At 42.2% G+C, this 72,089-nt stretch overlaps 1 protein-coding gene across 1 annotated transcript; it reads right to left on the minus strand.

The window, feature by feature from the left end:
* Window positions 1-3,081: 3,081 nt before the first annotated feature.
* Window positions 3,082-42,551, minus strand: NDRG1 (N-myc downstream regulated 1). The gene is made up of 16 exons (XM_014882129.2): window positions 42,443-42,551; window positions 28,988-29,066; window positions 26,334-26,369; window positions 18,962-19,067; window positions 17,421-17,541; window positions 15,138-15,200; window positions 13,485-13,545; window positions 12,942-13,028; window positions 11,703-11,759; window positions 10,654-10,757; window positions 10,226-10,282; window positions 9,381-9,432; window positions 8,566-8,613; window positions 6,995-7,030; window positions 5,630-5,681; window positions 3,082-4,921 (listed from the first exon to the last, which is right to left on the minus strand). Exons 1-16 carry the CDS (start codon window positions 42,514-42,516, stop codon window positions 4,656-4,658), a joined length of 1,299 nt encoding a protein of 432 aa, XP_014737615.2. The 5' UTR covers window positions 42,517-42,551; the 3' UTR covers window positions 3,082-4,655.
* Window positions 42,552-72,089: the final 29,538 nt, after the last annotated feature.

Consider the following 72,089-nt stretch of genomic DNA (forward strand, 5'->3'; position numbering starts at 1 on the left):
GCGGCTGGTCGGACAGTGTGCATCTCACCACCGTGTGCAGGGCTGGGTGCCACCTCTGGTGAGGCAGGTTTGCCAAACCTACAAGCAGCTTGGCCGTTCCCCGTGCCAATGCCAGCTCCAAGGGGTGGTGCAGACCCTCAGCTCAGCAGCCCCACCTTCCCTGCACATCGTGTGGGGTGCTGAGCCTCGTGGGGACTTGTGCACACACACAGGTACATACACACACAGAGCCGGGTGTGAAAAGCCCAGGCTGGTGGCACATCCTGCTCTTTTCCCAGTGCCCTGGCTCGTGTAGGCTTTGCCTGCAGCTGCCTCAGCCCATGTCCAGTACTGCTGCCCAGCAAACAGCCCTGCCCTCCCCCAACCCCCTCCACACACTGACCTTGACCTGAATACCATAATCCACTCCAGCCAAAAGCAATTGCAGAGAGTGGCAGGTCACCCAAGGATACTTTTTGCAGCTCTACTGCAGCTCACAGCTCACTATGCTGCAGCTGCTTGTGAAGAAAAAGTGCCTGCTCTCCCCTTTCCCAACGCTTGGGCTCTTCTGGACATGCCCAATGATGTCTGCATCCAGTGTTTGATGCACATCCCACCTGTGCCAAAATATGTAAGGGTGTATGGGATGTGGGGCTGCCTCTTTAATGACATCAAAATAATAACCCTCCTCAGCCTGTAGGAGTGCTGGGTAAGCGAATGATCCCCACGCTGAGTTGCAGAGAACAGACATTGAACTGTCTGGCAGTTGCAATCAGAAGCCTTTTTTTTCCTTTTTCTTCCCCTCTAACACTGGTCAGCAGCTGTGTTGTTTGTAAAATGAATGGAACCCTTAATGAAGCAACAGATAGAAACAGTGAGAGGCTGTGTCTGTCTGTTACAAAAGGCTGAGGGGGAAGGGTTGAGCTCTTAAAATACCCTGACATCCTTTCTGTCAGTTATTTAAACATTAGGCATGGCAGTGATCAGCTACCAACATAAAGTCTATATTTGGCTCAGTGGAAACGCTAAATCCACACACATCCAAACAGCTGTTCATAGAGACAGACAGGGAGAGGCTTTCGGTGCCTGTGAATGTGAAATAGGGTGAAATAGTGCAAAATAATGCAAAGAAAGAAAACAAGCAGACAACATGTGGGAAGGGGGAGGGCCAAGCTGCAAGCAACACTGCTCACTGTGTTGTATTGGTGGATGCAACAGACTCCATTACAGGCACGGTGAAGATTGCAGCAGATACTCTGCCCAAGATGCAAAAGCAGGAGAGGATTCCAGCACTGGAGAGAACAAATAAGCAGCTTTACTATAAACAGTTTTCACTCCAGCTCAGTCCATCACTCACAACACATGACATTAATCATAAACCTCGAAAACACATCTAGGTTAAAGTTTCCAGCTGTTCAGTCAATAGAGACTTTTAAAGAGGAAGGCAGCAGCATCCTTCAGCACAAAAGTCCTGCTGCCACGACATGGTATTGGCACATCCTCTCCCACTCCCCCTCTGCAAGGACAGGGAGGGGGGGAAGATAACATGAAGTTTAGCCAGATTTTTATACAGTAGATGTCGAGGCCCAGGCAGAGGTGGAAATAACCTGGATTTCAGCAATGATATCCTTTCTATTAGTGGTTTTGAAGAGTACCACTGCAACAAAGATTTGGCATTGAGATACACTAATGCAACCAGGAAGCCTCATGGTCCCTGGGAGCCCATCCTATTTTCTTTCTTTATAGCCCCAAAAGCACTGTGAGGGGTAAACTGGTTATTTTCTGGAAACCTCCTGTTACCCAATCAGAATTTCTTCTATGCTACAGCAGCTCCTTGCTCCCTCGTGGCAATTCTCACTTGGAAAAAAGTGAAACCCCAGCTCCTGTTTTCCAGGTTAATTACTCTACAATATTCAGGCTAGTTTTGTCTCCAACAATAATGCAGAAGTCAGTTTTTTCAGGTCTGGGAAGAGTTTTTATAAAAACTTCTAATAAATGTGCAAGCCACTTGCATCTCTTCAGTTACAACACAAGCTAAAGATGTCAGGAGACCAGTACTGCAGGGAAAGAGGAGTCATAACTCCTTGTAAAAGGTAAGACACCACTCCTCTGTGCTGCCCTCCAGCTTCTATGCACAGAACACAGCGTTCTTTGCCAAATGAACGCTTTTGGTTGCAAAGCTGACATTTATAGTGATCCTAGCAACTCCTTGCAGCTCAGAAGTGCTCGCAGATCCCTTTGTACTGCAAGAAGGCTTGGATGCATTCCTCCCCATTAAACCAAAACAAACTGCCTAGGCTTGACAGGCACACCATGGTGCCCTTGTGGAAGGAATGATTAGCCATTCCCAGAAAAGCTCAGCAAAGAACTTAACTTTGCCCTTCTTTTGTAAGATGAGCTGGCACAGGTTGCTCCTGTTTTCACTGGCCCTGGCTGTCAAGCCCTTTGCTGAATCATCACATCTAGTAGAGCCTTGCCTCAGACATGACAAATATTTGCTTTTGCATCTTCCTATCACAGGAGTTTTTGAGACAGAGGAGGAAGGAGCAGCCCAAAATAGTCCCAGCAAAGTCATCAAAGCACCTGCCCCTGAAAACTCCAGTACATCACTAGGTTAATCTTTACTTCCCTGAAGTTACATTTTTGTAGGAGACTCAAAAAGAGTGGCATCTGCAATTTCAGTCAGGAGGCCTGAATAACACCAGAGATTCATGGGGAACTCATCACATCAATGGATTTAAAGAGCAAAGAGGATGCAATGAGTGTGGCACCAACTCCAGTGAGGAAGTCAGACCCCAGATCTGTGCACTACACAGTATTTTATCCAGGGAGACAAAGTTCAAACAGCAAATAGCACTCTGTACCACGGCTCAATATTTTCCTATATTTCCATATACTTTAGTAGTAAAATAGTCAATTATGCTGAAGCATGTGGTGTTTTCTTAGAATAGTAGGCTAGAGCAGGGAAAGGTCTGAGCACAAAAGAGAGGGATGACAGATCTGAGCAAAATCAAAAGGACTTCATTGATATAAAGGGATGACAAGAATATATTTTGACTGAAAAAGTATTTTACTCCTGGTAAAATATGAAGACACCAGACATTGCAAAGTTACAAATTTATTTGTTTTGAAATAAATACAAATACTTCATTAAGAAACTTTTCTTGATAGACTTTACACAATAGCTTTATTCTTTCTGAAAATTGTCTTTTCTTCCCACAAAATGTTATGGATATTCTACACAAGAGCTGAAGTTAGTCAATATAAAGTAACCTAGATGGTGTTCTTCTGAACAAGCAATCCCAAAGTATTAACGTTTGCTATTTAACCACTCTGCATTTGAGCTTTTTGTTTGTGTGAGGACTGCAATTCAGCAGGTATGCACTGGAGCTCTGGAAATCCTGTCCCACTAGCTGTGGAAGGACAAACTTAAAGACACCCAACTGTGACATTCTGAGTGGCAGAAAGGTATCAAGCCACTAGGTTCAAAGAAAGCAACCCAAGGCCATGTAAATGATGCAGAACCAGCAGATCATGACATTTACAAAGTCATTAGACACTGTATTCCAGAGATAGAATGTTGCTGCTCCACCACTTCGTGGAATACACTTTTCAGCACCAGTGAGGTCTCATCAGTTTCAGATCTAGTAATTAGTGGCAGTTGAATGTACAGTATCTAATTACATGCCCATCCCACAGTTATTCATCTCTCCTGACAAAGAACAGCTGGATCTGTCTTTGCTTACAGAATTCCAAATTTATCACAATTGTGCTGGACAAAAAACTTGAGCTGCAAAGATAAGAAGCTTTCTGAAGGAAATATCAAGCTGTCTCTGCTTAGCTGGCATGTACAGCTATCCTACTTGTTACAACTACACCAACTTCTGCAGTTTGGTAAACCCTTTGGCCCAAGTTCCCAAACAGGAAATTCTACTTTGCTTACCAAATTTAAATCCTGTCCTCATTTGGCTAAGCAGGTTTTAGGGTCTAGGAGGGGGGAAGGAAAGGAAGACTGGAACTAAATCTCAAAAAAGTGAAATGAAAACCTTAAAGATTTAGTTCATCTCAAAGTCACATTAAAATTGCCTATTTTAGTAGTATATTATTGTACATAGGAAAACAGGCTTGCATACTAATGAATTAGAAGGCCTATAAATGCACGATACGTTAACTCTTCTATCATTTGAAGTCAAGCTATATACAATGAATTCAACTCCAGCTTCAACATGAGGCCATAGCACATTTGTTTCATTTCCTTTTCTTAGTCATCCTTAAAAGTTATTTTTCTCCCCCACTTTGAAACTCATCTCAAACTGTGCCAGTTTACTTCAAGAGAATAAGAGATAAAGGGGCCTGTAACAGCTTTGATTTTAAAGGAGGGTATTGAGCAATTCTGGTTTGACTCTGAAGTGTTTACAACCACATCAGCTTTTGGCAAGTATCCTTTAGAATTTGGCATCCACTGAAGGAGGTCACAATAGCAGCAGCTGTCTGAGATACAAGAATAATGATAGAGCAAATGAGATGCTTCTTTTCTTTGGTCCCTCTCAGACCCTGGTGAACAGAGTTCATCCTACAGAATAGCTAGAGATTAATACCAGTTATGGTTTTGTGAAACACAGGGGGCATCCATTACTTTTTCACACTGTGACCAGTTTAAAACCTCCCACAGCCATCTAACAGGACACTTCCATGGATTTGGGGCTTGATTGTTCAGCGTTGCTGGCCGAGTTCGGCGTCAGCTCGATCCGTGTGTCTGTGTGGGAGCGGTTCCTGGAGCCATCCCCGGTGTGGGATCTGCTCCTCGTGCCTTCCCCGGTGTGGGATCTGCTCCTCGTGCCCTCCCCGGTGTGGGAACGGCTCCTCTGTCCTTCCAAGGAGGTGACACTGGAGCCAGAAGCCGTGCGGGACCTCATCAGCCTGGTCATGCTGGCAGAGGGCACTGGAAGAAGAGTCTTTCATTAATACCTCACTGCATGGACTTGGAAGGAAGCCCTTGCCTTCCTCTCAGCTTAACCACACCAGGAGGAGTTTTCATGGTTGAACAGATACTTCTCAGGCTACCTTCACATGCAGAAGTACATCCCCTGCTCCAGGCATGTAATTAAGAACAAATTACTATAGTGCAATTAGCGGCCAGGGCTGAGGGATTCAAGAAACTTTAGGGCACACTGCTGTGGCTGCAAGAATCCAGAGGGAAACTGAAAAGACTCATCAGCCCTCCCATTACTTTACAATATTCAACCTTTGCTGGCAGCCCAGGCTCATAGTGCATCCTCACAGCAGCTGTCAGGAGCAAATATGTGAAAAACAAACAGCTACAACTCAAAGAAGCCTCTGAGCCAAAGAGGTTTTAAATATTGTGTGCAGTAGATGACCCATGTCCTTTGATGCTAAGAGGGGACACTTACAAATAGTCACCTTAAAAACATTGAGATAAAGTAAAAGAGCTATTCACAAAGCTCTCTACTATTTAATAACATCACTTGGTTTGAAAACCCTTTGCCCAGATAAAGCATGTGATTTTTCCCCCCTTGCAAATGCATATCCAAAAGGGAAAAGGTGACACATCTGGGATGGGAGTCTGGGTGCTTAGATGCCCAATTAACTTCAGTAGCAAGATCAGGCATTCAATAAAACAAATACTTACTGTATCCCATTCCCTGAACAAAGTATTTGAAAGCTTCAGCCAGCTTGGCAGGCTGCAAAGGAGAGACAGAGTTATTGTAGGAAGTGCTCAGTAGGTTGTAATGTTACAGATTTCATAGATGGTCTATCTTAACAGGGACACATTAAATATTCTCTGCGTTCTACTGACTGTATGAAAGCTTCATTTATAAGAAAATTCCACTATTCCCCTTCGTTGTCATCTCCCCATTATTTTACAAAATGGATACATGCATTTGCGATCCAGGGAACACAAGTGGTCTGAATCTGGCTCAAAACTTGACTTGTGCAGTTACTGAGGCAGGTGAACCAAACTAAAACAACTGGCCTAACAAAATGTACAAGGCAGTTCATACAAGACCAGTAATTGAATAATTCCTGATCAGTTGAGAACAGATTCAGCTATTCAGAGCTGATAGTTATGTTTATAGGGCAAAAAAAACTCACCAGGAATACACAAGCACAACTGCCTACAACCAACATCCTTGCAATGAAGCACCTCATTTTTTTCTTCTGCTAACAGTGGCCACATAAGCTTCAGTGTCTCAATTATTTCACATGAAAATATTCTTTTCATAATTCTCTGAACCACTGCAAAGAACAGACTCTCTATAACAGAAGCAATATACATTCTACTGTGAGGCTTTAAAGCCTTTTCCCAGTTTACACTGTTGGAGCATACACTGCCTGCACAGGGACTTCTGCTGCAGGCAATTACAAATTCAGCTTTCCCTGAAGCTCACAAACACTACTTTATACTGCTTAGAAATCTGTTTAAGTGTTAGATCACATTCCAAAGCTGATTTTACAAATCAGCTCTTTTAGTGAAGCAACACAAGGGTATAGGTAAATTTTATCTTTGCCAGCCTGGCTTTATTAGCAGCTTGGAACTTATGCTGAAATGTGTTTTAAAGTCCAGTTCATCCACAGTCAAGCTGAGCCAGTGTATGCAATAACCCAGCATTGTTATTTCCTGTCTCCCACTTTCCTGATGTACACTATAAATAGTCCAAGCAAGAATGTTTTTAAAATGTCAGTGGCTCAAGCCCTAATCCACATTATCTTAGTAAATAGGCATAAACTAATACCTCTGCATTCCCACCTCAGTTCTTCACGAGGTTTAGACTTTATTAGTGAAAATATCCCCTCCCAATCTTAATTTTGCATTTCATTGCTCTTTAAAGTAAAAAAGAAAGCTCATATGACTGACATCATTATTCATGAAATCATAACCATCCTTTTGGCTGACATTTGGGAACAGCCAGTACCCTACAGGAAAACACCCATTTGCTGCAGTCTGACACGCTGCAGAACATGATTAGTAGGATTTCCTCCAGCCAAATCCTACCTGGGAAACTTGGGGGAGCCCACCGCAGTCAGCCATCTGAAACAGGATGAGAACAGCCAGTTAGCATAATGCCAGAGGAGCTCACTTATGCTCAGGATATATTGAAATGACCTTTTTAGCTATCTGGCAGAGAAACCACTTCCTTTTGTAGTGTGAGTAACATACACACGGGTAAACTATCAAAGCAAGCTGTTAAATGTTTATGAAAGCTACAATTGCACCCCAGAAAACCACAAAGTGTCTGGATACTCAGGGAAAGCATCAGCTGGAGCTACAAATGCTTTTTGCTGGGCAGTGATTATCAGTTTCTTAGAAACCAGCCTATTAGTCCTGGTTGCAAATTCAGCTCTGAATTACAATAATATGACTCTATATTGACATGGATGACAAACAGGGTAGAGAAAACAATCACCTAAAAGCTCAGAGGTGAGAGGGAAAAACGATTTGCTTAGATTGCTAATGGCAAGCATCAGGCTGACTTGCCAAGGGAAGCAGGGAAAGCCAAATGAATAATAAAATAAAAAAAAAAAAAGCTATCTCAAGTGCATGAAATATTTTTGGAGCATTTCATTTTTCCTGCCACTCCACCCCTCAAAGTCAACCCAACAAAAACAGTCCTGTTCCAAGGAACACTACAAGCTGAAAACAGTAGAGTTGTAAATGACAGGAAACCCCAAATCCTATCTAGGATTAGTTAGCAGCAAAACAGACCTGCAGCAGGATTTGGTATCAGCCATATCCCTGGACTGAGCAAAGTCTGGCCACTGATACAAGGTCTGAGTGTCAGAAACTTTTTTAGGGTGTCTGCCACCCACATTATAGGGCAGCAGTGTAGCTCTTCAATGTTAGGAGGAAAAAAATTAAACATCTTTCTTTACTATAATTTTCACTGACTAGTTCACTAAAGAGATGCAGTAGAAACTTTCAAAGTGTGACCAGATTTGTTTCACTGTTTGCATGCTATTACTTCATCAGTAACAAGCTAAAGATTGCAGTCATACTCTGAATACCAAATATCAGCCAAGGCCTTTGCATGATGTTCTGCTGCTTGTAAGTGCATTTTACAATTTTTTTTTCTGGAAAAGAGCAGTAAAATATCCTGGACTGTAGCCTCATAAAAGGCAGGTTGACCAAACTGTGGCTGATAGATTAGCTGTTGATTCACCTGACACTGCTGCTGAAAGGCAAGCACAGGAACAGAATGAACTGGTTTACACTCCTACTTTGCTCACAGCTTTTCAAAACCTTTCGAAATATCTTAAGATCAGCTTTGCCAGCTCTAGTCAAATTCATTATGGGTATGTGAAATACTGAACATTTCAACTTTCATCCCTACTAGTCTAAAATGGAGGAGCTGAGAAATTCCATGCTGTTAATTCTGACAAGAAGCCCCTAGTCTTGTTTATCCCACTAAAATACTCTCACCCTGAAGGAACTGTCTTTTTAAATCAACTCGATTCTCACTGTATTATCAGTATTGCAACACATCACTCTAGTTCTGCTTTTTTAGCTAATCCAACTGGTCTTATGTGAGAGGAATGTTTATTTTAAAAAGCACAATTTGTTATTACCTTCAGAAGTGTGGTCCTTGTTGGGTCCAGCTTTGAGTTGCATTCAACCTATAGAAAAGAATAGCAGCATAAGGCATTGCACACAAGATTTGAAGTATGAACTCTTGTACAAAAAGAGATTCAACACCTTGACTTCTGACTTAATACAGACTAAACTGAGTGTCTTATGATTCTGTATGAAGACTGTGTATACATATACACATCTTTAAACCCAAGTAAGTCAGCTCACATTTTTAACTGCATTTTTTCCATGTACAAACCCATAGTTGGGAACTGGAGACTTTTTTTTTCATCTGTTTCTGGGACTTCAGTGGCAACAAGTATTGTTTATCTTGTGATTTGGGTCCATCTGGTAGCATCCCAAGTGGTGAGCAGCCATGTGGCCATGGGCCAGCAGGCTGGGCATGCCCATTAAGGCACAACATTTGAAGTCATCCAGTCATCTGGGGAGAGTTATAATGGTCAGAAAGAAGCTGTTCACTTCCAGAGTGACCCAGGGCACAGCTCCAGCACCACACAGCAAGTTAAAATACCAGCAGCAGATTCCTCTCTAAAGGAAAATATTTGCGGTTCACTGGAACTGCTGTGGTGATTGTTCCTAACGTGGTAGCTATTAAATAATAGTGCACAGGCAGAGGGGACAAACAGCATGGAATTAATGGCAGCTCTCCTGCAGTCTGGAAGAGCAGAGCCACTGGGCTGGATTGCAAGCCAGCAGGGCTGCTGTGTGGCAGGGGCTCTGCCGGCCTCTTGCAGCTCCCTTGGCTCACCCACCCATCCTCAGCAGGGTGGCAAAGATGGCTTGAGGTACCCACCACAGCATCCACTGCTGGGGAGCTGTCACCGACCACCAGGAGGACAGGACACCTGCAAAGAAGCACACACAAGTGGTTTTATCTCTGCCACCCAGCCCAGAACTGCATTTTGTGTCTCTTCAAGGGTGAAACAGTTAAGTGTGTGAAAATGATTTGGTTTGCATTCCAGACACCTTAAAGATGTATTAAATCCTGCATTAGCTGGAGGCCTACTGACCTGATCTGATTTCTTGCCTGAAAACCTGTTCTTTTCCCCAGCTGGCAGCAAATCAGCCCTTGCCAGGGCTCTTATTCCTTCCTTGCTTTATAAGAAATTGAATGTAGGCATCAGCATCAAAGTCTCACACCTACCACCCCCTAGGCCCCTGAGTTCCAACTTTTGGATCTGTCCACCCAATTCCAAACAGATTGTCAGATGAACAGAGTCTCCTGTGTATAACCACCAGCAGCTGAGCTAGGAAGGGCTTGACAACTTATGTTGCACAAGTTGCAGCATAAGCAAAAGGCAGATGATCTGACAGTCATTCTCATAATCTGCTCTATCTTCCTGAAAGTTTTTATCGTTTGGTTGGTTTTCTAAACAGTTTTAGGCTGGGGTTTTTAGGTTGTATAAGCACAGCTCAAGTGCCTTCAGAGCTATAGTTTCCATTAACTAGAACATATTTCACATTTCATATATAGCATGAATACACTAACTTTTCAAGTACTTTAAGCCCAAATTTTCAGATGCACACTGACAGGAAGTACTTAACTTTAAATTTCAGTATGTTTGCCAGGTCTGAAGAGAGGAGTTCTTCCTAATGGCAGTCCCTGACTTGCAGTAAGCTCTCAAATAAAATACTTACTGAAGGGTGACAACATTCACTCCAGGAACAGGGCGCTCAATCTCTAGGTCTCGCCGACTAAAAGAAAATAGAGATGACAAAGGCTTTTGATACACTAGAATTTTATAGATACTTTTATATTCTTCTAGTTTAGAGAAGGCACAGACACATGTTAATTTAATCTGACGTATGTTGTGGTCTCCATAACTGATGTAGAACCACACTTGGACTGAAGGATCCATGTTCAGTCCCAGTGTACAACCTTTCACCCCACAAGTGCATAAGGTCCTTCTCCAGTAAGCAAACCACCTGAGATCCCTAAAGGCACTATTAAGCAGAACTTTATACTGGGGGAGCACATTTAATCCCACCACACAAGAAATACTGTCTCTAAAGAGCTGGACAGCCTTTTAAAAGTTTCCAGTTAGAAATCAGGTAAATGTATTTACCTGTTGTAAGAGTTGACAAAGAGATGAAGGTTGGTTTGATTCATATCATTAATGATATGCTGACGGTAAGTATGGATCAGGTCATGGTTGCTGTGAATCTCCTCCTAAAGTGGAGACAGAATTGTTCAGAACAGGGGCTATTTTCTGAAAGGATCTGAAGACATGGCACAGTAGTTGTGTATCAGACTCCTATCTGCACAACAGGAGTGCACCTTGAGGGAAGGGACAGCTTTCAGCACCCAGGAAAGTCACCCACAATTAATATTAGCTTCTGATCACAGTACCACAATTTTCAATTTAAAACTGAAGTATGTTATAATGTTAAAATTTCACAATTGCAAAACATGTTGTAGTGCAGATGGTTACAGTCAGACAAGTGAGAAGTTTTAAAACAAAAAAGGAAGATCCAAGCTAAGAAGCCTAATAAATGTTTCCAGAGAAAAGCAGATGTTGAAAGCTAACAAACCATAATGTGGAACTCAGTTTCACAATAGTAAATAACTAAGCTTCCAGGACTTCAATCAGTAACATTTTCAAACAGTTGGGTTCTAAAGTCTAATTATCTAAATCTAATATAGATTAGTTCCTTGTTCTGCTGGAATAGGGTTTTCCATTGCATTTACTAACAATTTCAAGCACAGCAAAGTAGCCTCAGAAAACATTCTAGCACTTTGCATTAGGCTTGCACTGAAGAGCACCATTAATACTAATGACCAGCTGTCACAGAGTTACAAGTATATTATATAAAAAAAAATCTGTGAGGTTTTTCAGCTCAGAACATGACCATATACAACTCTTATACTCATGCTTAAGTGTTGGCTGCCTAGACAGGGAGCTGCCCCTATTAGAGTTTTCACAGCTGAGTTGCACTTGAGTACTCAATACACAGAAAACCCCATGGCAGAATACTGCCCAAAATGCTAGGGACACGAATATGAATCCTATGTCAGTTTAACTTCATCTTTTGTTGTTTAACTGAAAGCTTCCACACCTCTCACAGCCCCAGGAGGTAAATACTGAATATATCAGAGGAATCTTTTGAACATTACCTTTCCAAATAGATGTGAAATGACCATGTCTGGCAAAGCATTTGTCCAACCTGAAATCTAAACAAAGATTACCTAAGTATCTGCTATTAACACAGCCCCTGAACAAATGACACCTTCCAATTACCCATAAATAGACCAGTGGGTGTTTCTGTGCCCTCTAAATGTACAATATCCTAAACTGATATTTCCCCATCTCAATCCAACTAGAACACCATTAGGGGTTAATGTTTGAGTCATCCTCATCAGATATCTTCTCTAACGAAGTCATACAGACAATACACTGCTAGGGGCATAGGTGTATAGGGAATCATTCCCTGCAGGAATTTCCCAAGCAAACCAGCCCAGTGGGTGTCATTTAACCTCACTGCCCACTCCCCTCCCTAACAACCCACCCTGACAATGCAATGGAACTGGTACCAGAAGCTCACAACCCACAGTAAATGCTTCTGTTTTGGAAGGACACAAGAAGTTAAGGCACCTGCTGTGCTCTTGAGGTGAGCAATACTCACCTTGAGACATGGAAGGCAGAGGCACAGATATGAAAGAATTTAATGCACTGCAGCATTGGGTGAGAATTGAAATGGATCAGGAGGTTCACTTCAGCATAGAAAAGTTACTACAGTTCATTTAAATAAGTTTGTCTGTCAGTTTATTCTGATAAATTTGATATAGGAATATATTTAGTAACTAAGCCTTGAAAGAATGTTACATCCTGGCTCTCCAAGTTTCTCCTAGGAGTTTCTTTTATATCAACATTTGCTGGTTGTGTGAACAATCTGTAGCCAATGCTCTTTTCTGAGTCCTTTTGGCATCTAAGACAGATAATTGAAACATAGAGGATGCTGTTCTGGACATTTTTCTGTGCTCTGCTTCATATTTTGGACCATGTTGGTAAATAAAGCCATGGAAAAGAAAGCACTGAATGCTGCACTGCACTTGAAGTTTTCTTGAAAGATATTGCCAAAGCTACCATGTCCAGGTAAACTGCTCTCCCTAGCAGTTATGAGCTCTTAAGAATTGTCCCAGTAGCTCCATTGTGCCCCATGTATCTATTTTCTCAAAATACTTATTTTTATCACTAGCCCTGTATGAAGTTTTTTTGCAAATGGAAGAATAAACCCCAAACGAATTAGCCCAGGATGTTTTGTATCTACAGCCATGCCTTGACATACAAGGCTGCCAAGCTCCTCATGTCCCACAGTGCAGTAAGATTTATTTTTCTAACTTAAAGTTGTTTACCTTAGTTGCTGCCCAGTCCATCCAACCTTCAGCACAAGGGTTTACATTAATGAGAACTAATCCCTCTACCATGTCCGCATGGTTTAACTGCAAAAGAGAAGATCTAAAATTCATCAGATATCCTTTGCTGCTCAACAGTCAGCAAAAAAATTAAATTAACAAATTATGTCATAGGGAAGAAAGTGGTAGGTCTAGTTTTATCTTGCAAAAAAGAAGCATATGTATGGAAAAAAAATCATTAGAGTAATTCAACTGAGCAGCTGGAGAACATTAGGATTTAACTTTTTCTCCACCCTCAGTTTAAATAGAGAACTCCCATTATAAAAACCTTCTGCAAATTAACTGGGTAGAGCCCAGGCCTTAAAATGGAAAATCTGGGTCTTCTGGATTAGCTATCCTGCAGATTGTGGTATTTCACTTAAAAGCCTGGCTTGCATACTTAACTGGGCACAGCAGAACAGGAATTCTCCATGCACTCTACGAGGACAAAAACATGTAAGGGAAATCAGGTTTGAGGCTTTAAGGAAGCTCCACAAAACTTACAGCAAATCTGGTTAAAATGTAAGCACCAGCTCCAGTTCCCATTCCTATGATGGTCTTCAGCCTGCACAGCAATAAAACAGAACAGACAAATGAGGAAGGGTGCTGAAAATAAATTACACCAGTGGCCTTCCTCTTTCACATGCCAACGTGTATCTACAGAAGGGTGGGCTCAGCTTGGGCAAGCTGTGGACCCTCAGCAATGTCAGTGGCCCCAGCAATATTTGCAGGACCCTGCTCCTCATGCACTGCAGGGCAGCAGCAATCCTCACTTATCTTTAAGTAAATATACTGAGCAACCACAGCATTGTTCTATCCTGGGAGGAAATGATTCATCTCTGCCAGAAAAATTCACAAGATACAGACCTGAAATCTGCAGCCTAAATACAAAGTTACCCCTTCCCCAGGCTCCCCCTGCCCTCCCCATCAGTGCTATCCAACTGGGGCACTGGTTCCTCTCTGACAGGAGGCTGGCAGGGAAACATCTCCTGCTATCCATTCACTGGGGTGATGAAGTTTAAACTTCATAACCAAACAGGGCAGAGACAAACCAAATATTTGCATTAACTGAAATGAGTTTTAAAGCATCACCTTCAAGTTTGTAGAAAATACATGGACGGGAAGGCTAGACAAAACCACTGAGAAAAACAGAATATTCAATGCTTTTAGGATAATACCCGAGGATAGTTTTGATTCTCATTAGCAATATTAAATGAAGATTTTGCAAATACACTCTAGTTTAATTGATTTTCAAGGTAGTGATGTTATTGATCACATCTTTTTGCATAGTGCAACAGAACTGATGACCCTGTGCCTGACATTAGGCAGTTCAAAAAGTACACATTACCTCACTACCCCCTTAGGGAAACTAGTCCACAATACTGTAAGAGCTGGTTATAACTGTGCAATGTCTAAACTAGGGAGATGGTCCAGCCTGAGCTTTCCAAAGCTGTCTAGCTCTGAATGCCAAGTTTTCTCTACTTGTTCTAAAAACCCCTTGGACGTGTCTACCTGCCCTCTCCCCACTGTGTACCAGGAACATGAGCTCCACAGAAAAGGAACCTTTCCTTAGCTACAGCTCCTGCTAAATCTGAGCTTTAAGGCAGAACAAATCCCCAAACATGGTGGGTAGACAACCCAAGAACACTGCCACTAGGTCTTACAACACTGGTAACCTGGCATCTGTACTTGGTAGTAGAAGAGGCTCAGGGAGGTCAGACTGACCCCCCCTAAAACACTCAAGCCACAGAAGCAAAACAGTAAAATGTCTTCAGATGGGACTGTGCTTTTTTTGTCCCCCTGCTTAACCACACAGGAAAACGTGGGTTGTTACAGTGGGAAGAACAGATTGTCTGTGCCCTGCCCCTGTGAGGGCGATGCACAGAATACTGGAGGAAGCCCCTAAATTAAGCACATGGGATTTCTCCTAAGTTGCTTCCTGTTTAAAAATAAACAGACATTTCAAAAAGGGCCAAAAAATAAGCTCTTTCAGAAACCAAGGCAAAAGCAATCCATCTACAACAGAGGAATCCAAAACAACCACAAGTGTAGTTCTAGCAAACAAAATGCCAGACAGCCAAGCCAAAGCAAATGTCTTCTCTTTCAGTGGGTCACATAGAGAGAATGAGAAAGATAAGCAAACAATTCTTCACTCACCCAAACTGTTTCAGGATTCCAGGAATCATTTCTGCCAGCTGATCCATGGAGGGATACACATACCTAAAACAAGCATGTTTTTCAGGAGTTACTACACCACATCCACCAGTATACACTATTTAGAGAGACAGATCACTGTCTACCAAATGTGGTCATCATGAAATCATTGAGTGCTTGAGCTGAATTTAAATCAGGAGCAAGCACAAGTAATCTTGCAGAAATATGAGCATAATATATATATTTATGTTACAGAACAATAGACATCTAAGAACAAAACAGACCACAATAAATCTTTCCCAAGGAAAGTTAGCATTCAGAAGTTATAAAAAAGTTTGAACAAGAGAGATGAGTTTCCAGTCACATTCACTATGTTTGCATTTCTAATCCACCACAAAAAAGTTTCCAAGTATTGCATAATCAGAGACTACAGAAATGAGTTCTAGATATTTGCAAAAAACTTAAACACATATTTTTAGGGACACGAACATTTACTGTAGAATAAATGAGAACAGCTTTCCATTAAAATTGATGGAGAAAATGAAGGCATAAGAAAGGCTATGAAGCTGATGAAGAAGGCTCTATAAAAACAGCTGTTTTTAATGCTCCCGGTCTTCTTAAAAGCAGAATTAAAACTGAGAGAAGAAGATTCTGAGCAAAATCTCTACTGAGTAGAATGTGGAAAAAAAAAAAAAATCTATGCACAGTAGTGCTGGAAGACATCTGTCCAGGATGTATTTAAACCTGTTTCCCATCAGAATTACACCTGATTATTCTCTAGTTTAGCCTCCAAAATATAACCAAACAAAAAACACTAAGGACTGTGAAACATTTTATTTTCTTAGTTTTTCTTGTTGGGAAATTAAACCTTAACATGACAAAAGCTGGTATCATTGCAACAGCTTTGGTCTGGGAGACTTTATTGCAGCCTTTCGGTACTCAAAGGAGACCTATAAGAAAGATGAGGATAAACTTTTCAGCGGGGCCAGTTCTGATAAGGGGTAATGATTTTAAATTAAAAGAGGGTAGATTTAAATTAGATCTAAGGAAAGTCTTTTTCCAATGAAGGTGGTAAACCCTGAAACAGGGTTGCCCATAGAGGTGGTGGATGCAAACATTCAAGATCAGGCTGGGCAGGGCTCTGAGCAGTCTGATCAAGTTGTCCCTGCTCACTGCAGAGGGTGACTGGACTAGGCAACCTTCAAGTTTCCCTTCCAAACCAAACCATGATCCTATGACTTAATTTGGGCATGCTGGTCTAGTTGAAGGGCAGGTAGAGATAACACATCTTACAAGGCCATCACGATTTTATCAAGTCTTTGCTAGCCACAGATCATGATAGTTGCCCTCTGCAGCTGACAAGTCAAGCATTAACACTTGTTCAGGACATGAGGGCTAAGGCACTTAAAAGCTCATGATTTAAACAAATGCAAAGACAGGGGGACTGAAATAGCTTTGTAGGCTGCTCTGATAGACAACTGGGCCATTGCAGCTCACAACAGCATCAGACCAGCTTAAAAATTAAGCAGGGAAACAGACTGGCTCATGCAGTAAGGGTACTTATAAGCTCCTTAATAGGTAGTTCTTACAGAACAACTGGTCCTTGCCTTGTATCCTCCCCTTGGCATGTTGGCTGTCCCCTTCCTCAGCCAAGCTGATTCTTGTCCAAGGGGCCTCTCAAGATAAACCTGTCTCACTTGACCTAAACAGGTAAAGCATTTTGGCAATGACAGTACTCATGGCACACAGTTTCCAAGAGCTACAGCATGGTACATGGCACAGTCAGGAGTACACAGCTACCTACAACCTTCTGTGAGGGTTTATCCCCTTGTTACTGCCCAAAAACCTGGATTTGCCAGGTAGGTTATCAACTTAACATCTACCATGCTGCCATTTCATAAAGACCACAGATTTACAAGAGATGCTAGAGGTTAATGCCTGTCTTGTTTATAATAATTTAGTTTTCATTTAGTAATTATATTCAGGATGTCATTACAAAACAAGCTAACTCAATATTTAAATTTACAAGAGGTCAAGGAACTGCTTTACAAGCAGTCTAACTATCAGAGCTAAAACACAAAATTGCAGCCCCAAAATCTACTGTGAACTGGCACAACAAAACAGAGCTCCCAGAACTCCAGTACTTTAGAAACAGTGTCAGGATTTAAGTTCAAAAGCCAACTACTGTGCTTGGTGCAAGTACTTTTCAATGAAATTGCAGATCAAGACTTTTTCCAAAGAAAGGCTAACGAGGATAGCATGGGGGCTGTTTCCTTGGCTACTCACCCAGTCTGGAAAGATGGTGCTCCATCCTGCTGACCAGGGGCATCCACATGGCAGACTGCAAAGTGCTGGGTGATCTCCTGCATATCCTCAAAGTTGAAGAGAGGATTGAAGCAAGTTTTATCTTGAGAAGGAAAAGAAAATATGAAATAATTAGGCTGAAGGAAATGCTAAGTTTGCAGCTACAAAAATAATTTATTAATCTATCCTGTAGGTTAAAGCAAGGTTGAATAAATCAGGTCATCTAAGGTTTTCCATCTTATTTTTGTATCTACTAGAAGTATTTGCTTGGTATACCTCATTCCTCAAAAATTATTCTTTATGCAAAGTTAAAATACTAACAAAATTTAGCCAGGAGTATTCATCCCAGTTTTTGTCTCAGATTAAATTATCCATTCCCTTGTCTGTTATCTTTTTTCCTTTAATTCTGTCAAGACAAACGGAGGAAAAAAAATATTCAAGGCTAAGATTGTGACTTGTGCTTTTGCCCAAATATTACAAGTTAAACATGTGACCCACTGCTGCAGATGGCTCAAGACAAAGGCATCTTTTTGGGACACTCAGTGCTGTAGGCTCCAAGGCTTGAGGTGAGCTAATTTCTGATTTTTAAGCAATATTAATACAGGGAAAAGATTAGCATCTTTTTCTTCTGGCATGAAAAGCACCATCTTTGAGATGCCTAGAAAATGGTCCAATACTCTGTGTGCTTCTGAATGTCCTCACACATCACACATGCAAAATCTTGGCAGAATATAAAATACTGCTAGCTCAAATCAACTTTAAAAGATGCAAGTCCAGAACAACTTTGTAACTATGGAAAAGGGTTTAATTTAAAAATTAAGTTCCAGATTTTCTGTCCTGATTCACTGAAAATCAAAATTAAAGACACTTCCATGAAACACAGGTAAGAAATATTCTTTTCTTAATAGTAATATTCACCCCCTTGCAATAGCCAGCCTGTAGATCAGCAGATGTTTTTAAATATTGATAAGTGATTAAGAAACCATGAACAAATAGGACTGAAAAAAGAACAAACTAGAGCAGGTCTGGATATTAACTCATTATATGACAGATAAGATAAAAGATAAGATTTAAAGTATTTTTTCCTAATGCTGGCTAAGGTCACACAACCAGCACTCATTCATACTGACTTGACACATAATTCATAGAGACCCCAGCAGCACAAGGCTGCTTATCAGACAGGACCCCAAGCCCCAGCAGAGCTCTCTTTTCAGTCCTGTTGGCAATACACCATCAGCCTCCCCTTGAGATATTTTACAGCATTCATGCACAGTCACTGTGAACTAACAGATCTTTTGCCCCTTTAATTGAAGTATTCAAAATATTTACTGAGCAAGGATAAAAAAAAAAAAAAAAATCTGAGAATTACACTTGCACAGAGAAGAATTAGGTGCCACCTAACAGCTTCCAACACACACAAACAAGCAAGGACCAGGGAAGGGTTTCCTGAGCACTGCTGCTTCCACAGCTCTGGGTGTGGCAGTGCTGTCCCAGGAGCTGAGCTGTGAGTGGGGTGTACTCACGGTTCAGCCCAATGTCGTGGTAGGTGAGGATGGCCGGACGGTTCCCCCTGGGAGTGCCACACATGGTGACACGCACTGAGCCGTGCACGGTCTCCACATCTTGCTCCTGGGAGAGAGAAGAACAATCTGTCAGGATTGTCCAAGTGCTCCACAGCTGCTGCAGCAGACCCTGGATGGACCACGGGCACAGGTCCTGCCCCACCCCAGGGTCTGCTCTGCAATTCCATCCTGACACCCCCTGTCCTCGCCCAAGGAGGGGGCTCTGTGCTGATGTTTTACATCTGGCTGTCACCTCCTCCAGTCCACAGACAATTATAGAAGCACTCAAGATACTAGCTCTAACCAGATACTGAGGAAATAGTTAAACAGTTTTTAACCACATTAAAAGGCAGGATAACAAAACAAAGAAAACAGTTTTGTTGTAATGACACCTGGAATAACAGGAGTTTACAATTATGCTTCTCAATACTTGGAAAAGTACAAGTCACCATGATAAAATATTTCTAATTTCCAGGAAAAGAACTCTAGCTGAGAAAATAACCACTATTCCCCAAGGAAGGCAGCATTAAGTAGCTTGTATATGCTTATTTGCCATAAGGATTTATTACACTGTGAAGCCTTGTGATTGCAGTAGTCTCCTCCAATAAAATCAGCAGCCACATGTGTTTGTTTTATGGCTTGTGATGTACAGACTTGAACAGAAACCCAACTGCCTGAAGTTTGCTAATAGAACAAAATAACCACATCATTATTCTGGTGGTTATCAGAAATACAACATTAAGAAGTAATCTGCTATAACTTGGCATAACAGGAGTTTATACTGCTCACTGATCTTAAAGCCAAGGTCACCATTAACAAACCAAAGTCCCCCTGAGCAGCAACTTTTGAATCTCTAAGTTAGATGTTACCTACACAAAGGATGGAACAGTTTTTTGTTTCTTTTCCACTTGAACTTTAGATGGGTATAACAATTTGGTATTTTGCCAACACATATAAAGGCAATCACACCAACAGTTATTCCTGACACTTGTTTACAGTATGGTTACACTCACATAACAATCAAAGAATTCTATAGGCAGTAGCCAGTCCTTGCATCTCACCAGAATCCTTTATTTACTGCACAGGACACAGATATGATCCATGTCATTCAGTGCAGTGCACTGCCTGCTGCTGCAGGGCTTGCTTGACTTGTTCCATGCAGTAACACACAAAGTCCAAGTTAAATTCGAATCTATCAAAAATTATTCTGTAGAACTCAGGTGTACAGCCTCTGCAAAAATCTTTTTAAAAGGTTTGATTTCCTTTCACTATCTGAGGTAATAATTCAATCTAAATCTCAGCTCCATAATTTGATATAAGGAATGCACTGTACATTTTGTACACACTGCACAAATAAGGATTCTAGGCAACATCATTCTACATTTCATCTCTTTTCTTTTTAACTAGACAATGATATCAGTTTTAAGTTACATCTGAGGCAGTGAATTAAGCTCTAGCCCCCTTGTACATAGAACAAGTTAAGCTCTCTGAACTATATTCCATCAAAACTCTAATTTTCAGCTTCTATATCTCCTTATAGCCTCATTCTTCTGCATACTCACTGCATTACTTATCAGGTAAGCTGTATCTTCCACATCTAGGACCATCCTTAGGCAAAACAGGGTGACAAATCCAGCGAGTCAAACAGAGGACGGGTGGCAGGTTTTTACTTTGCCCCAGCAGGAACTGGGTTATATAGACAAGCTGCTCTCCTACATAGGCTTATGACTCCCATAATGCCCAGCTGGGGAAACCAAAACAGACTAATTCACGAGTATGTCACTCTTAAATAGGATTTGAGCCAGGTTTGACCAGGGGAAGAATGTGCTCAACAGAGGTCAGACATCAAAGATGAACTAAGTCCTTGCCACACAATGTGCAAAGTGCCAAATTTCAAACCTGGGATTTAGCACAGTCTTTCATGCTGCTGTTTCCATCAGATTTTGATAATTTCAGATTCATTTCACATTTTGTTATCTGAAGTGCTGAAACACCTCACACTTATGCTAAATTAAATCAAAATTGAGATCTTTCTTAAAAGTTGGGATTAAAGTTTGCAGTAAATGCAAAAGACTGAAAAATTAGTGTTAAATCACAATGATTCTGAAAAAAAACCCAAGGTCTTTTAAATATTTGATATCCTGTATTTCCATAGTAGATAGGCAACATTTAGTTTAAATGATTCCTACATCACCAGTCTAATGTCACTAAGTTCAGCATTTGGCAGAAGATATGGTATTTTACATTATACATTGGGTACATCAATAGCATACTATTAAAACATAATTATAGAAAGGCTTAGGTTGGAGGGAATATTAAAGGTCATATAATTTCAACTCCCTGCTGTAGATAGGGGTGCCACCCACTAAATCAGATTGCTCAAGGCCCCAGTAACATTCTATATTATTAATATATATTTGGGTACTGTCATTATACAATACTCCTGAAGAGATTTGCAGTGCCAGTAAATAGCAATTATTAATAGCTGAAATTAATGATGGTAATTAATATTTTCCACATTTTATTCTCTTATGCTTAGCTAATTAAAAAAATAATAGTTTGGCAACCTTAGCACTGTAATGAGAATAAGCATTATTGTGTAACACATCTCCTGCTGAGTGTGGAATATTGAAATTTTCTCCTCAGTTAGAGACTATTAGGCATTTCATACAATCAAATTTCTATTTCAAGAGCTTTCCAGTAACAACAGTGAAAATCCAGAACCTGTTTTCTTTGTAGGATTGTTCTCCATGCATGAAAGAAAAAGTCTGTTCATGGTAGATAGAACCAAACCCTTGAACCTGCACATCCCACTAACAGCCACAGATAACTCTTCCTGAACTGGAAACCTGAGTCTAGTTCAAATTCAGTGTCAACTAAAAATACTTCAGAGACAACAGGTGACCATGCTCCCAGTAACTGGCAAAGCACAGTTTAACAATTGGCTCAATTCCTCATTATTGCCACAGTGAGACTCTCTAATTCAATAGGGTTGTGCTATTTTCCTGTAGCACAAATTCTTAATGGGAAATGCACACAAGGTTCTAAAAAACAATCAATTCAAACTAGTTTGTTTGGTGACATCAACTACTTCACATCCCTATTGATCCTATTAAAGATCAAGAGATTTGTCTACGTGATGTAGGGATGGATGTTTTCAAAATGCAGAGCACTGAAAACAGATGGCAGCACATCCCAATCAACATCAACATTATAGTAAGAAGCTCTTCACCAACTGATTTGTATTAAAACACTATCTTGGAAAAAAATCCAAGGTACACTAATCCGATAGAAGGATAAAGACAAACACACCATCTGTTCACATCTCTTACTTTAACAGAGGTGCATTCTTATCTCAGTGCACTAAACACACACAAAAATACTTCCAATACATGCAATTTAAGGGAGGCTGTCTGAGTTTGGAGGAGCTGGTAGACTCTAAAATAGATTTTATTTTTGCTTCAAGTGACCTTTCAATTTTTTCATGAGGTTAGAAGGGTAAGACAATTTGTTATCACACGGGAGGGCTCATTTATTCCTTCCCCTCTCTACCCTGCGCAAGTGAGACATGGATTGACAAGCATGTTTATGAACAAGTTGTTTTCTGAAGTACAGAATATGCACCCAAAATATCTCAGATATCTAAAAAGGAAAACTACACACACACTGCACGTTGTGCTAAATACGTCATGTTTTATATTGTAACTAAAATACTGCATTCCATCAAGATTATTTTAAAGCTTTCAAATGTACTTAATCCTCAATTACAATCTCATGCTTTTATTTTAATTCATATTATGACTGTTAAATACACCTCCCTTCTCTTTCCTTAGAACTGTGGGAAAAGCTTCAGAGCTCTTAAAGAAGATTTAAATAGCTTTTAAATTGCTAGGAGATAGTATATTTTAAATTCGTATTACTTAAGAACTTTATTATAGTAATATCTGCATAAACTATTTTTTTCACTTTTCTTTTTCAGTTTCTTTGAGATCAAAAATATCTAAGCTTCTAATGTGCTATTTCAAAATTGAGTTTCAAACCCCCTTTGCCCTGAAGTTCTTTAGCATTTTCTCCCTAGCTGTTTTTACTCTAAAACAGAATTTCAATTTATCTTATGCTTGCTTTTTCCTAAAACCCCAATGCCCACACGCCCACTTTTTTTTTTTTTTGTTAACATTTCTATTCTAAATTAGCAATATTAAGAAAAAGGTTCCCCAAATCAAGTTGGGAGTCAGTTACATTAATAAGGGTGACGACTTCAGATGTAAATGTAAGTGACCCTGCTAAGGTGGAAGCCAAGAACAAAAACTTTGCTGCAGGAACTGACGCAGGTTATTGCGACAGCTCTGCCCAGGGATTCTTCCTAGTCCGATTAGCACTGGGTCACCCTGCTCTGCTGAGTACAAAACCACAGCCACCCCCAGCCCTTTCCTTCAGCGTCCCAAAGGATGAGGAAATCCTCACAGCAACGCCCCAAACTGTGTCCACCCTGCCAGGGAGCATCCCAGCCCTCCTGCCACGTGCAGCAGGGATTCGTCTCCCCTCCTCATCTCAGCTCTTCCCTTCTCCCCGAGCAGGAGCGGGAAGCAAAGCAGAAGAGGATTTTTCGTGCCTATGGATACAGACAGCCAGAGCCATGAACTGCAAGGGACAACCTCATCTCTGCCCCCTACAGCTGCCACTCGGCTCCAAGTTGTGCTGAGTTCCTGAGAAAGCAGAGTTCTGATGGACTGAAACAGAGCTGGGAGGATGAATGTGCACAGTGATCAGTTCCCTTGGCTCCAAAGCTACTGAGCTAGAGAATACACATACATAAAACTGGAAATGCAATTAAAATGTGCTTGGCATGAAGACAGCAAAGCCATCCAGGGCACAGTGCCCTGCACTGGTTTATCATCAATTATCCTAAAACAGGTTTGGCCAGGAACACTCCCGTTCTTGAGACACAGGAGACCTTTACTTCAATTTTCAGGTGGGTGCCACAGACAGACATAGTAACAGACAAATTGCTGACTAGAGGCAGCTCAGAGCTGTCAGTTCTTTCATCTCTTGTCTTGGCCATCCCCTGGTAACTTCACAAAGATTTTCCTCCAGAGAATAAGCATGCACATGTCTTGCAACATGTGCTTTCATAAGGGCAATATACTCTATGCAGTGGCTTACTTTAAAAATGGAAAGCTATGTTTAACTCCAGTCTGTCTAGAACTGCATGTGAAGTAAGAATCTATTTTTTTCCAAATCTGAGTAACTAGGTAAAATTTACTCTTAGAAGGAAAACGCCTCACAGACAGTTCTTTTCACTACTGGCAGAAACAAAGTCATTAACTGAACAGTGCTTAACTTGTTCCCAGCAGGATGGAGGAGCTTGCAGTGGATATGGTGGACACTCACATCCATACACAGGCATTAAATAAGAAGCTCCATCCTGCCAAACACCAATAATTTCCTTCCCTGGCCAGGTCCATCCTCTTCCCGAGTAGTTCATGAGAGAGATTGCTCACTAAGAGCACACTTCAGCTTTAGACTCAGTCCTGAGTGACCTGGGTCCTCTATGGACACACATGAGCTTCTCTAGTGAAGTAAGCAATCAAATACCTCACACCAGTTCCAAAGCACTTTTTCCACAAATCAACCACAAAAGGACTTAAAGAAACAGGGAGGGTAGTTGTGGTTTTAAGGACCAAAGCTAAGTCTCCTTTGCAGTCACAATTCTTAAAATGCTCTTCCACATTTTTCCTGAACTGGAACAACTAAAGATTAAACTCTTAACAAAGATAGATCATTAAAAAAAAAGTAAGAGCTGGCAGAACAGGGCTAAATGACAAGAACCACTGTTCTGGATTAGTGACAGTTAATCCAAAACATGGAGAGTAAAAAAAGCAAAAAGGCTTAGAGAATTTGATCTTGCAAGTTAAAAAAAAAAAATCTATATATACACATGGTTTACAAACCAAGCAATTTATTCCAATAATAGAAATGAAATATGGGTCACTTCTGCATTCTTAATCAAAATACTGTAGTATTCTTGTTAGCAGACTTAATCTGGGATTCAATTTATTTAGACCAAGTGATCAATCTGGAGCCAAACAGAAAGCTTCTCCCATGCTGTGCACAGTCCTGCAAGAAGCTGTATGGTGACATTCTTAACTTACATTTATCAAGACTTCAGGCAGATTTCATTAGAAAAAAAGCTGGGGGAAGATGCAGGATTAGTGTAAACTACAGATTTGCTATAAAGAATCATTGAAAGATGAGAAAAAGACATCTAAGACAGCTGTCTCACTTGGTTTCCAAGGAAAGGACTTAATTTGTGCTCAATTTTTTAAGCAATTGGCACATGATTGAATAAAAATATACACAGATGGGTGCTAGTAAAGTGCAACATGCAATAAAGTAGAGAAGGGTTTTATTTCCTTCAAGGACCTGAACAGACATCAGAACAATTTAATTGCTTTTCCTAGTTCTGCAGTCTGCTTCCATTTCTACACACCTCGATAAAAATGACACACCCAGTGAGCCTCTTTTCCCAGTACATAATCCTTGTCCTCAGCAGTGGGAAAACACCTCTCACACAGCTCATCAAGGCAGGTACACCCTCGCTGATCTCCATCCCAGCTCAATCCACCCTGGCTCCTGCAGCTTTGCAATTCCTTAGTCTCAGCTAAGAACCAGCAAGGACAAACTTGTCAGTCAAGAGCCCAAATAGCAATAAAACAAGGAGAGTGACCAAGTTATCTCTCAAAAGCATGACACTCAGGGAAACCGAAGGACCACCATGTGACCTACTGATGTGCTATCAACTTGTGTGCTCCGTCTCTAAATAAAAAAATAGAAATACCATCACTCCTATTACTGACAATACTGATTCCCTAGCACCTTCCACCACCCCACAGGCTACAGGAATATTTTGGAAAATTTCAACAGCATAATGGGATGCATCTAGAGGAATGTTTCCTCTGAGGAAGTGCATGCACACTGCTAATGAAAGCAAATTAACTGGGAAAAGTGTGTGTCCATGTGGGAGGGGAATATATTGTTTTCACTACCACTGCTGAAGATTCTCATTCTCTTAGCAAGAATAGAACTGCTTGCAAACCAGCCACCCCCTTTGACTGAAACTTTCTCAGCTCCAGTGTGAAAAGGCCCCCTGTGGTCCCCTTCACATGGCTACAGCACAGCCCCATTCAGACCCCTCTCCCACAGTAACAGCATTCCTGGCAAGCAGGCAGTCCTTGCTGGTCATATCTTGCTGTTTTCTCAAATGTCAATTCAATCTCCCCTCGTGCAAAAAGAAAAAAAAAAGGAAAAAAGAAAGAATAATAGCTTTACTTGCCTGAACATCGAAATCTGGAAGGAGGCGAGTGATAGCCTGTGAAGAGATTTGAAAGCATTAATGGAAGTAACTTGCAGCTATGGAAATCTAGGCTTGAATATGTGTTCTAGCCCCCAAGTTGTGCAGCTGGGAGCTCTCTCTCTGCATTCAATGAAAGCTCTTCTGATGAGCATCAAAATTCACCCAAGAGCTTATAAACCCACTAATCTTCATGGAGAAATGAAAGCAGTAAAATATTAGATTACAGACCAGCAAAATGAAGGACAAAAGCTGGTGCATCCTCATTTATTGTTAAATCTCTGAGCAATACACTCAAGGAGCAGTAAAACTGAATTCTTTTGCATTACTTATTGTCACCTTGAGACAGCCTCAGTCCTGCCTAGGATGGGAAGTCTCTGCTCAAGAATGCTCTGAACACTTGCAACTCAGTTAAGCAGTCACGACTGGGACTTGGTTACATGATATGGAAGGTGGGAAGGGTCTTATTCTGGCAAAATTAGTCTTTGCAGTGTTTGGGAGGCTGGCTGGACACAGAGAAGTCCATTCCAACCTGTCACCTGCCATGGCTGCTGCTGACAATCTCCTGCACCTGCCGAGGGTCTCCATCAGGAAAGGAGTTAGGTGACGACCTCTCCACCTCCAAAAGCCTACAAGGCTTATAGCTTCAAAGGGGAAAAGGTCTCATAGTTACCTCCTTTTTTTTTAAGGGAGAAGAAAGAAGTCAAACTCTTATTTCCACTGCAGGGCTGAAAACAGAGGGGAGAGCAGCCAAGAACACACTTTATGAGGCAAAGTGCAAAAGAGGCCAAAGCTTGAAAAATAATATTGAGATAAAAAGGGAAGCTTAGAATCCTGGCAAGGAAGTATCTCAGGCTCAGAAGCCCAGATAAATTAAGGACAGATGTCAGAAGCACCATAGCTGCTTTCTTAGGGACCCTCAAAGCACTGCAGTACAACCTGTAATTCTCACAGCTGTGACTTTTAGGCAATTAGGCACAGTCCTGGACATGCAAGCAACTACCTAAGATCTAACTGAGCAGAAATAATTTTGCACAGCCTGTGCTTTAGACAATAGGCTGTGCAATTGTGCAATTACTCTTACTGTATTGCTGGTCTCACGACCTTTTAAACAGCATTTCAGCCACTGCTTTTCCAGTGGGACCCAGAGCTGAAAGGAATAAGTATATTTGGCATCTGAACCAACAGCATATGAAATAAGGGTGATCTCTGCTCAGGAACAAAGACTTGGCTGTATCAGAATCCCAAGCACAACAAACCAGAACAACTCCAGAGGGCCTCACCCAATAACCCACTCAAAACCAGCTCCACTGTTCATCTCAATATATGCTGAGCATCCTTCAGGGCAACATTTTCCTCTTTCTAAAAATACATTAAGATCTTTCATCTATGTTAAAATGGCCACAGAGGAAAATCAAACTGTACCCTAGTTTCCCCCATACATATAAAATTTAAGGTAACATCATGAACAAAAGCATATAGGGCTCACTGTCAAGATTCCAACTTTTGACCTATGTGCTACCAAAATCCAGGAAGTTAATCAGTATTTTAAGCTATTTCTGAACTTTGAAATAAAGACATTTCAGTACCAACAGGACTTCTGCCTAAAATCTCCTTTGCTTTGGTAGTTCTGAACAATATGGGCATTAAAAAGGGGCTTAGTTTCTGAAAAGTTTGAGTGCTGCATTCAGTGGTATCCAAACAAGCTCTGCTTTCATGCAATGTCCTTGGCAAAGGAGCTGTGTTTGAAGTTTCTCTAGCCATTTCACTGCAGTCACAAGTGGAAATTATTTTCTGAAGTGTTTACATAAAAGAGGGAGGGAATAAAAAAGAAAATAGTAGATAGAGCAATGAATCCTAGTGTATAATACCAGAAAAAACCCAACAGTTATGTATATAATTGTCAAGAAAAAATGTCATTAGGAACAAGAGAAAAATTGTAGTTTTGTTTCAAGAAAATGTTGAGGTGTTTCTTCACATATTAACAGTGGGTTTTTTTTTTTGCCATGAACATACCAAAGCACAGAGTATGGCTACCACTGAAGAATCAGTCACTGAATCCAGATGCTGTTGGTAGATTTTGGTTTTTTTTAACAAAGTCCAATAAAGAGTGAAAAGTATAACAAAGTTTTTTTTAAAAAAAAAGCTAGGATGTTTCTGTGCTGCAGTTCCAGTGACTGCAACAGGCTGTGGGCTGCACACACCCAGCTCATGGCTCAGTGCACTCAGAGAGGACAAGAGAGAGCTCAGCCGTGCCCAAAGGAAATGTAAAAACTCTCTGTGAGAGGCACCTGACAGAGCAAACTCTGTGTTTGCATTGAGGAGTGTGTAGCTATAAATGTACATGAGATTGCCCAACTGGCATCATTTGATGCAGCTAAAGACACCCAGAGCTGTCATTATTCAAAGAATAAAGTGTCACCATCATATTAAAAGAACAAAATCAAACAACAAATAATTAGGGTCAGTTTTGCATTATTAAAAAACCCAAATGAACTATTCTTATTCTATCTCCAATTTTTCTTTTCTTCCATAAAATATGTTCAAATAATGTTCAATAATCCAAAAACATGTGCAGTTCCAAAAGCAGTCCTGACAGAAAACATGTAAGTTCTAAAAAGCTTTAAAATAATTACCTCCTCCTTCTCCACCAGAGGTTTCACCTCTGCAAGGTAAGCATCCTGGAACTCTGTTGACATGGTCAGTAGCTGATATCTGCAAAGAAGAAAAGAGATTTGTTCTCAGCTTGCATCAAAGATTAAATACAGGAACAAGTAAAGATCCTGCTCCACCCAGCCCCCACAATGACCCACTCTTTCAGGTTATAGTTTATAACCTTCTTGCAGAAGTCTTTTAAATCTCTTGTAAAATGCCTCTCTGGTTTATTTATACACACACTCCTGCACAATATGAGATTAAAGAAATATTAAGGCTGCAAGATCAAACAGAAGTTTGGCAGCTTCAAAGCAGGGAATGCTGAAGGAAACAGGGCAGGGACAACAGAGAGAACCATGGAAACTGTCATCCCACGGGTGAAAGAGAGCATAGCCAAACCTACATGACTACCTACTGAAATTTGCTTGAACCATTGTTTCTGAAAACTTTCAGTGTACACAAGGCTCCCTCACTATTCCCCAGATTTTTACAGTGAGAAAAATCAAACTGGACACACATTAGCATCACTTTATCATCAGATAGATGTGCTCCATTGTTCAGGACAGGTGAAAATCAGATACTCCTTTAAGTGGACACCAACAAGGTTCATGCAATAATGCTATTTTCAAAACTGCCAAAGGAAGGAACAAGGCTGCTGTATCCTGCTCTTGGACAGGACTGGCATTGTGATGTCCAACACTCAGCTGCAGGAAGCTTAACTGGGAACAGACACAGCAAACCCTAGGAGAGGTTTGCCAAGGCAAACAGTCACAGGTCATAGCTCAGCACCTTCTGCATTGGTCCACAGTGGGAGCCAAGAGCAGCATCTTCTCATTGTCCTGACAAAGATAAGGTACCAGAGTCAGAGGGCTGTTCCTGAAGCTCTAATGAATGACTAGAAACAGCTCTCAAAAGAGATCCTATAACAGCTGCAGCAGTAAATACACAACTCAAAGTCTTTTCATTACATATCCTTTAGCCTGCTGGAGAAATGCATATCATGTGGGGTTTGGGCATCTTTAATAAATCCCCAATTTTGTCTATCTACACAATTATAAAACAAATGAAATATTTACTTTTCAAGAAAACTTTAGAACAGTCTCAAGTAAAGCATATGAGTAAGTGTACTCAAAGCAAGCCAAAAGCCTGAAACATATTTAGGAATTATTGATTAAGTGTAACTGAACACATTTTAATTATTTTCTGAAGATAAGCAATAGAACTACAGAACACAATAAACATTGATTCTTTAAAGCATGATTCCTCATCTCCCGACTTAAATCTGATTTAAGCCCATCATGCTGTTTACATAGAAGACCTGATGGCTCAAGAAGGGCTGTGAAGCCCCAGGAGCATCCAGACAGTGGCAGCAGCATTATTTTTTACTCTGCCCCATTGGGTTAACTTGATGCACTTGTCCCTGGGCAAAGATGCTCTGATGACAGTTTGCAGGACAGCTGGATGCTGCAGAAAGCTACAGAGGGGCACAATCAGACTAAAAGAGCTAATGCTGGAAAACCATGGGTGTCCATTCACATTCAAATAGCTTTGGATTTTAGGAATTCTTATTGCTAGCTATGCAACTGGGGAGATTTTTGGTAAATATTAGACTGGATTTTAAGTTTAGAGAAATTTTTCATTAATATTTCACACCACCAGTTGAGGCATGAAGAGAGAACCAAAACTAATCCCACTTCCAGTGCTTTGTACTTCAAATTTACAAGATGACATCAGACGTACTTAATCAGGAGACTCAAGTGACTCTGATTCAGTTTTTTCTCCAGGTTTTCCACTGTGCTTTGCCCATTACAAATTTTAATAAAAAAGAATAAACAGAAAAAAAATTTGCAAAATTTTGGGAAACTGCAAGTGACATTTTAGCAAACATTACATGTTTTTGTGATTACAGCCATCTATGCAGTCTGCCATTCTACACAGTGAGCCATTGGGCATGGCAGAGAGGAAAATAAATGCTGTTGCAATATTTGCAGAACAAAATATTAATATGCAATTGCACCTACACATTTTTTTTTAATTCAGCAAGTTCTATTAAGACATGTACCTTAATATTACACCTAATTCTGCAATGGGATTAGAAGTGCAAGAGATCTTCCTATGGTTTGCCCATAGGTGAGGAGAGTAAGAAGCCAGGTCCCCTTGCAGTGCTCCAGTAAGAAGTGACTCAGGGAACAAAGCCACAGTCACTGTTTGTGGAATAGAGATGTTTACATGGGGTACTTTCAGATTTTCAGGGACTCAGAGCATTGACTACAGATGAGTGAAAAAACTGTGCCAAAAAAGAACAAGATGGATGCTTTTTATAGCCTTAAAAACAATCCTGTTTTCATAATAGTTCAAAGTTGTTGCTCTATGGTTCCGAAAGAGCCGGCATTAGGAAGTGCTGACCAGCAGATTGCACGACTGACACCAAGTTTGCTGAACAAAAGCTCTATCGTCACCAAGTTCTCACTTTTGGAAAGATATCACATCTTGGAGCCACAATGTTTTTAGATCAGACATTGCCAAGGTCTGGGTTTTCCTTCTGTGCATCAGGAATACCTGAAACGTTCCTACCAAGCAGCAACCTTGCGTTAAGGCAGAATAACAACACGGTGTTTGTTCAGAAGAGCTGGCAAACAAAGCCCTGCTATCTGACAGCACCGTCAAAAACATCTTATTTTTTCCAAGGAGAAAGATGGGGAAGTGGTTTCGTACCACTCTTGTTCAGCACAAATTTTATACTTTCTAAATAGGTGCTTTGTGCTGCCCTCTGTGATGTGACAGGGCAGCTCAAAGCTAATGTATCTGCAGAACTCTCCTGAATAGATAACCATACAAGCATCCCTTTATACACATTTCAAAGCACTTGCCTCACAGATGCCTTACAAAGACAAAGTTCATTTATATCTGCAAGCAGTAGTGTAAAGTTGCCAACTTGGAAAAAAACAACTTTTTTTCATTCTGCTTGGCCAACTCAGCCTACTGAGAGGTCCCAAGCTCTCCTCTCCAGGACAAGCCACTTCCACCCAGTGGCCACCCACCACTCTGCACCTAGACACCTGTTTCAACTGCTGCTTAGTGGTTTAAGTTATAAAATAATTATACTTCTAAGAGAAAACGAAATGTTTAAGGCACTTCTGAGGTGACAAAATGCTTTAAAACTGATCTACCTTTGCCAAGTAGTAGGAAAGGCATCAGACTCTAGGAAGCAAGGGAGGTGTGGGGAAGGGTGAAGTCATCTGTACAATGCTGTGCTGACTAATTTAATTCAGAGGCTTTTCTATACCCCTTCCAGCCCAATCCTACTGCTCCAAAACCACTGCAGCACCTGTCATAACCAAGGCTAGTAGCACAGGAATCTCTATCAGAAGCCTGATTATTTTGATATTAAAAATTCAGAATAAATCCCCTCTCCCTCTGTATCATTGCTGGAGGGACAATCATTGCTGCAGCCTTGTTTTGGTAGCAGAAGGTGCAGAATAAATGTGCAGCCTGGCTTTGCATAAGAGATCCCAGCAAAGAGGCTAAGATTGACCCATCAGGCCATCCTCAGACCCCAGCAATGCTGCAATCATAAATACCAAACATTAGGTAATATGAACATGTGTGACCGAATTCCTTTCCAGCACAGAAGGAAAACAAGTTCCAAGATCTCCCCTTTCAAACTTCCTGTTTCTGAAGGCACATGCAGGGCTGTCCAAGCTTGTGCCATGAGGTGCATAATCAAACAATGGCCTCACACCCACAAAGGGCTTGGGGCACTGCTACCAGCTCTACAGAATTTCTCTGCCCTCACACCCAATTGTTTTTTATTTATGTGCTATCATAGAAAACAAAGAGCAACAAAAGGCTCCTGCTTGAACATTTCATAAAGAAGGCAATTTCCTCAAAATTGCTTGTTTAAACACGGCAGCAGATTCTTTTGAATACTGATGTGTAGAAGGGTAACCAGAGCACCTTGATGGCATTTTCATCTCTGCAGGCTGAGCAAGCAGGAGGGACAGCAATCACTTCGCATGTGGGATTAAATACTCATGACATCTAATGGTAAAGATGGAAATAATGGTGGGCACTAAGGGCCTCAGCTCCCAAGAAGTGGTGGTGTTCTCTTTGGAGAGAGAGGGACCATGTGAAACTTGTACTCCAGGACCACAGATGAAAGGTGTTTCCAAGGCAGTCACATCATCCCTTAAAAGCTGCAGGTGTCTTCAGCACTGTTACCAAAGAAGGTAGGATGGACAGGGGTGGCAGAGGTTTTGTCCACCTGTAGCAGCTCCCAGAACAATTATGCAAGGATGAGATGAGGATATAGTTAAAAATGTCTCAAAAGCTCTGAAAAAGTTGATTGGCAAATAACCACATCAAAAAAAAAAAACAAAAAAAAAAACCAAAGAACAAGCATCTCAGGCCTCTGACAATGAAGGAAAGTTGCTGTGATGCTCAAACAACCTCTGAGCCTTCCACAGTCAATTAGACCTCTTCCAGTCATTAACAGTAAATGCTGTAAACTTGTCTGACTGGCCTAACATAAACATGATTACTGCAAACTGGAGGGAAGCTTAAAAAAAACCCCTTGTCTCCACTAAGAGACTAAACAGAGATAAGCGGACATCAAGACAAGACAGTTCACAGCACCCATGTGAGGTTATGGGCCATAATGCATCTTTAAGTGCAGTTTACATCTCAGGTATTTTATAACAAAGTTGACAAATTTAATCTTCCTGTTTGTGAATCAAATGATTCATTTGCAAGCATCCAAACAGTTCAAGCATAAGCGTCTGCCCCCACTCTGCCCTGTTTAAACTACTCTTTGTTACAGGCATTGGTATCACGAGGTCCTTTGTGTACAGTTACTGCTTTTCTCTGACATCGTTCCACACAAATTATGAAAGAGGTTTTACAGCAACTCCTCCCCTTTTAAAAAAGGCAAATGACTTTTGACAGTTAAGTAGGATCTGAATAAACAGTTTGAGCAGGAAGTGTCAAAAGCTGAAGACACTCAACTACCTGGGCTCTCCAGGCTTCCTTAGCCTCTGGTTACACATTATCTCAATTTGCAACTATTAGTTAATAACCTGAGACAAAGGAAGTTTTCTTAAATAGCCTGAAGTTTCAAATGAGAAAAGTTCAGGAATCAAAGCATTAAATCCAATTATCAGGGAACTGAAACAGTTATGCTGCCTGGTGGTCTCCAGTTCATAGATGTCCTGGGAGCTGCTATCACCCAGCTCTCTTCAAGCACAGTAGTACACTGCTGGTACTCAAGTTCATTACTTTTTTTCCCCTAATCATTTTACTTTTATTTTCTTTCAACCCTCTTTGTGAGTTACTCCACCAGCATGTTTTCATGAAGGCTTTAGTTGAAAATGAGAGCTGGCATCCAAGAAAAGAAAACCAAATGTGGGTTGTTAGGAGGATAATGTAGCATAACAGTGATTTTATTTCAAGCCAAAAAACCAAGACGAGCCTTAAGTTTTAACCATTTTTAAGTTTACGCTTATGCTATGTGCTAATCAATCTGATTAGGAAATAAAAACCTTTCAGCCAAGAACTCGAGCCCTGTACCAAGTAACAGCTGGGTGAAGCCACAGGGAGACAGCTGCAGGGACAGAGCCAGCAGCTGACCCAGCACAAAGGCACAGCTGGGGGGCCACAGCATCTCCCCAGCCCCACTGGCCAGCAGCTGGGACACTCCTGCAGTGAGGGAGGAGATGTCCAGGCTCAGCTCCAGCCCACCTCCCCTGGCTTATTTTCACTCCTGCCACTGGCCCCAGTGCCCGCTGGACACAGCTCAGCTGTGGTCGCTCTGGGATCAGACCCAGCCTTGAAACTGGCAGCTCCTCAGACCAGGGCTGGTCACTGTCCACACGCAGGAACCACCCTGGCAGCTGCACAGGGATAGGAGCACCAAAACACAGGGAGCTGCAAGCAGCACTTCTGTCTACCCCACACATGTTGGGCAAGGAACTGTTGCAATCCAGCTTGCACAACTCTCTCTCTGTGGGATGAAGAATGTTCCTTAGAAAGCCTGAGGTCCTCCCATGTTTCAGGAACAGAAGCTGGCTGTGGGAAGGGTTGGTGAGTTGGCCAAAGGACATGTCTGCTGTCCCCATTGCTGCTTTGCTGGGCACCCCTGCTGTGTACCCCCTCCCAATAAAATGAGCAGCTATCTCTTCCTAGCTGGCAGAGAAATTGAAATATTTCAATGCCTTAGGGCTTTTTCCTATGGTAGCAATCCCTGATACTACCTACACTGTAACATCACAGCTCTGTGAGGGACAGATTACAAACCCTAACGCAGTTGTCAAAAGCTCATGGTTCTTTAGCATCTGACACCTGAAACTGCCCCAGGTCATACCTCTGTGACAAATGGTTCTGTCTGATAGTGCAGAGTAAGTGTTCAAGAACAGGCTGGATGGGGCTTTGAGCAGCCTGGCTTAGTGGAAGAAAGGTTAGAACTAGATCTTTAAAAAGACAGACTTGCCCATTCACATCGGTGCCAGTGTTGTGCTTTAGCTGTAACGGGCTCCAGCCATGGGTGGCAGCACTGGAGGGTGGAAAGGATGAACAGCCATCAGCTGCTTTCCCAGGCCTTGTTTCCTTACGCCCACTCCCCCAGCCAACCTGTCTCCTTCCACTGTCCCAGCACCCTCCTCTGCATCCATCCCACTGCTCCTTCCACTGAGCACCCACAAAGCTCTGAAACAAAGATTAAAGGTGATGCACTGACACAGGACCTGACACCTGCTCTGCACTAGGGTTTTGGGCTGGGCTTTGGGGGGCAGAGGAAATAACAGATCTTAATCCATCTCTGCTCCCTCATAAGTATTTCATAACATGGAAGAGACTGCTTCTGCCACAAAGATTACAGTCTAAACAGACAAGAAAAAAGCTATTGTTCTTGCAGCTCACCAGTGTCAGGACATGCTCCCTGCCCCCTCCTATTCTCATTCTGCCATGCTTTAATAGCTCAGAGCTGCTGCCCAGCTGCAGCCACTTCAACAAGTGGGTGGTTCTGTCAAAGTTAGAGACAAAAACACACTGAGATTATTCCAGAAGGGAGAGGCTCACAGTGTACTCAGATGAGGAATGTTGCCCAGCTCTTTAGGCTGCATCCTCACAAGAATATAGTGGATTCTTTGCATTTTCACATTGATGCTGCAATGATGAGGACTTAAGTTACAGAGCACCACAGCTAAGGTTGATGACATTTCTTAATTTGCATTTATTCATGAGGTTGCACTATACAGGTTGCAGCTTCTGAGTACACAAACAACTTGTTCTACCACCTATTAAAATTGCTTGGTCATTGGTATTACAAGTTCTCTTTCTAACCCCTGCCAAAATATCTGGGCTGAAGTTTTCCATGATGAGTGCATGAGAATTTCTGCTTGTTTGCTGAGGAGAAGAGTATAATTTATGGATATTATTCTGTTCCCATGCAAGGCCAGTTCCCTTTTCTAGGATGAACTTTAGCCTTCTAGAGCTTAAGCTGAACTCAAACTCTGCACAAATGGCCATTGTGTTAAGACACATCTTTCATTCTTCCCAAACAAGTCCCTTTATAAAATTACCCAAATTTAAGCATTTTCACATGCTGAATTACTTGGGACTACATCTGGGCAAAAATCTTCCACTGCCTGCGAGCATCAGCACCCAAATATACAATGTGATCTTCCCAAGAGCTGAACACACAGCCTGTATCACAACAGGTGGCACTGGTGAAGGAGTTTCTAAATCAGCACCATCCAGTACCAGAAGACTCCTTACTTCTCAAAACAAGCCCTTTCAAAATCCTTCAAAGTGGGCAACAGGCAATTCACCATCCTCAGCTGACTTATTTCAAAGCCTTACCCATCTACACTCCAGGTTAGCACCTATCACAGGCAAAGATCTTTGTTATCACTTTCCAGGCTGTGTTTACAAGAAGGGTTGGAGTTATACATGTCCAAGCTTCTATAGAGCATTGGGATTTTATGTAAAACTTCATAAAATTCGTAGTGTTGAACATAGGAAAAAATGCAATGCTCTTAAAACTGAATCATCTAGGAAAGGAAATGTAAAAGGTCATCATAAAATTCTGTAGTGCTACTACTGCATAATTAATCCCATAGCCCAAAATACCACAGTTTGTCCTAGGATAAAAATACATCTTTAATTTCGCAGGGATATGTTACAGTACATGCAAAGAATGTTTGGAGCACTCCAGAACTAGAGCAGCAGGAAAATGACATCATTAGTTTGACAAGGTGCACACAAGCTTCCTGAAGGAAGCAACCCAAAAACCCACAGCAAGAGCAATCTCTCCTTCCTTTAACAGTGCATTTCCCATCTGGATGTCTGTTTACTGTGTTCACAAATAAAAGTTCCTTTGAAAGTTGTATCCTACTTTTCTGATTGCTTTTCCATTACAGCTTATGCCTACCAGGAAACATTACCAGATATGACCACTTTTTTGTTTTGAATACCATTGCCTCCACCTACAGAGTCATCCTCATGTCATTAGAGTTTAAGAGCCTTATTAGTTTGTGCTTCCTAAAACTCAGAATTTCCTAAAGTCAGGTTGTAAGAGTGGTGAAATGGCAAGGACAGAAAAACCACACACACAAAAAATAAATGCAAGGAATGATTAAAGGAAATGGGAATATTTGTTTTGCAGTGAGCTGGGTTTTCATGCTGCAATAAGTCCTAAAGTTTGGTGTTTCCACTAATTTCTGCATCATCTCTACAGGTCTAACAGACTGGCCCTGCACATCCATGGTAGAAAATAAGCTGAAAAAGCTATACTTTTGAAGCTATACTTAGGTCAGGCAGGAAGCAGCCAGTTGATGGCTTGGAAAAGTAGTGAATACTCAGTTGTTTTAAAACAAGTCATGAAAAGGAAGAGTTATATTGACTAACTTCCAGCTTCCAAGAGAGAAAACTTGACAGATGAAAAAGATATATTAAAATTTTGACAGCTAACTGAAAGGAAGTAGCCCCAAACCCAAAAGAAACATAGGAAATGTGATCAGCCACACAAAATAAGAGCAGCAAAACTGACACACATCCTGCTTAGTACAAAGAGATACAGCTGTAGAAAATCTCTTCAGCATAGGCAGTCCAGCTGTGCATCAGCAAGCACAACCCAGAGCACCTCTTCAAGGAGAACACCCCCTCTGACAGCAAACTTCTGGGCATTATCCAAAGGCAACACTCTCGTGCCAGCTGGGAAACAAAATAAACCAGAACCTGCAGCAGCCCTGAAACAAAAGTAAAACTCATTGCCCTCATCATCCAACATGGGAACTTGTACATTCAAGTCTGACACTTGGACAGTTTCAGGCTTTACTTTTTTCTGTACTCCACACTTGCTGTTCTGGATTAAACACCAAATAATGACACTAATTCACATGGACTCACAGTACTGGGTTTAATTATGCCATAACAACACTTCAATGATATGTAAACACATCCAGGAAAAACTCTGAATGGCTCCTTACTGCTGCTTAAAATCCACAGCCAAAGGAAATTAACAGCAGGGATTACCTGCCACTAGCTGTCCCTCACTGAAGTCACCCAGGGCTCTGGAAGTGACACAGATGGGGGAAAAAAGCTCCCACCATATGATAGAAACACCAAGTTCAATAGCCATTATATTCACAGCCATTGATTTCCAAGATGTCTAACCCAGATTTTAGTCATCCATGGGAGCACATACCATTGAACCTGAAAATGGATTTGCCTTACTCTTAGTCTTTGAAACAGTTGCAGAATATTTCCCCTAGCTTTCCAGAAGTAGCAAGTAACTTACTTGGAACTTTTGGGACAAAGCTTTTGACAGAGGTGTAACTGCTGCTCCGGGACCTGAGCAACCTGATCCAGTGAGTAGCATCCCTGCCCATGGCAGAGGGGTTGGAACTAGATGTCTTTTAAGATCCCTTCCAACACAAGCCCTGTATGATTTTATGATGAGCTGCTGAAACTGGAGATCAACCCCCACCTAACTGTCCAGGGAAATTGTCCACAGAGACAGCTTCAGGGACATCACCATCCTTCTTAGATAAAAATTCAAATTCACACCTAAAGCTGAAGCCAAGGGCAGTCTCTAAGTATAGTGCAATCTTTTTAATGAAACAGTGATAGGAAAAATCAGGGCCTCCTGTACTTCTGTATTTCTAGCTGTGACTGAACATGAAAGTTAGCTCTAAAAGGTCATCTGAAAGTCTTACTTCATCTCCAAAACCAGTACCTCATCCTTGCTAATGCTAAGCAGTTGCATTTCCTGTATTTTGGAAAGTTTTCCTTTCAAGTGGTCAAACCAGAGCAGTTAGAGAAAGTCACTCATGTTGAATATTGCTGTGACTGAACTGATCCAGGCCATTGCTTCCCCAGGCTGTGCTCTCCCTGACAGCAAACAGGCTTTTGCTGCCTTAAGTGTCCTGCTGTGCACATGATGCAAACATTTCTGATCCACCACAATTAGAATTTGTATTATTTTTGAGAGTTTTGCAGTTTCTGCTCATGTTCATTCTGAAGAGCTTCAAGCCAGCTTCACCCCTTCTGTATCTTTTCTTTTACACTTTGTCTATTTTGAGACAATAAAAGCAGGAAATGTCTCATTAGATGTATGTTCTATGTGTTGTGCTCTAAGGAGGTTAAGTGAAAAAACGGTATTTTCTATGGGAAGCTAGAAGTTTGTCAAAATCTCTTAAGCTGCTCATGAGAAGATTTATGTTGCACTTCAGTCAAAGAAATTAATCACTTAGGCTTAAAAATCTGAATCAAAGAATTTTTCTCCCAGCACTTCACTGCTAATCTCACCTGAAATACAAGAGCAAAATACTTAATTGCCTTATAACTACCTCTAAGGACCAGGTTCCCTTGGCAAAATGTTCCAAAAGGTGCCCTGTAATCTCCCCATGTAGTTGTCATAATCCAAAAAGGAATATCCAAAGAGCAGAGTACCTCCCACTGGATGAAAGACAATAGGGGAATCCTGCTGGTTTTACTGAACATTCATACAGTCTACCCAGATAGTCTGTCACAGTTTTAGTGTTCCTTTTATTTTGTCAAGAATTTAAAAAAAAAAAAAAAAAGGCCATTATGAAAGGCACAAACTGAAAACCTTAAGAGTTTGTTTTCTGGTAGCCCAGGTGCTGGTTCCCAAAGGCAGGCAGTGCATGTGGCAGCCCTCCCTCAGCAGAGGGTGACACTTCTTTGGCTGTTGTCTAATTCTGTGGACACCTGATGCTTTGACATCTCTATCTTGCTGTCATCTTGGTAAAGAGGCCAATGAATGCAGGAAATAAGTACACAAATCCTTCTTTCCAAGGGAAACAAATGAAATCCCTAGTTCGTCTAGACCCTTTTTTCTCAGCCTGGTTCAAGGTCAGTCAACCTTGCAGTGCCCATTTTCAGGGGAAGAACACATCTTCCTACAAGAGCATGCTATGACAGGACAAGGGGGAAGGGCTTTAAACTGAAAGAAGGTTTATCCATTCTAGCTAGATATTGGGAAGAAATTCTTCACTGTGAGGGTGCTGAGGCACTGGCACAGGCTGCCCAGAGAAGCTGTGGATGCTTCATCACTGAAAGCGTTCAAGGCCAGACTGGATGGGGCTTTGAGCAACCTGGTCTACTGAGAGGTGTCCTTGTCCATGGCAGGGGAGTTGAACTAGATAATCCTCAAAAAAAAAACCCCAACACATTCTATGATTTCTCAGTTCAGTAATTGTAGGAATTGCTGTTCAAAGTTGAAATCAAACCCATTCAGTTATCTGCTGCACAAGGAACTCGGATTTAGAAGCTAAGGCCTCCAGGTCCCTGAACTATTATGCTGTGGCATCTGCTCAGTTTTTACTGAAAAATATTAGGTATTAAAACCAAACCCTAAGGAGTCTATCATTACCACATTAAAACCTGCTTTTGCTACATCTGTGTTTTCCATATCAAAACAAACACCAGTTCCTCCTGAACACATTCATGAGTTACTCTTCTTTGAGGGCCTGGGACTCATTAGTACCCTAGGAACTGTACAAGCCTTTAAGAATCACTATTTGTACTGCTTCTACTCCAAACTTTAGCATTTCATCCCAAGTCATTAAAGTCTTACTGTGTACAGAACATCATACAGCATTAGCTGCCTGCTGTTTACTCAAGTACTTGTGATAAAAACACAGTAATTCCATGTCAAACTACATTAGACTCTGGTTAAAAGACCACAAAATTAAAACAAACAACAGAAAAATCCACACAAGAAAACCCCTAACAAAAACACCAAAAAACAACCAAACAAAAAGAAAGTGCCCCCACAAAATGCCAAAACCAAACAAAACCAAAAAAATCAAAACACAAAAAACAACCACCAAACATGCTCCCAGAGTCAAGTTCAAAGTGCACTGCTTAATGCCACTGGCTGAAGTTTTGATGTAAATCACACCTGTAACAGCCAAGGCTAAAAACAGCAAGGCAGGCTTCTCAGATGTTTACCTGAAGCACTCGATAGCTCCTCTTTACAGGTTATTCCCATAGCTTGCCCTCAACAGTGAGTCTTGCAGCAGCTGTGTATCTTTGACACACTCGGATACACACAAAAAAAAAGTTGATAAAAAGCCAGAAGAAAGCAAAACAATCAAAACACCATGCAGAAAACCTAGACAGAAAGCTTCAGGTTGTCTTTGTCTTCCGTGTCACTACAATTGCATTTTCTAGGTTCAAAATACAGTTCCTATTTAAACCAGAGAAAGAAAATTATCAAAATAACATAAGTGATAAATACTTCTATCTGGGGATAGTGCTAAACAGGGCACTGTAATCCTTGTGAAGTAATGGGTTATGCAGTGAGCAATGCCCCCTTGCAAGTGTTTCATAGGAAAACTGAACCACGATGAAAAGCATTAACCAAAACCTTCTCCTTAGCAGAAGTGAAATCCCTCATTCCATCAAGCCCAGAGCCTCCACCGCAAACACTCCCAAGTGCTCGGAGCCGGGCAGTGCCTGGCGAGCTGTGCCTGTCGTGACACACGACGACAGCAACAGCACCGAACCGACCGAGCGGACAGCTCTGCGCTCCGGACCCAGCACGGGGCTGCGAGAGCAGCGAAACACAAGCAATCAACAGCGGTCAACTTCCGCAGAGAAAGTGCGTGCCTTGGCTTCACAGCTGCTCTGCAGCCCATCCCATCCCATCCGCTGCTATCCGGGAGCTGCCCTTGGAGCGGCATCCCGGGAAGCGCCGGGGTCCGCCGTGAGCTGCTCCTCCGAGCCGCTGAGAGCCACCCGCTGCCCCGGCACCTGGCAAAGCCCTGCTCGGAGCCACGGGGAAAAGGATTTATTTTGGAGAAAAAGGAGGAGGGCGGTGAAAGGATGCGCGCTCGAGGGGACTGCGAGGTCCGCGGGGGTGGATGAATAGATAGATGGATAGGTAGATGTAAAGATGCTCAGAGCTCCCTTACCTGCCGCGCTCCCGCTGTCCTTGCACCGCCGCCGCCGCCCCACGCTCGGCCCGTGGCAGTGGCCGCGGGTCCATTTATAGCCCGTGCCCCGCCCTCGGGCGGTGCCGCCGCTCGCCCCGGGCTCCGCCCGCTCGCCCCTGCGCTCGCCCCGCGGGCGCTCGCCCCGCGGGCGTTCGCGGTGGCTGCTGCTCCTTGCCCGGCCCAGAGGAACCCCGGTGTCAGCAACGACCCCGGTGTCAGCAGGGACCCCGACACCCACCCGCAAACCCGGTTCCTCTCCTCGCTGGCCGCGCAGCCCGGGCTCAGCGCTTCCATCGCATTCCCGGGCAGGCTGGAGAGCAGCCGCGCCCGCTTCCCCGGTTCCAGCAGCTCGGCGAGGAGAAGGGAATGGGTGCAAGGGCTTGCCCCAGGACCGAGCAGCAGCCTTGGGAAAGGCTGAGCCGAGGATGGCGACAGCGGGGTCCTGGCACAGGTGGTCAAAGTCCTGCGGACATACTTCTATACAGATACAAAATCTGTTTGCCAGAGTTGCAAAATCTTGTGCTCACACATTAAAATGACCACTAGGAAGGAACTGCAACTGCAGGAGCGAAATAATGCCTTTCACATTTCTGGTGAAGTTCAGAGGGTGCAGCGGGTGCTGCAAGTGCTGGGTGAGTTTCCCAGTGAGCAGCCCTTTGGCAAGAAGCCCAGCTAATCGTTTATTCGAAAAAAAGAGGCCCTCGCCTGCTGAGCAAAGAGTATCTGTGTGTGCACAGTTCTGTGTGTAGCCATCCGCCAAGAGGCGGGTTAAACTGTCACAGCCTGAGCTGCTTTTGCTGTAACTCTTCTGTAAAACGCTCTTCCCCCAAGTGTGTGATTTCACTTAACAAACTTCACTTATATGGCATGTTACTGTGACCCAAACACATGAAATCCACAACATGTTGTCATTCCCCCTTGTGAAGTGGCCTGAAGAGGAAATCAGAAATTCCTCAAACTCTGAAGCCGTTTAACTCTCAGCCTGTTTTCTCAGCTATATAATAAGGTTATTAAGTCGAGTCTACAAAAGCTTGCTTCTGTTCAAATGCATATGAGCTTCTCTCCTCCTAAGTCAACTTCTACACCTGAGTTAGAAACTGCTGCCTTTGGAAGTAGAACTCTGGAAGTCTGATTTCTTTTTCACCACAAAATTATGGGAGATCATGTTATGCAGCAATAACTCTGAAGTATTACCAACTGTAGAATAAAGGAAATGTCTTGTTTTCTTCCCTTTGATTGGTTAATGTCTGCAAGGATGAAGAGTATTTCTGAACAACGCAAGAGAGTATTTGTCATCCTAAGATAGCACTGTTTTGTATATGCTTGCTTTGTTTTTTGAATGATAAAAGGCATAATCTTTTTCATAATAGTTTCACACTGCGATGCCAGGAAACCAATTAAACCATCACAAATAATTTAATTTGCAGCTGAGCCTATTTTAAAGTCATATGTTCAAAATTATGTCATCTGGTCACTGGCATGCTGTGTTTATTATGGAAGATCTGTCTAGCTCAGTGTACCAAAGTTATGGAACAAGAGCAAATGAGAACATGGGCTCGACTAATTTTCCAACAGATTAATCCTTCCTTCAGCTGATCATGAAACAATATCCTAGCTCAAAAACATTCATTTCTTCAGAAAACAGATCTGGGGCAATGTCTGAACTGTATGATTTGGCCCATCCTCAAGCAGTTTTTCAGTGTGCTGTGCTTGGCTGCTTTTTGGGGAAGGGGCTGAGAGCTTCAGAGATTCAGATGGAACAAACTATTCTCTGTTCACTAGATGCAGACTTTTGCAGTTAAAAAACAAGTCATGAGTCTGGAATGGACTGGAAAACTGAAATGTTTTCTTTTGCTTTGGCCTTGCAGTTTGTTTGTTATTTAGATCATATGCAGTGTTGTACCTTCAAAAATGCTGAAGACAGGCAGGTAGAAGTCCCAAGGTGTACTGGCTTGGAAAGCCTGGTAATCTGTGCATCCAAATAGAACCTTCACTAGTTCATGCACTCTTCCCAGCTATTTTGCTAGCTGTGTCTGAGAATAGCATGGTGATTTACACCCAGTTTTGAGAGATCGTGAATTGTTAAAGAAAATGAACTAATTCTAAAAATACAAATTAGGAAGTATTTTACTGTGTGAAGATGTAATTGATAAAGTTTGTACTCAGGGATCCAAATTCTCACCTGTTCCAGAAAGGAGCACAGCTGAAAGCTTGGGGAACATCATCCCCTCTGCTTGAAAAACTCTGCACAGAAGACAGGTTGGAAAAACAGGAATTTCCAGGCTTAATTTGCCAGTATCACTGCTGACAATGCAACAACACAGCCTCAGTGAGTTTTCAGGCCGTGCTGGGCTGCAGGACTGCTCTCACTGCATTCCCACAGCAGCTGAATGGCTCCTGTAGCAGGAGCTGTACGTGTACAGACGTGTGTACTTTAGGAACTGCTGTGCTGGGGAGACAATACAAGCTGCCTCCCATGTGGGCCCTCTGAAATCCTAATGGCTACTTCTACTGTAAATATTATTTCGTTTAATAAACCAGCTCTGTGCAGCTGGCAAGCACTTGTCCTTTTGAGAAGAGCATCTCTGGAGGAATGGCTGCCCTGACACAGATCTCCATTGCCCTGCCAGCAAACAGGCTGTGCAAATGAACCTGAAACCTCTCCAGTGCTGCTGGTGCTTTCACTTGAGATCACAGCATAGGTCTTCAAGTTATTTAAGAGTAAAGTAAACAAATCCTTGATTTACTGTTTCATTTTATTTTGCTAAATTGGGTTGTTGTAAGTATCCACACAACCAAAGAATGAAAGACCATAGTTCCATGCTAGTGAAAGACTAATCATATGTGCTGAGCAGAAACCTGCCTCTGTGTTCCAGTATCTGGCTGAAATATTTCAGCATTTAAATAGCACTTTAAAGCCATTAACTAATCAATGCTAACAAGGCTCCAGGGAATAGAGTGTAGTGCAAATGAAGAACCAGCAGAGTAGAGACCTGATCCAAAGTCCACCAAAGGGTGTCAGTTCCATCAATTTCAATGCTATGGAAACAGATTTTAATTATAAGACTATTCCTCTTTCCCTTAACATTATATTTCTTGCCATGCCAGCATTAATTCAGGAAATTTCAGTGGTTGTGCTACAGCAACAAAGACAGAAAAAAGAGTTAAATAAAGTGGGAGTACAGTGTTATATTTTGCAAAAAATATTATGCGTTTGTTTAGAAAGATCTCTGCACACTGTTTATATTTAAGCAGTGGTAATATTATTAGTCACTGCAAAAGAAACTGGGTGTTCCCTTGTTCTCACTAACAATACAGGAGGGATAATTTTGGATTAAGCTACATGTTTTATGAAAAATATACTTGATGTTTGCTGGTTCATGTTAAAAGAATTCCCTGTGTGACCCATCAAATACCACACCCCATCCACTGGGAATTTTATTCTACTGTAGCCTTTTGTTGTTGTCTTTGGACTGCTGGATGATGCTGACATGTAGCCATTCAGATTGGTTTTTCTTCCAAGAATTATTCAATGCAGCTTTGAACCAAGGGCATTAACCTCAATTAAAAATATAAATAAATAACACCACAGACTGAAGATTCACATGCCTTTGTCAGAGATTTGCCTGGTATTATTCATATCCCCATTTAAGTACTTATTTCCAGTTTGGAAACTACTTTTGGCAGGTTTAGCTGCTTCAGCAAAAGCATAGATGGGGGGTGAGTCATTTATTTGGTCTTGCATTAGGAACTTCCTGCCATTTGCAAAGGAAGTGGATTTTTTTAAAATATATTTCAGAAGATTGCGTTTATCTGTAATGAATGGAGTGGCTGGGGGTGGGGACGGGGCGGGTGGCCTGTTTTGCTTTGAGCAGGTTTGTGCCTTCAGGAGGTTTTGGTGGAATGTTTTACCAAGGGGAACATTTCTGCAGGAAGCTCTTGGCTGGTGTGGGATCTGTGAGCGATGGTCACAGCAGGACTCGGCTGCCGAGTGACGCAGTCGCCCGGCCCCGCGTTCTCCACTCAGGCTTTTGGTCCAATGCACATGGACAAATAAGTGCCTAAGAACTTTTATGAGAAGTCAACATGATGACTGGTAAGTATTAAAGCCAGCCAAGAGAAAAAGCCAAGAGAGACAAGGTCTAAAATAGATTTTATGTTTATTTCCACATAAGGTTTTTGACTGTGAGCTCCCTCTGAGATGAATACCTATGGTCACTGAGAGTTTTCTCTGGTTCTGCCTCACAATCCGTAATCCATAGAGGATGCAAGCAACCAGGGACGTGGTGTAGGTACCATAGTCAGCTGTGTTTGAGCACAGCTCTTCTGCTAACCAGGAAAAGGCTCAGCCACACCCTACACCCTACCGGGTGGGTGTACACCCATTGCACAATGCTTTGCTTGCAATTCCTCCTGAAGGAGTTAATGGATTTTGTAAAAATAATGAAAGCTCTTCAAGCCAAACAGGAAAAAGGAAGAATTTGGCTCTGCAGCTCACAGATGTCATTGTGAAGGCAGAGAGATAGCTCTATATCCCTGCTACAGTTGGAAGGGGAATTGGGATTTGCCGCATACTTTCACTCCTCCTCCAAACAGAAAAGGCTCCAATTGCAATATCTAGATGAAAACCGGTCTCTCACACCAAGAACTCACAAAGAGAGCCTTCATTTTTGGATCTACCTATTGTGTAAAGCTTAAGCCAGAAGAGATTCACTGAAACTTGTGCAGGATAAGACAAAAGGAAAGAAATCCTACCTGGGGTTTCAGTTAGGGTCTAGAGGAACTCCTTTTCCCAGGGTGGCAGGAGTTTCACACACATCCTGATTTGGTGGCAGCCCAATTGGAGTTTTAGAGGTCTCAGTAGCACCTGGGTCTGAAGCACTTTAGTCTGTGTTTCAGACTAAAGGGGCAAAGGCAGGGTCCTGCACCTGTGGAGGAACAACCCTGGGCATCAGTACAGGTGAGGAACTGACCTGCTGGAAAGCTGCTCTGTGGAGAAGGACCTGGGGTTCCTGGTGGACAATGAGCTGTCCATGGGACCAACAAAGCCAAAGGAATCCTGGGGTGCATCAGGAGGAGCATTGCCAGCAGGTCACAGAGCCCCTCTGCTCAGCCCTGGCAAAGCCTCACCTGCAGTGATGTGTGCAGTCCTCAGGACAAGAGAGACATGGAGCTCCTGGAGTGAGTCCAGTGGAGGACAACAAAGATGATTGATGGACTGGAGCTTTTCTCTTACAAGGAAAGGCTGAAGGAGCTGGGCCTGTTCAGCCTTGGAAAGAGAAAACTGAGAGGGAACCTCATCCATGTCCATCAGTACCTAAAGGGAGGTGTCAGAGCATGGACCAGGCTCTGCTCAGTGGTGCCCAGCAACAGGACAAGAGGCAATGGGCAGAAACTGATGCCCAGGAAGTTCCACTTGAAATTCTTATGAGGAAGAACTTCTTTACTGTGTGGGTGACTGAGCACTGGCACAGATTGCCCAGAGAGGGTGTGGAGTCTCCCTCACTGGAGATACCCAAGAACTGTCTGGACATGATCCTGTGCCACGTATTATGGGATGACTCTGCTTGAGCAGGGAGGTTGGACCAGATCACCCAGTGTGGTCCCTTCCAGCATTAGCTGGTCTGTGATCCTGTGACTCTGGGATTCTGTGAGGTTCAGGTGAATTCACCACAATCAAAGTGTAGCACACTAATATAGTCTCAGTTTGGCTGCTCAGATGGGTTCTTTGTGTATCCTTCTTTGTCACCTGCTTGCCACTGTACAGAAGTTTGAACAGTGCCATGCACTGTGGCCCATGAAGGTCCCTGTCCTTGCTGAGGGCCCTAGCAGGATGTGTGTGGTCACCAAGGCTACTCACCTAACCTCTTGTTTGTCCAATGGTCTAAAAGAAAATTTTTTTGGGCGCTGGAGGATTAGAGAATTGGGTTTGCATGAGTTTGTTTGCTCCCGTTGGAGGAATGTTATACTCCTCTGACCTGTCCACCTGTTAAACATACATGTACACACCTGTGTGGACAATTGCCTGGAGATTGTTGCTTTAGTGATCTACACTAAACATACACAATAAGTTCCTTACAGATGTAGCTTTACCAAGCTGGCATAAGATTTTTTTTTTTAATTTATGTTGATTCTTTTTGTGGTCAACTATGGGCAAGCAAGGAAGTACAGAAACCTATTTTAACTGTGAGCTAAAGCCAGTGCCTTAGTCCTACACAGCAGCCAGAGGTGAGAAAAATAGAAAATTGCAAGGCTTTAAATATGGGTGGATTTTTCTCAGCTCTCTCAGGGAAGGGTGGCCTTCTTTATCCCATCCTCAGTGAGAAAGTTTGTGTTTGTCAGACAGAGTTTCCTCTGTCTGAAGAAAACCAATTAGAAAGTACTGCTTTCAGCATTAACATCTAGCCTTTGACATTTCTTCCCCTTGAACTTTTCTTTCCAAAATGATCTACAAGAAGACAAGCTGCACAGACCACTAATTAAACTTCTGAAGGATTGAGTGAGCAGAGATTTTCACAGAGCCCAGCTAATGCCCACAGTTGGTCACTTCTTGCATCTGTAATCCTCCCTCAGTCTGCCTGACCAAAACCTTGGGGTGCCAGGACTCCATCCTCATTCACTCAATGATCCTTGTGGGTCCTTTCAAGTCAGTATATCCTGTGGTTCTGTGGTTCTGGGATTTGCTCAGTGAGAATCTCACTGACTATCCACTGCAAATACTGTCCTGTGCTGCAAATTCATCAGCAGATTTAAAGAAGTACCTGTAAGTTGTAATTGTCTTTTCTTAAAAGCTGCTTTCACTTACTAGAAAGGGGGGATTCTGTGTACTTGAACCATGAACCCTACTCACATCCTCCCTGGAGGCACAGTGTTAGGGATGTTCAAACAGAGCTCACCTGAGGGCTGCACAAGCAACTTAAAAGGGACTTTTAAAACCATTTATGTAAAACAGACTTTGCAGCAACTTGTTCTTTAGCAGGAAAGTGTGGCCAAGGAGGGGTTATGTATGAGTCTGTGCTCTGATAAATTAGGCTGTCAGAAACAAGAGATTACAGAACTTGGAAGCCACCAGGAAATCTCCTGATTTCAAACACTTTCCTGCAGGTCACTTTAATTGAGATGCCTGCAATTCCTATAGTGACCAGGGCAGAAGGCAATTTGGCAAGTGCAATTTGGCATCTTTTTGATTCTCTGAGGTCATTATTTGTTTGAGCAAAATTGCTCCAAAACTAAAGTACAATTACTCCCGCTTCTCCCTTTACCCCCCATCTTTAGCTGTTATATTTTTAAAGAAGTTCCTCTACTGGCTAGAAATCTGGAAAGTACTTCCCTCCCCCCTCACCTCTTCCTCCCACTCAGTCTGGCTGAGGCATTGCTATACACACAAACAAGGGTTCATCTGTGTGTACCAGAATCCTTCCCATTCCATTTTTCACAGCCTCACTGAAGGAATATCCAACTCACATCTCAGCTGAACTTTTGAACCCACCAAGGCTGAGATAGCTCAAAATCAAGCAGAACAGGCTGAAGGGTGCCTACTGGTTTAAGGAGCAGCTAAGCAAGTGCAAGTCAGAATTCTCTCCTCACTGATGTCTGATAAGGAGGAGCTGGTAAAAGGCCTGATCATTGTCTAATCTTCCTCACATAGAAATATCATGTGCCCTCTGCTTGAAAGTGCACTGAAAAGTTGTGTCCTTTTGCCCTGAGCAACACATTTACAGAGCAGTAAGAGAGCTGAGCAATTCACTAAGAGAAAGTCTGGTCCTTCAAGACTCTAAATGGCATGTGTCACTTGTGGTAAGTTAGATAGCTGATGCTTTTTTCTGAAGTTGTTGGTTATAAATGCTGGTCTTAGAACTTTGAACACAGAATCAAGGAAACACAAAGTAATATTGTTGGTTGGCAATTTATACTCAGAGCTGACCACATCAACAGGACTGGGACCACATTCATGTTCTTGGACTCCTGGGCATAAAACACAAACACCTAAGAAACAAATACTTCAAGTTTCTTCCCTGACTTTTGCCCAGGTAGAGGAGACAAGGGTTGAATGGCTTCTTACAAAAGTTCCAAGGAAGAAGATTCCAGAGAGGACATAGAGAGGACACAAGCAGCAGTTTCTGATTGCAATCTCTTTAAAAGGCTTCTTTTGACAAAGACTGGGTGTAGCCTTAAGACAAAGTAATGGAGAGAGTAGGGACAGGACAAGAGAGCAGTAGGTAAGCTGATTGCAGCTCTTGCAGCAAAATTGGACATGCTCTTTTTGCCATGCTGTTTTGCCAACAAAACAGTTGCTCAGAATCAAACAGCCAGCTCTAAACCAGCAATTCATTCATTTAATAGCTTTAGAGGCTGTTCCCTATTAAACAAGGCATGGTAAATCTGTTTCAGATTAGCAAAGCAAATGAGTCACAAAAAAAATCCCACTTTGGTGTTTAGTTTTGGCCTGTACAAGCTGCATCTCAAACAGATGCTGTGTCCATTCTGCTAAATATAAAATGGCCAAACCCCAGTGTCTGGCCCTGGCACCAAGTGACGTGGCCTGACTTCAGTCTTTGGGCAAGCCCTCGTGTCAGACTGACCCCACAAGTTGTGTGGCATTTGGCCCTGGCTCCCTTCTGTGCTGCAAGTGGTGTCCCTTCAGTCCTAAGATTTATCTTTAATTCTGTGCTGTGTTTTTGAGTACAAAGGCTCTGGAAAAATCTAAGGGTGGTGTTGCAACCCACAAGAGTGATGTTTTTATGGCCTGAAGCTGAAGGGGTGTGTTGCATCCCCCAGGGTATGCATGGGGCTCTGCAGGAGGATGGGACAGCCTTGGGAGAGTAGGCTGGAGTGTGGACATCTACATCCAGCCTGGTGGCAGCTCCTGGGAAAGGGACAGGCCAGAGCCAGGGAACAAAACAAAAATTCAGCATATGGGCAGGCAAGGGTCTGGGTATAGCAATCACACTCTGTCCCTTTTAGCCTACACACATCCAGAGGAACTGAGCAGGCTCCTCTGTGGGTTTTATCACATACATCCTCCTGGAGTTAAACACTGAGCAGAGAACAGCCCCTCCAAACCTCTCAAGCCCTCAGTGCTTCTCAAAAACTTCTTGCTAATTAAGAATTGCAGCAGGTGAAGCATCACCTCTGCTGACAGCCTCTGGATAGGTGGAAAACACGGGGAAATTTCAGCAGTATTTCAGCTTCTATCTGCCTGAAATCGGGTGCCAAAAGGAAGGCAGTAGTCTTATTTCTCACAGCAACTGAAATTTTTGATATGTTTAACAGCTTTCAGTTAACTCAATAGCAAATCTGATAATTTTTTTTAACAGAATACAGACACTTCCATAAATAAAACATAATTGCTGTATTTTTACCAGAAAACAAATGTGAAAGTAAAATAAAGAATTTCACAAGATACCATAGAATAGAGATATTTGAAATCCAAATCATACCTCCAGGAATGCTTTCCTCAGCCTAAGGCAAAAAGAAGGAGAGAGGTTCTTTGCTGTAGGAGCCATCCAGCTAGTGAAACCATCAAAGATGAGTGATTCCCAGGTCGATGTCTACCATCTGGAAAGCATCATGTGATTTAGGAGAGGCTCCTGACATTTGTCCTTGGAAAAAGGACAGCTGGTGGAAAGACTGGCTATGTGAATAAAGAGACAGTGGAGAATATATCCTGTCTCAGGTAACATTTTTTACAATCTCACCCACAGCATTCTTAATTTTAAGTTGAGGAAGTATTGGAGGATGCATGAGTGTGCTTGAAAAATAGTTGTGATGCCAGGCCTAAAATGTGTCATAATCAGTGGCTTAACATCCAACTGAAGGCCAGGAACAAATGAAGTATCGAGGACATCCAGGATTTGTCAATGTTTTCATCAGTGTTTTGGATGGTGAAGCAAGCGCTGTGCACTCTGCAGCAAATTCTAGATGATGCTTGGAAAGGGAAAATGACTGATCCCAAGTGACAAAGCTTTAACCCAGAGGGACTTTGAGAAATGTGAAAACTGTGCCAAGAACTTCCTGAAATTCAGCAGGGAGAAGTGTCAAGTTCTGTGCTTGGGGTGGAATAACCCCACACATCAGCACAGGCTGGGAACTGAATAGTTAAGGCTTTATGAAAGGGAGTCTGGATGCCAAAATATGTAAGGAGGCAATAGTCTGCTCTCATTACAAACAGCACATGGAGTTATATCAGGAGAAGCAGATTCAGGGAATTTATTACTCCTTTATTCATCCCTGGTGGGACCAGTTTTGGACCCGCCAGGATGTCAAGAACCTTAAAAACTCAGCAAAGGGCTGCAAAGATAGTATTGGGAGGGCAGATGATCTTTGAGGAGAAGGTTGGGGAGCTGAGCTTGTTTGTCCTGCAAGAGGAGGCACAGGGATGATCTGAGAGCAGCCTGCATCTGTGTGAGAGGAAACTGGAGGGATGATAAAGGCAAAACCTTCTTGGTAGTGGCAGAGAGTATAATGGGGCAACAGATAAAAATCATGGCTTGAGAGACTGAGATAAATCTGGTGTTTAAGACAGTAACAAAAAGCTAAAAGAAACTGAAATAAGTTCTGCCCAGTGGAAGGAGCAGGTCCAAAGGAAAGCCAACAGAGGGTGCATAGAGTAGATCACAGCAGTGCTGGGATCTCCAGCAGAAAACAGAGTGAAGAGTGAAAGGTGCCAAGAGTCCTTGAAGAGGTGGACTCTGGAGGCTCCACCTACTTGCAAAAATAAGCAGTTTCTGGACAGGAATTCTACTGTACAGCATGTCCTCTGGATACGGGAGGAAGGCTTAGAGTTTTAAAAACCACGGAAAAAATTAAAGAGGTATAAGGTCTCTGTTAATTTTGGAAGAAAAATGGTTATTTCTGACCCACTTCTTAATGTTCAGAACAAGTATCTAATAGAGCAAACACCTGAGGGTTGATGTCAGCAGGTCAACATCATTTAAAGCCTGTAAACATAATATTTCTTTTTTGAACCGATAGGTGGTCAACATTGACAGAACAGCTGCTAAGGATGGGCTTTAGATCAGAAAACATTAGTTAAAGTTATTGCTAGGAGGCTGCAGCACTGCCTTTTTCTAGCTCCAGTTGTCACTGGAAAGGTAAGAGCTCACTGTAAATAAAAGTTGATTCAGAGGCATCAAACAGTGGAGCACCAACTGGAGCAGGAAGGAATTCCAGTGAAAATGCTGAGGACAAGGATGTCACAACCACTGGGAATTTTCAGGGCTGTGTTGGAGTTATCCAATGAACAGAGGCAGAAAAATCTTAAGCCCTGCCTTACTTACAAAAAGTACAGAGCATACAGAGTAAGAAGGAACAACCAAAGCAGTGTTAACAGCAGCTGGAAAAAATGCATCTTGTGTTTATTTTCTACAAAGCACAGTCCTCTTAGCTTGTATCCCAAGTGGCCCTGGTTGAAGTTCCAGTATACTCAGACATCATTTTGACTCAGTACATCATTTCTCTTTATTTCACAGCTCGTTGCAGAGCTGGTGATGCCCAGCAGTGATCCCAGCCCAGGGGGAAGGAGCTCCCACAGTCTGTAGGGAGTTACACCTGCACAGGCTGCTGCTGCTGCTGCTTCCTGTGTCCCCCCTGCAATACACTGATCACTAGTGGTGCTAAATGGAAAAAGCAGGTTTTCAGGAAGCATGTGTTGATCTGTTACCTCACTGAACTCTATAAGTGTCTGACAGCATGGCTGAGGATTAAAATTAGCTTTTCATCAGAGCTGAGACATAACATCCATGGGTGCAAGGCCACAGGTGTTTAATAGCGTGTAGCAAAGCTTTACAAACGTGACTGATTATTATTAATTAATTTTGGTATTACATTGCTGGGTAGAGCTAAGATTAGGTTAAGGTTGGTTTACTAAGTTGAGGCTAATTTGCTAAATTAAGGTTAATTTAGTAAGCTATGGTTAATTTTCTAAGTTAAGGTTGGTTATTTTACTAAAAACTATCTTGAGAGACATTTTGTGGCAAAAATTTGCTATTGAAGTGGTGAGGAAATTCCCTATCCTTTTCTGCTGGAGAACTAAGGCCAGAAAATAAGACTTGAATACTTTGAGGTTATTGGTAATTACAAGTATTGGAGCCAGCACAAATATTAGTGTTGTGAGATGAGCAGAGTGCACGTAGGCACTCTTTGTGTAAAGGTCTGAGTGCTGTAATCCACCCACACATGGTCTGTGGGACTGGGCAGCCTTGCAAAAAGGGAGAATCCATCCCAGCAAACAGCACCGTGTATCATGGAGCTTGGACACATGTGAGCAACAAGAGCAGAGATCTGAGCAGGATGATTAATACAGCATCACCCTGGGAGAGTAATGTGAACATACTGAAACAAAACATTTCATGCTTAAAGGCCCTGTATCTGAAAAGACTGCCTGTACCACCCTTGGTGTCCCTTCAGCTCTGAAAGATCCTGAGCAAGCTGATAAGGGATTCATTAAAAATATTTGTTACTGAATTTAAGATTTCCTGTTCGCGCGCTTTCCCTGATGGAATTCATTTATAGCTTTGTTTGTCCCACACATTGTAGGTTATTTATATCCCAGAAGAAGCTCTTTAAAAATTATCAAAGTTTAAAAGAGGGCAAAAATCTGTTGCCGTTTTTATTGTCAATTTTCAAACATGCTATCTCAAGTATATTTAGACAGAACTTCAAACCCATCTTCTTAGAAACTTAAATGAGTCCTGAAAACAATTGTTAACTCAGAAAGAAAGCTCTGACTATAACTAATTAATGCATTTTGGAAATAATAAAGATCTGTCTGCAGCAGTGTTTTAAACTAGGAATTACAGTAAAATGGGGAACATGCTTTAAAATTTATTTTAAGGTAGCATGGAAATAATCAAAAAGTTTTAACTAGATTTTTTTAGCTGTAAAACCAGATATACCATATCTGATTCTTCCTCATGGGTTACCACTGTCATTAGTTCCAGGACAGAAAAGCCCACAGAAGCCAAATTTAATCTTGTGTTCTTTCTGTGGCATTAGATGCAGGCTGAGAGAAGGGACAGCTCTTGCTCCACATCCTTGGGCAGCTGTGAAGCTGCTTTTCAGCAGTTTATTCTCTATGGTGAAAGGAGACTTTCTAGATTTTTTCTGTCTGCCACTACTAGAAACTTAAGACAAAGGCTGAAAGCAGACTTGAGCTGCCTGAGACACATTATTGATTTGCTTTCATCACGTTTTAGTTTAACCCTGGTCTTGGCCATGCTGAAAGCTCCAGATGCAGACATGAAAACCAGACCACATCTGTTCCTTCTCTGTGTATAGAATGGTTTTCCAGGAAAGGTCCCAAAGAATTCCTGGGATACCTGCAGGAAGCCTACCCAGGTCTGATCTAGCACCTCTCCATAACCTCAGGCAAGAGCTCAAGTAATGACAAACTTGAGTGATAAACACTCAGGTGATGGAGGAATCTGGTTGGTTTTATCCCCAGAGGACAAGATTTGTAACTCTATCTGCCTCATGATAAAGTCCTTCAGGGCTTTTTCTAGATGAAACAATCCACATCTTTGGCTTGGACCCTCCTTCATGAAAATTTGCAAGAGTAGGTTATCAGAATTTCTGGTCTAGGGAAGGTGCTGTGGAAAATGGATCCTCACCTATATCCAGATGGCTTCAAAGAAGTGTCCAGCTCTTGGGGACCAGCCACTGTCAGTGCTGCAGGGTAACTTGTGTTCTCTGCCAGGGTCATCACACAGAACCAGCAGCAGACTAAAAGCCCGAGCAGGAAAAAAGCCCAAACAATGTGTCTCGTGACAGCTGCTGGTACCAAAAGTGCCCTGGGTTCTGCAGCTGCCAGTGCCTCTCGTTAGGAGTTTTTCAAAGCAGAACTTTCTTCACCAAAAGGGGAAGTGTCCTTTTTTTCCCAGCAGCTGAAGTGTACTGAACTAGATGTTTTTAGAGCCACATTGTGTGCCCACTGCCAACATCCAGCAGTTGTGTTATGTACTCACGACTTTTCCTGGCGAAGTATCAAACCTCCCTGGAATAATCTGGAGGGGCCTCAGTTCATATGTTCCCTGGTACTGCAGAAAGGCTGAGCCAGGGCACGGAGTGTGATACTGAGTCTGCAGCTCTGGTAAATATTTAAGGTTAGGATTTACCACTATTTTAAAATACCTCTTTCTCATAAACATTTCTCATAACATAAAACTTATGTTATGACACCCGAAGTTCTTCCTGCACTTAAATAACAATAATGATTCATTGTTGCCATTGATGTGTGTTTCTGTTTAAGTACTTAAATCAGTTCCTTAATATAGGAGGTTTGTTTATAGAAGTGGAAAAGGAACAGCATATCTATCCCAGTCTGACTGATTGACCAAAGATTTAAGCTGCTTTCAGTTAAGAGGAAAACTTGGGCATGTTCTTTGTTCAATCCTTTTTTTTTTTTTTTTTTTTTTTTTTTTAATGCTAACAGATTCCTGTTTTTCTGGTCCTAAGAAGGAGGGATGTAGTAGCAGAAAGCATGAATAAAAAAGGGGTGGGAGGGATCTGGTAGCTGAGGTAAAGTCTACTTCATCTTCTTTAGGCTGTTTCTCACTTAAAGGATAAACACATGACATAGCTGCTGGGTTTTAGAAACTTGAACTGCATTTAAGATGATTTTAAGTCTAGGAAGCTCCACTGAGGAAATGGGTAGCCCAGCTGGCAAGAGCTTTGAGTGACATGGGCATACATCACTATACTAAGTAGGCAAAACACAAGTAGCTCTGGAAACTGAATATTATTTTTCCTGCTTATTGCTTTGTACTCAACCTCCTCACAGTGCAAGTATTTAATTATTGCATTGTGCCCAGTTTATTAATGGTGTAAATGTTTCAAGAAGGAAAACAGCACAAACCAGCATTACCAGAACACGTGGAGAAGGGAGGCTCAGACATCCTGGAAAATGGATGCAAAGGACTGAAAGAAGGTTTTCATCCAGTTTCCTATAGAAAGAGGATTAGGGAGCTCGGGCGGTTTCTTGTTTTTGTAACCATTTAAACAGTAAAAGACATCAGAAAAAAAAAAAAAAAAGGACCAAAAGCAATGCAGTGCTGCATAAAAAGGGATTAAAAAATGATACTAGATGGAAACACTACTGGAAGTACTGACTTACTGTAAACATTTGAAAAAACAGACTGCTAGCCTTGAGGCTTTGAGTAAAAATCAAGGCTTTAGTCTATTGACAGGAAACTAGAGTTGGAAAGAAATTCACAGCAGTTCCAAATATTATTTTTTTCCCCTTAAAGTGAGAATGCTGCCAGCAGCTCTTAGTGGAAAGAACAGAACATGTGTTTTCATATCATATTATAGAAAACTAGAGTTGAAGAGAACTCAGAATGAAAATCTGTGCCTCTTTGGAACAAGGGTTGATTAAATGTAACCATTGCTTATCAACACTTTTTTAACCTCTTTTAAAATCCTCCAGAAATAGAATCTGGGAGTTCTCTAAGTTCTTCTGAGATACATTAATTTAATTTTTTCTTCATGTTAGTTCTTTCTTTTCATAGGCTAAGGACACTTGAAGAACAAGCTTTTCTTCTAATATGTAATATTCTTGATAACATTTTCCAGTTTTCAAGCTTTCCTTCTCTGTGTGTTTCTACTGGTTCTTTTCCCCTTTTAGTATAGAAAAGCACAACAAATTTTATTTTAAAAACATTTTTTCGTAAGTCCTGTTGTTTAGAGGGCTTGCCAGCATCATAGTTTTTCATTCTCTGTTTTCTTCACATCTTTTTTAACTTGCTTTTTTAACTTCCAAAGCTGGCACTTAAATCTGAAAGTCAGAGGTGCTGAAGGGTCCTCTGGATTTATTACTCAAAGGGGATAAATGAAGAGCAAATTTTACCTCCTATGTCTGACTTACAGTAGTCCTGCTAATACAGGGCAATGTTTGCTTTGTTTCCCAGATATCATCTTCTTTCCTATTCAGTTCATAGAGCCCCTGTTCTCTGTTACTGCTGCCTTGAGATGGTTTTTTCCTAATTAGTCCATGATTTCTCATTTTTATGTTTTTAATAAATTCACTAATTTAGGCCATTTCTTCTGCTTAATGAGATCAGTTTGAGTGTTGAACCTGCCCGTACATGTTGATGTCAATTGCTCATGCAAATTGGATTTCTATTTTAGCGGTATAAATCACAATCTGAAATGAGCTATTTTATGTGCCATCTCTGTTGGGTAGCAATTATTACACCCTGCTATGAGTCATATCTCTGAATTTTGTGGTTACATTATAGTATTTTTGTAGACTATCTGTCCCAAAGCTTTATTACTTTATTACATGGCTTTTTTAATGCCATGAATTACATCAGATGCTTCCCTCTCATCAGCTGAGCGGTGGATTGACCTTGGCTGGCCAGCAAGTGCCCATCAAACTGCTCTTTCACTCCTTCTTAGCAGGATGAGGGGAGAAAATGAGGTGAAAATCCTGTGGGTTGGGATAAGAACAGGGAGATCACTCACCAGTTACTGCCGAGGGTAAAATAAATCTGATTTTCACCCTGGCAAAAATTAACTTAGTTTATTGTTAAATAGTAACAGTGAGAAATGAAGGAAAAATTAGAAGCACATCCTCCTTCCCAGGCTCAGTTTCACTGTGACTCCACTACCTCATGCTCCTCCAGAAGCACAGGGGGACAGGGAAGGAGGTTGTAGTCAATTCACCACACCTTATGCTCTTCTCCAGCTGCAGTGTGGAGTCCAATTACACAATCCTCGATGAACTGTTCCAGCATGGCTCCTTTCTACAGCCTGCAGTCCTTCAGGGTCAGACGGCTCCAGTGTGGGCTCCTCTCCCTGGGCCACAGGTCCTGCTGGGAGCCTGATCCAGCCTGGGCTCCTCACAGGCTTCAGCATCCATCAGGACACATCCCCCTCTTCTGGTGGGGTGTCCTCCACGGGCTGCAGGAGGATCTGTGGTTCCCCCATGGACCTCTTTGGGCTGCAGGGGCACAGCTGCCTCACCAAGTCTGAGCTTCCTCTAACTCTCTGCTGCAGTGACTCCCCAACCTTCATCAACCTGGATTTCTGCAGGACTGTTTTTTCACATATTCTCACTCTTTTTTCCTCTGGCTGCTGTTGCACAGAAGTTTTTTCTCCTCTTTTTTAGTTCATTTTCCCAGAGGTACTCCCAGGGTTGCTGGTGGGCTCAGCCTGGCCAGTGCTGGGTCTGTCTTGGGGCTGGCTGGCTTTGTCTCTGTTGGACACGTGGGAGGATTCTGGCACCTTCTCACAGAAGCCTCCCCTGTAAACCCTGTCCTACCAAATCCTGACCACATGAACCCTACACAGGGAGTTACCACGTCAGAGAAGGAACTAAATTTCATTAACATGCTTTGCTCTTGACGAAACCGTGCTGTCCATTTCTGAGTGCTGTATTTTCTTCCAACTGCTCATATGCCATTTCATAATTTGTTCCAAGAGCTTTCCACATTCAGCTGAATTCCTTGGATTTGTTCCTCTTCATTACTTCCACCTCCTTAAGTGCAGATACCTCACTAGTCCTTACTGCAGCCACCCGTTAAACGTTCCCTCTTTCAGGGATTTTTCTTGCAAAAGCAAGTAAAAAAGAACATGGTGCACACTTGCTGGCTCCAGCTGCACATCTCCTCTTTTTTTTTTTTTTGTGTTCCTCATTTTTCCTAAGACTTTTATTTGGCTGGAGTTTATGAGTTGTCTCTTTCTCTAATCTACACAATGCCTGTTCCACACTGGAATTCTGCAAAAGGAGTCAGAGTTTTTGGCACACTCTTGATTGATTTTTGATAACACAGCTCCTGCTGTAACAATCTGCCATTTTTCATAACCATTCAGTGAACAACAAAAGGTCTCTGTTAAATGTTTAATGCCAGGCACGATCCCAACAATCAGGGCTGGTAGACTTGGAAGACTATTAAATATATGAGCTAGGAAGAAGACAGAGGAAAAAAACTCAAGAGGCAAAATGTGGAACTGTTGTCTGGGTTCTGTATAAATATAGCTGGATGCTTTATTATCTTTAAAAATGGAAGATTTTCCCTTAATAATAGAAATAAGAAATCTAATGAGTATGAATATTCGACTTAGTAAAATAAAAACTGCAAATCACAAATATATTTTATTTTACTCTCCATAAATATGCTTGATTCAAAACAATCAGCCATACCCTAGAATAGTTCCATGTAAAAAGAATCAATTATAACAAACCTATTGGTTAAAATTTAACTTTTGTTATTGGAAGGCAACATTGGTAACAATAGTGACATTTTTTCCTACAGCACTTCTGCTTTGCAGAAGAGAATAAAATTCCACTGCAGGCCAGAGTCATCTGCTATCCTTCTTCATCTGTGTTGGCCTGAAAAAGTTTCATAAAAAACATATAACGAAACTTGATTTACAGACATGTTTTTTGTTTGCTTGGGATATTTATTTGGGAGGGATGGGGACATTTGGAACATATTGCTCTCTCAATCTGGAAAATTATCGTCTTTGAGTATCCAAAGACATCATAAAAATGTGGAAAGGTATTCAGAGTACTTTGAGTTGAGCTGAAGGAGCCCTTTAAAGCCGCTGCATGCCTAGTAAGTGGGGTACAGAAAACTTGCAAGTAACGAAAAATAAAATCCTTGAATCAAAGCTGAGGTGGAAAGTCTTCAAATTCAAATTCTTACAACCCAAGTGCCAGTGAGGTGTGGAAGCTGTTGGCATAAAACCTCATTTCAGAGGAATTAGAACTGTAAATACTGCCCAGTAAACAGCAGCAGTTTGTGTTTGTATCACTAAATTGTGCAACTGAGGAAGGATTCAGCAACTGATGGCAACCTATACTGTCCAAGATAAAGCAAAATTTCCTTTAGAATGTTATTATTACTCAACCAAGTCTTATTTAAATTAATTCTCTTCTGAAAGGAATAAGATTTTGTGACCTTTTCAGGACATCTTATTAAAGTGTGCTTTGTTTATTGAGTGTTTTTGAAACAGCTTGGACCAAAATGCAGTTTTGCTCTAATAAAATGTAGCTGGACCAGTTCCATCACCCTCCCACTCTCTGAAGCCCACAGGACTAAATGGGTGTAACAAAATGAAGTATTTGGCCATTGACCTGCAAGTCCAGTGACTCATGCTGGGTCACATAAAACTCTTTCCCAGTTAGAGGCTGTAACAGAAGGTGCTGCAAAGGCTGATCTTCCCTGCTACTGCACAGAATGAGAGGCTTCAGGGGAAGGGATCTTCCCTGTGGATTCACAGAATTACAGATAATGGTGGAGGCAGGAAGGAATTTCCAGGAATCACCTGGTCCAGCCTCCTGCTCAAGCAGGAGCACCGAGAGCTGGTTGCCCAAGATCATATTTGGTTGGCTTTTTGTTACCTCTGAGGAGAGAGACTCCTCCCTGCCCTGGGCAACCTGTCCAGTGCTCAGTCACCTGCATGGCAAGGAAGTGTTTCCTGATGTCCAGTGGAATTCTCCTATCTTTCAGTTTGTGCCAAATTGCCTCTGCTCCTGTCAGAACTGAGGAGAGGAGGAGAATTGAGAAGAAGAAGGCTTGGAGACTAGAAAGACCATGCTGAATTGACAGCTGACTTCTCCAAATTTCCTCATGACAGAATCCTTTCTTATGGGGCTGGAAAGGCTGTGGGAATTTTGATTAGAGGGTCTCAAGACCCATCAAGCTGGCTCAGCATGGAGCTCACTGGTTTTTCAGGTTCCCAGATTGCTGGTGCTCTTCACAATGCAGAGACATAGAAAAATCTCCACCTGGGCAGTTCTTCCAGGGTCTCATCCCTGAGTTTGCTCATACCATCAGAGTCTGACTGTATGCTCCAGAAGATATTCTGCTATGGGAAGGGAGAAAGGAGATGAATGTCTGAGGTGAAATCTATCGCTATGTTTGTCTGCCTGCATTTTTGTGCCATTCTCATCTCCATTTCCTTTCTGAGATCCTCTCACTTGAAGTGTGTGGAAGCACAGACCCTCTCCATCCACAAGAGCAGAAAATACTATATGACCCCATAAATTTTATTGTCAAATTTGAGGATTGCCTAATTCAGCACATTAGCCAGCCAAATTGGCCAAGCATGTTACTGGGGGGCTTTCTTAGTTTGCTCAACCAGGGAGCTAAATGTTTTCTCTGCCTGGAAAAATTATCAAGAAATATTGTTTCAGAGAAAATGTTTTGGAAGCATCATCCCAAGTGGGGATTAGACTTGTTTTAACTAGGGTAATCTGGAATTGGAAAGCTGCACAGACATCTGAGAGTGCCTGGTGACATGTGGAAGCAAAAAGGTGAGACTGACTCATAAAAGTGCACTGGAGCTGTTTTACAACAGCAATTCACAGAGTATCTGATCCAAAACAAAGCAGGATTTTCTTGCCCGCAGGGATCACTGTGTATATACAGAGGAAACAAAGGGCTTACATCTTTCAACACAAAATATTTCTGTATAAATAGCTCACAGGAACACAGCTAATCTCTAAGGCCTTCTGTCAACCAGCTGTAGAAGAGGCAGGAAAGGAAAATCTTTTAGGGAAGGGCATCTTCAAAATGAAGGATGGGCTTTTTTGTAAAGCCCGTACTTGGTGCTTGGTTTCTGAATCTAAAAACTGTGAGGGGTGATTAAGCAGGAAAGCCTCCTTCAAAAACCAGGGACTGTGTCTTCCCTGTCTCTGTGACAGAGGACTGTAGTATGGGTTGCTCTGGGGTTATATCTGCCCTAACAAATAAAAATCATCCAGGCAAAAACTGAGGCAACTCAAACTCTGACTGCCCACACTGAAAAACCATTTCTTCTTTCCCAGGATCTGTTAGAGACCAGCCCAACCAGCTCTGCCCAAGACGAAAGCTTGGCATGGTGTGGGTGGCAACTCTCCCAAGAAGCCTTCCCCAGTGGCAGTGAGGGTGAGACCAAACCAGATGCCTTAAGTTGCCTTTACCATCATCCCTGCTGGCTTTGAATCTCCAGGCTCTTCTGCTTTCCCCTAGGAATGCACCCTGAGGTTCATACTATAAAATCACCACCCTGGTGGGACAAGAGACAAGGATCAGTTCCTAGAGGAAATAAGTTTTTAGTGCCCCACAGGGCAGCACAGCTGATTGCCTGATGCATGGGCTACTTTTCAGTGAAACTGTGGCATTTGGGGGGCACAAACACAAATTCTATTTATCTCTGTCAGCCACAGAAGGTTTTGTAGGAGGGATGCAAGGAAGAAAACTGTCTAAAAGTTGATCAAAGGTAGTGTGGCCTTTGTGTGTACACACCTTTAAGGGGCACAGCCTTGTAACAACAACCTAATATTGCCATTAAAACATAAATACAGAATTCTGCAAAGCATGTAAGCACAAATTTGAGAGCTAACCTCATAACCTCATTCTTATGTGCAAGGTTAATAAGGTGTGCAGATCTGGGGTTAGCTCCTCATGTTATTCAAAGCAGGTGACTGAAAAACCTCAGAGTACTGAACTTCTGATTTTCAAATGTTTGTGGAAAAAATTAATGGAAATCAGAAACAGATTTCCACAGGCATGGGGAAGAAGGAACAGACTAGTTTTGGGGGGGTTGCCCATTTGCTAAATACATCTGCAGAGCACATGTTTTTCTCAGCATTGCTTCAAGATCATTTAATTGACAACATGTTAGCCTGGGAAAGAAAAACAGCTTGCAAAGAGTTTAGAAACACCCTTTCCCATGGATACCTTGGCTCATGGTGTTGCTATTGAGCAGGTAAGCAGTGCCATGGCACTGTGGCCCAGAGATCTCAGCGTTTGTTGGTCTAGAGTCAAGCTGGGAGACACCCCTGGCAATCAGGTGGATTGGTCTCAGCACTTTCCTTCTAGCAGGACTTGTCACTGTTCCATGCAGTGCAAGGGAGCCAAGCCCATTCCTCAGGTGGGCAGCAAATGGAAGGAGGTGTTGTTCATGCCACAGTGACAGTGTGACTGATGTGGTGATGGTTGTAAGCAAGACAAATTTCTCAGGAGAGGCATGAACATGTGAAAAATGGTTTCTGCCAGATGAGCTTGTCTCTTTCTGATATGCACACACCCTGAGGTGGTGGGCAGGGATGCCTATGTTTGAGGAAAGGCCAGGAATAGTTTGTTTAATATTTCAGCTGTGCAGGTACAAGAATTGTTCTGTGCACAGCAGAAATATTGTGGAAAGTAACTGACTAATCATACGCTGAGATATGCTCTACTTTTACTTGAATCCCAGTGTTTTCCCCATCAAAGACATGGTGCTCCATGGTGGGATTCCATGTTTAACTCTGGTGTTTAACACCAGGCAGCAAAAGTACATTTCATCATGCACTGAGAGGTGACCTGGCAACAAAGCAAACTACTCTTAGGGTACCTGTGGCCAGGCATTGGCCTCAGGACTGCCAAGGCTCAGGCCTTACATACACCATGAAATACGGAGATAAGATTCCATAAACAGTGAATAAACATGATCTAAACATCCAACACAAGCACTGCCTACTGACAGAAATGTGAAGTGCTTGGGTTTGCTGCACTGCTATCCTACCCTGGCTTCTGCCTGAAGCAGAAAAGAAATGGAGTCATCACTGTGTGCTGAGGATGAAGAGCCTTCTCCTGAGAGCAGATGACTGCTGATGACTCCTATGGGCTTTCCTTTTGGATCCAGGCACCTTCTGGCCTTGGCTGTACCCTAATCCACAGAGGAGTACTGGAGCAGTGTCCTATTCAAAAACGCCTGTCACTTACTTTAGGGTACTTTACAGAGAGGCAGAGGATGTGCTACACAAAAGGTGTTCCATGTAAAGGATGTCTGTCATTATTCATGATGTAGCAGTGTTTCTGGGGCAAACAAGAGTCATGCAGAAGAGCTATGAAATAGTCTAGAGAGATTCTGCCTGCATGTCCTGTCTTTCCACCGTGGCCCAAATGGAACTTGGAGTGTCCTTGTACCCACTTGATCTCTAGATCACAGGAATCAGCCTCCCCTTGCTGTGTCAATTATCAAGGCTCACCATACACAGCTTAGGGCACAAGGTTCTAGGGAGCTGCAGTGGTTGAGCAAAGTGAGGGAACAAAAGGTTTCTAGGATTTGGCTGTGGTTTTATGTATTTTTGAAGTCTTCTTGTTGGACTCTGCTGTCTCCAACTTCCTTCCCCTGCTATCCTGGCTGCCAATGACTGCCAACCACCCTACAGGCAGAGCAGCATATGGCAGCACTCTTCAGTCAGCTGCTTGTGGAAATCAGCTCAGACCAGCAGGCTGAAGAATGAAAGTAATTCAGCTGATTTTCCACGACAGAAAGAAACAACAGTCCCACAAGTGCATTATCCAGTAGATTGCAGTGGCAAACATCTAGAAGGAGTAACCACTGATACAAGTGCATCCCAGAAGCATATCTAACTAGATGGACATTTCTCCTTAGGTCTCTGTCAACCTGTCCTCTGCCTAAATGGGAGCGTTTCCAGGAGAAGAAAAGCCTAAAGGAGATCAAGGATCCTTTCCTGCCTATGCACTCCTTACTCAAACACATTTGAGAGATTTATTTCAGTTGAGATCTATTCTGCAGATCATCTGTTCAGGGCAAGAGTCTTTCAGAGAGGTTTGCTCTGCATGTTGATTTGAATCATCTCCTAACTGCTCTTATGCCACTGCACTCACTTAGGAAACTGATCCCTAAACATTCCAGCTCCTGGTCAGTTGACAGGACATTTCTTTCAGTTCCCATTTAAACACACACATATGTTCTCCTTGGAGTCTGCACAAAGCCCTGCATTGTGGGCTGCACTGGATACTAAAACTAGCACACTGGTCTTAAACTTGCATTTTTCAAAGATTTGCCCTGCCTCTTTTGAGAAAAACAAAGCCTTTTGTATTTTTGAGGCCAAAATGGTTCAAAAGGAGAACCACAAGGCATTAAGAGCACCCAGCTCCTCTCCCATTGCAATTTGGAATCCATTTCCCAGCCCAATGTGAACACAAGGGACAATCATATGGAACTGTACTGCATAATTTGCTTTAAGAGCATTGCAGAAGGGAATAGCTGAGAGCAGAGGTGAATATTCATGCCAGTTCTTCTGCCAGTCTCCAGACCTGGTAGAAGAGTAGGTTTCTTTCCCCTTCCCATGATAAAGGATTCCTGTAACATCAGCATTGTGTGTGGGTTTACCCTCTGAGCCTCCAACATCTTCATGATTTTTGTAAGGACTTTTCATAATGAGCAAGGTGAATACACTGGAATTAGAAAAACACCTTTTGAATTCAAGATGTGATTGATGGCATTTCTCTGGAAATGAAAGAACAGAGGTTTGCTGAGGGAGGGGTAGGATAGGAAGTGAAAAATGCATTAAAAATAAGGTGCAGGGAAGAGATCAGGGAGGTGGTGTTGCCTCAAGATTGTGCCAAACACAGACACAAACAGACGCCTGTATTAGCGATGTTTTGCTTTCTGAATGAGCCTGACCACAGAGCTGGTTCAGTGACTGGTACTTGTGAAAGGCAAGCACAGAGGCTGTAAAGAACCAGTCCCCTATCACTGGTACCAACAGCAGCACTCACCCCATCCTGGGGAAGCCCAGGGGCAGCACTGGCACTCCAGGGAGGTCGGACGTGAACGAGCAAGGAAAGCTCTTATCACAGTACTGAGTAAGAAAGCACATGAAGTTCCAGTTGTGCCTGTTTAGTTGCCTGGCACCTTGTCTTGAAACCAGTCCTTCCAATCTGCCCTGGATCCCAGCCAAACCAAGAGGTGGTTCCCTTTGGATCACGGACTTTCAGTACAGAAAGCCTCTAGCAGAGAGCCTCCTGCTCCCCTGTGGCATGGGAGGACATGCTCCACTGCCCATGGTCCACACAGGAGTACATGAAAAACAACAGTACAGTCACAGGTAGTTACTCATCACCAGGAGTGCAAGCAAAGATACAGCATGTGACTTGAACTTGCCAAGGGATGAGAAATGTTTCCCTTATTTGTGTCCTGACAAGATGTCAATTTTCAAAATGTTGTGTGGATTCTGTCCCTATTCTGTGTGTATGCTTGTAACTGTGGTGCTGCACAATGAAGTCTGCAGTTTGGGGGGCTAACCCAGCACTTCCCTAGGGACAAGTTATAGGGAGGTTAAAGCAAGGCAGAGCTTAAGGGTTTAATTTTTTGCAGGACATACAATGCTGGGGTCTGTGCCAGTTCATCTAAAAAAAAAATTAAAATTCATGACTTTGCTGCAGAAAGGCAGCAGCAAGTGCCCCAGACACGGAGGAGGTGTTGGGGCAGCAGCAGGATCTCCTTAGTGCTGGCTGATTGCCCACTGCTGGTACAGCTTCCCATGGCTCCTGACTGCCCTGGGCAGCTTCTCCAGGGCACAGCCCCTCTCCCGTAGGGCTGTGGTGTGCTGGGAGGCAACATCAGGCATTTGGGAAAAGGATGGCAAGCAGGAGCTGGAGCAGACTCCAAAAGGAGGCCAAGCCACAGTGATGATCTGACCTAAAGCAGCCAGGCTTGGTGCTGAACTCCCAGAAGTGTCCTGGAGGCAAGAGTTCTCCAGCCTTCAGTGACTGCTAATGAATAGCTGACAAATTTGGGACAAGTACCTTTGTCTGCATAAGGTGGCTTTAGAAGGTCCAGATCGTTAATGAGGCTGGAAAACGTCCAGTTTGCTGACAAAGCTGAATCACCAACTGTTGTCACTGCAGAGTGTTGTACCATGTCTTATAGCTGAATAAAAATTATAGTTTGTTTACTTGATTGTTTTTTAATCCATTCTATACTTAGACTATAAATAGATATGTTGTGATTGAAAGCTTAATCTCCCCCATTTATCTATTAAAGTCATATTCCATGACCTGGAGAAAAAGAACTCACTGCAATGCAATGACTAAAACACTCCTTTCAAGATGCTTTACCGTGTCTGCTCATTTCTCAGCTGGGAAAATATATTATTCAGCCATAGTATGGTTAGATAACCTAGGGCACATGATTGCAAAGGCACTAGTCCAATCGGAGCAAGTACATCTCCTAAATGGAAACACCTTAACCTAATAAAACAGACTTATGAAACTATAGCCTTATAATTTACCCTAATTAGCCAGTGACAAACCCTCTGGCCTTTGGTTAGGTTGCTGTTTGCATCTGAGCTTTCATTTGGTTCATGCTGAGTGCTGTGTAGACATTCATTTTCAGTGAATCAGTGAGAGAACCATAAGTCATCCAGGATGACTGACTCACAGTCCCATGATTTTTAGTAACAGACATAGTGGATGGTTTTAAATATATCTAGTAGCACCATTTCACTGGCATCAACATTTTAGAAAAAAACAGATCAATTGCTCAGAGATACTCCACACATTAATCAGTGCAATAGAGTCGAGTCTCATTCACCAGACAGTAAGACCAGCTAGTTACCTGAATCCCTTTGATTGGAAGGTCAGCTATAAAAATCTTTAAATCAAATTAAACTATTTTTCTCTAGGCTTTTTGCTTGAAATAGCTTTAAAGCACAAGATACAATTAATCCTAAACAATCCTGGGAGAAAGTAAACATGCTGTGAATGATTAGCTAACTTGACCTTCACTTTCTAGTGGAACAATGTCTTTTATATGAAAAGTGGAAAACACCAATGAAAACTGATGTGTGACTGCAATTAGCATTGCTGATTACTGTGCTGTTTAGCCATTCACATCCTTTAAGAGTCTGCTAGAAAAATTATCTCTTTTCAGAGCTCAGTTAGCACTGCTATCACATGAGGTGCACAGGTCATGGCTTTCACAGTGGCACAGCACACTGAATTTCCATGCTCTGCAGTATTTTGTGCACAGGTCTGGTTTTTTCCACTTGGACAGTGGCATGCCAGATTTAGTTATTCGATTTACTCCAGCAAGAAGACCTTCACCCTCTTTTCCACTGCTGGCTGATAGCATGACTGCTGTCTGCAGTTGCCAAGGATGAAACCTAAGTGAAAAAGCTCAGTTAGGAAAAGAAGGCCTGGTAAAGAAGGAAAACAGTGGAGATTTGGTGGCAGCCTGAAAGCAGTGCTGACATGACATGGTACTGATCAGTGTCCTACAAGAAGGAGCTTCCCAGAAGGGCCCTAAGGCAGTGCCTTGTGTGAGAAACAGGACCAGGACCAGGTATCAGGACCAGGGCAGTGATCAACCCCCTGTACTTGACACTGATGAGTCACACCTCAAATCCTGTGCTGAGTTTTGGGCCTCTCACTACAAAAAAGATATTGAGGCATTGGAGCATGTCCAGGGAAGGACAACAGAGCTGGGAAAGGGTCTGGAGAGTAACTCCTATGAGGAGCACTGCAGGGAGCTGGGTGTGTTCATTCTGGAGAAAAGGAGGCTCAGGGGGACCATTTCACTTGCTACAGCTCCCTGAAAGGAGGCTGTGCTGAGGTGGGAGTTGGCTTCTTCTCCCAAGTAACAGGCAATAAGACAAGAGGAAGTGGCCTCAATTTGCACCAGAGGTTTAGATTGAATATTGGGAACAATTTCCTTGCTTAAGGGGTTGTCAAGCCTTGAAGCAGGCTGCCCAGGGGAGGGGTTGGCTCACAGACTGTCTTGGAGGGATTTGTGATGAGAGTCTATTCCTGTCCCTGAAGGTATTTAAAAGATGTGGCACTTGGGGACATGGTGTGAAGGTGATCATAGGTGCTGGTTAACAGTTGGACTCAATGATTGTTCAGGTTTTTCCCAACCTTAATGATTCTGTGATTCAATGATTGTATGACTCAGGTGTCAGGAGTAAAGGCTGGGACAGAGAGAAAAAGAACGTAAGCATGAGCTAAACAAGAGTGGAAATGCAGGAAAGGCTTTGGCAAGGTCAATGAACTTAACTGGAGCAAGAGCTTTGAGCACATGGACAGGAGGATGGTGAAAAAGAAGGAATCCCTTGGGCTTTGTCCATTGGCATTATATGAGGATAATATAATATAATTATAATTATATTATACAATTATTTATTATTTATATATAATATACATAATACATGATATATAATAATAAATTAATTATTAATAAATAATAAATTAATACATATAATAAATTATATATATATAATTTATATATTATATAATTATAATATAATTATACAATTTCTCTGTGTGCTTGGGAGTGTGCCACTGGAAATACTTCACATGTTTGGGAATCTAGTAGTTGACACTGGTAGGTAACACAGGGACATGTTTCCTCTCCTGGCAGAAAGAGTGTTAATATTTGGATTTTAGAAGGGCTGAGAGAAAGTGAACTCATGGACAGTGATTTCAGTACAGACATGGATGCAGCACACAAATAACACAGACTGAATAAATGCTCAAAATATTTACACAGCAGTGGCACTGCTGTGAAGGCCAAGGGACAAAGTCATATGATCTGGTGGGCACGTGCAGTTTGTTCAGTGTTTGTGCAAGACAGGCATAAATAAATTAGACATGAATGCAGGAGTTTGTAAGATATTAACTGTTCACATAGAGACCTACTTCAGGGTAGCATGGGCACAAGGAACCTCAACCCACATGGAGGCCTCACAACTCCTGACCATCACACTGTTCATGGCACTGCAAGCAGACCCTGTGCCTCAGCAAAGTAAACAGCATTGAGGCTGCCTGAAGCCATATTAAGCCTTCCAAAATCATAGAATTGTTTAGACTGCAAAAGACCTGCAAGATCATTGATTCCAACCATTAATCCAGCATTTCAAAGTCCATTGCTAAACCACATCCATAGGTGTCACACTACATGTCTTTTGAACATCTCCAGGGATGGTGACTCTACTACTTCCCTGGTCAACATGTTCCAATGCTTGGCAAACCTTTCAGTCAATAATTTTTTCCTAATACCTTGTCTAAATCTTGCCTAGTAAAACTTGAGGCCATTTCCTCTTGCCCTATCAGTTGTTATCTGGGAGAAGAAACTGACTCTCACCTGGCTACACTGTCCTTTCAGGGAGTTATAGAGTGAGAAAGTTCCCCTGAGCCTCCTTTTCCCCAGGGTAAATAACCCCAAGAGCTGGATGGGTTTAAGGACCCCAGTTAAGATGTTTCTGACCCTAATCCTAACTCCTGCTGGAGAACTGCTTCTGCATTTGCACACTGGATCTCTGCAAAGCATCCCTGTTGAAAGTACCTGGTACACCCTGAGAATCAGCTAAACTCAGATGGACACAAACAGCTGATAACTCATAGAACCTGACCTGGGGAGGTCCAGACACACAACACTAAAGTCAAATACCAAGAGGCAGTTTTAACCAGCAGAAAGGATTTGCTTAGTGGCATACTCCAGCTGCTGGGTTTTTTCAATGACGTGAAGATCTCTGTATATCAAAAAGAATCAAGAGATTTCACCCCTTCCCCCCTTCGGTCTTATGAATGAAAAAAGGGTCTGAAATTTTCCCTGTGGAAGAAGATAAGGTTGAAAAGAGAGATGATAGTTTAGAACAACAGAACCAAGGCAAAAGAAGAGGTCATCACAGAGATAAATATTTGAGTAAAAATATTTATCAAGCCAAAACCACTGCATTTACTGAGAGAAAAACAATTAGGCAATTCACATTTTGCATGATTGCCAACAAGATCTGCAGCAAAAATAGTAAATCAATTGTTCACCTTTAATCACTCATGAAGACCAGGCACAGCTGCTCTTTGCCACATACAGGATTTCTCAATGCCAAAAAGAAGGAATATTA

Source organism: Sturnus vulgaris, chromosome 1 (genome assembly GCF_052056855.1).
Source record: "Sturnus vulgaris isolate bStuVul1 chromosome 1, bStuVul1.hap1, whole genome shotgun sequence".
Taxonomy (NCBI): domain Eukaryota; kingdom Metazoa; phylum Chordata; class Aves; order Passeriformes; family Sturnidae; genus Sturnus; species Sturnus vulgaris.

Excerpts from the sequence above, each read along its gene's own strand:
- NDRG1 (XM_014882129.2), bottom strand. The coding sequence starts at position 42,516 with ATGGACCCGCGGCCACTGCCACGGGCCGAGCGTGGGGCGGCGGCGGCG. Across the intron at positions 5,682-6,994 it reads GGCTCCCCCAAGTTTCCCAG|CCTGCCAAGCTGGCTGAAGC; the intron begins GTAGGATTTGGC and ends TCTCCTTTGCAG. Across the intron at positions 4,922-5,629 it reads TGTTCAGGGAATGGGATACA|TGCCCTCTGCCAGCATGACC; the intron begins GTAAGTATTTGT and ends CTCTTCTTCCAG.